Source organism: Kryptolebias marmoratus, linkage group LG20, assembly GCF_001649575.2.
Source record: "Kryptolebias marmoratus isolate JLee-2015 linkage group LG20, ASM164957v2, whole genome shotgun sequence".
Classification (NCBI taxonomy): Eukaryota; Metazoa; Chordata; class Actinopteri; order Cyprinodontiformes; family Rivulidae; genus Kryptolebias; species Kryptolebias marmoratus.
In genome coordinates, this window is record NC_051449.1 from 9,796,140 (window position 1) to 9,868,228 (window position 72,089).

A 72,089-nucleotide genomic window follows, 5' to 3' on the forward strand; every position below is an offset into this window, starting at 1 on the left:
GCTTTGTCCACATTAAATGCCTTCTGTGAAGGTCCACTCACTGAAAATAATCTACCTATTGTTTAAGTTGTTAGATATGCATTTATGTAGTGAGAGTTTACCTTGGTGATGAATGTTTAGTTGATTGTTGAAACACTGAGTGCTTGTAGAAGTTGTCCTCACTGAATGATAAAAAAAAATTCAGCATGTATTTGTGAAGTGTGTATGAACCCAATAAACTGAAACTGTCTTAAAGAGTTTGTTTGCTTTTACTCATTTTCTATATATATATATATTTTTTTTTTTCACAAAAATGTATACTATATTATGGGCAATATATAAAAATACATTTTGATTTAATATGTGTTGTGAATATGGCACATTTTCTCATGTTATTTTTCCAAATTAGCCAAGTTTTGTTCACTTAATGATAATAATGAAAAAATAAAATCAGATGAAAGTGCACTCAAAATAAAAAAAAGAGATACAGTGAAGTGTTTATATCGAAATGTTATAAATTTTGGTGTCAGTTTGTATTCCTGATATTTAATCTTTAAAAAACTCAACACACAGTAATGCAGTAGTTCTCAAACTGTTCCTAAACTGTTGCAGGTGGAACGGATGTTTAGAGATTTTTGTAACTCAGTTTTTTTTCTTTTGTTACACAAACAAAAAAACCACTCCTAGCTGATCAAATGGCACATGACCCAAATAGAAGTGATGATGAGTGGAAAGAGAAGAGTTTTATCTGTTTTTCATGAAGAAATGTCACCGAACAACATGGTAAAGTGATAATAATCGATGTGGGGAAAATTCTATCTATCTATCTATCTATCTATCTATCTATCTATCTATCTATCTATCTATCTATCTATCTATCTATCTATCTATCTATCTATCTATCTATCNCAGAACTCCATCAGGACCACTTTTCTGTCAGCTGCGCTGGAAACTGAGACATAAGCTCCGCCCCTCTCCCTCCCCCCGCACCTATCTATCTATCTATCTATCTATCTATCTATCTATCTATCTATCTATCTATCTATCTATCTATCTATCTATCTATCTATCTATCTATCATATAAATTCACATTTTTTAATGATCACAATAAACTACAAAGGCAAAATAGTAATAAAAAATTAAAACATTCAGTTTTATATTCAGTTATTATTATTATTTTTAAATTAACGATTAACAATTAAATGTTGGTTGCTAAAGAGGAGCCTGGAAAATGTTCTCCCTCCAAAGAGGGTACGGCATGAAAAGTTTGAGAACCATTGCTCTAATACAAGATTAAAGCAGAGTTGATTCCAGGAGCCTAATAAAAAGCATCTGTGAGCAATACCGCCACCTGAAAAAATAAACCAAGTGCATGGGATACTGATGGTGTAGGGGAAATGGGGTCAGAATACATGAGAAAAAAAACAATATCGCTTTTTATTTTTTGTTTCATTTTACAGAAGATAAACGAAACCTTTTAGGTGGTGAGGATGTGTGCAATCGAAGCCATCTTCTCAGAAATCCTAACTTTCAGCCTGCTTTATTCTTTAAAATGTCTTTAAAGTCTTATTTTGCAGAAGCCACAGGGTTAGTCGAGGATAAGTGCAGACTACACGGGGTAGTACCAGGAGAAACATGTATTTAATCTCACAGAAATACCAGAAAAGCAAAGTGTCCCACCAAAATGCATAGTCGACCACTTTTATATCCACATACTTTGAGATGGTTTTGGCTGTAAGATAGTAAGGGCTATAAAAATAGTATGTAGTTTTGACTTACTGTACATGGCAGTTAGGATTCACAATGAGCTGGAGGAGAGAAACAACCTGTCCTCCACTCTTTTCTCAAAGAAGGAGATACAGATAAAAATATAAACTCTATTGCAGGTCTAGTTCCAAGGAAATTCAGAGGTAAAACCAAATGAAACAAAATATATTGTAACTGTTGAGTATTATAAGAGGAATATGTTCAACAAATAAACATTTTTATTGTAAAAGTGGCATGACACTTCTTTTAAGCTTCTGATCTATTGCTGGAAAGTTCAAATAATTCAGCTTCAATTCAATTAAGTCAGTGGTTTCCAAACTTTTTACTTCTGTTCCCAAAAATAACAACGGCAAAGACTTGTAATTCCAAATATGCTTGGTTGAATTACACAATCATTGCTGGAAAAGTATATTAAGGCATAATGACAACACAAATACCTTACAGCTCATATTATATTACTTTTTATTTAGAACTATTCCTTTAATATTTTGTAATAGTTATAGTAAAAATATGCTTGTATAATTTTTTAAAAATATTTGATTTCTGGAGATCATCTCAAAAACACCAACATGGTCTTTTAAACACTTCTTAAAATGGTCTAGTACAGATTTTGTGGTACAAAACCAACAAATCCATCAGTTTCAATAGTTCTCCAATAGTATATAGAGCCCCCTTCATAAATGAGTGTTGGAATGGTCTTTTCTTGCCCTTCTGAAACCAGACATATGGATTATTCCCAGGTCCAAACATGTCCAGTTTACTTTCATCGCATCATTAAGTTAGACTCCCAGAACTCTACAGGTTTTTGCAAATTTATTGCATATTTAGTTTGGCTTTAATGTTCAGTCTGGTTAAAAAAAAAAAAGTCACTGCACCAAGGTTTTTTAGTTTTCAGCCATGAAGTACTTTTCTTTGTTTGTATTTTTCTTTAGCCAACACAGATACCTTTACCTTCACTGGATAGTCCTGGAGGTCTCTGGCAGCTATTGCTTTTAAACTTACAATATTCTTCTTGCAGACACTGTTCCCTTCATGAAAGGTTAAAAAGACATCAAACTAGAAGTGGCCAACTTTGTGTCTTGGAAATGTTTACCTTGGCAAAATCACAGTCTTTTCGTTGAACTGAAATGATCTCCTTTTTAGGGTTTTTGAACTTCTGGAACACCTGCTTCTTGCCTATCATTTTGTGCTGTAGACAAAAGAAATTCAGTGTTGTCAAAGAGTTAAAAAAAAAAAGTTTTGCGATTGCATAGTAGACTGAAGTACAAGTCAGTGAGTAAAAACAGCTAAAGTTCATGTAAAAATACACAAAAAAGTCAAAGTGCTCTTGTCCTACTGAGATGTAAAACTTGAAAGTTTTTACAATCCAGATTCAAATTACTGAATCTGGTTATGTTAATTATTTCCACAATCAGTTCCTGCTGTCAGATTAGTCTACTGTTTGTATGTTTTTTGCCTATCTGTTCATTCTTCAGACTCAACACTCTTTCATGTTAGAAATGGTTCAGAAGGAGTTCATACATTCCTGTCCAACAAATAATGACGAAGAATTTGAGTAAGATAATAGGTGTTACTCTCTGAACATGCAAAACAGCCGATATACATTTTTTCCAAGGATTTTTTTCCAACTCTTTCTTTCTTTTTCGTGAGCCCGAGGGTTTAAAGCCAAACCCGAGCTATTGCTCTATCCCTGCTTTAAGGCCCAAGTCGAAATGGTGAGAAATTCAATTTAAGGAATGAAAAAAAAAAAAAAGAGACTCAGAGAGCTGCCCCTCCACCACTCTGCCTCACCCTTAAGTCTCCTCCGTCCACATCTCCGGGGGCGATCTCAAGGAGCCAAATCAAAACCAGATGGACTTATTGGACCTAAAGATAACAAATAGTGCCTGAGTTCCTGTCAGTTAGAGACCACCGGAGCAAAGAACCTCAGAGTGAACAAAAAGCTTGATGACATGTCTAAACCTCTGTCATACTATACGAAATATAATTAATATTGACAAGTAATAAACTAGAGTATATGGGAACAAAAGACAAAGAGAGTGAAAGTGTTGAAATGTTTTTTATTGCCTCTTGTGCAGTAGGTTACTTTTTCGTTTTTCTTTCCTTTTTATGTCGTTGGTGTCCGTAATAGAGGGGCTTACATTCAGAGACCTGATGCCTTACTGGGTTTGGAAAAATAGACTGTCAGAATTCACTCGGCTCTAGCATGCCTGCAATTTTTTTAGTTGATACACTTACCACCCACACACACTCAGTGAGAAAAAAAAAAAAAAGATGGAGAAAGAAGAAAAAGGAGAGAGTGACCCCAGAACTCCTCATAGCCTCCCTCCTGACCGACTAAGAAAGTGTCCTTTGTAACAGGAGTTTCCTGGATGTAATTAAAAAATATTAGGCCCAGCTCAAAAGGGGAGAGATGAGGCTCCAGGTTGAAGGAGGCTCTGTGAAGGGTAAGATTCTCCTCTCCGTTCTTCGTTTCATGTAGGAGCCCCTGGAGCTGGGTCCTGACGTTTGTCCAAACAAGTGGTGCTCTCTCTCTCTCATACAAGCTCCAGAGAGAGGACCAGGCAGTTCTCAGGACCTTGGGCAGGTGGTTCTGATTTGTGCAGGGAGGGGAACAGACCACGTTTATGTTCAGTTAATAGCAGTACACGTGTCGTCACGTCCAGCGGTGGAAACACGCTGGGTGAGTGATCTGTTTTTCACACCGCTGAGGTCTGCTGCCAATAAGACTGTCCAATTATCCTTTCACAGGTTTCCCGAAAACAGACACACCTGGCAGTCGTTCATATCAGTATCAATAATCATAGAACAAGTTGTGTTGCTGCAGCTTGGTTTGCGTGATCATTGGTTACAAAAGGCAGGTAGCTCTGAAAAATGCAGAGAACTATGTGCAAATAAACACAACTTACTGCTGGCTTGAGACACAGAGTTTGCATTAGTTTAAAAACAAAAACTGAGCGCACAGAGATGGAATTCAGATCAAGTTCACATCTATGTACATTTTTATTTTTATTCATTTTAAAACCTCTTCTTTTCTGTGTAACAGATTTTGTAACATTATCTAAACAGACTGAAGCCAACACACGCTGGAAAATAACAGAAAAATGAAGGTTTCATGTCTAAACAGGTTATGCATCTACATAATTGTTCTATGTGTTGTTGCTTTACATATACCAAATAGTCCATCTAGTCTATAGTTGATAAAAACACAGTGTAACTCCAAAAATCAACAACATGTTCAGCGCAAATCCACATTTTTGATGTTGGATTCCAGATGTCTATGAACTGCAGTGACCCATTTGATTTATTTTTGTTTACTTTTTATAAGTTTGGGAAAGCATGGCCCAGAATTTTTGCTGTATCTGATTCTATGGTACAATAATGACTACTCATATAATTGTTGCAGAGCCTTGTTTAATTTTAATATGACAAAACATCTCTAAAAACTAAAGGTGACTATAATAAAAACTTGATTTGGACTTTTTAACCTGTAGGCAAAAAGAAAGGTAAATATCTTGATAAATAAAGTATGAGTTGAACTACTGTTTAGTGGTTAACACATTTTAACTCTACCTGCTCAGATTTTCTCAGAGTATGTATGTTTGGGTAACTATAATAATTTTAACTTAGCCACAAATTTGACTGTGTTTTTTTAAGTAAATACATTTTAGCACCAGGAAATCAAAATTGCATTTTTGTGACTGGGAACGACATTAAAGGGGCAAAGTTTATACTTTATGAGGGTACATCTGAAGGAACACATGATTTTATAGTCTCATTCCTCACATTTCTATTGTATGCCTGTCAAAACGTAATCAAACATCTGAATCTTGTCTGCACAGTTACACATAAGCATGTGTTTTACATGTGTTAGTGTAAATTACTGTTTATGAAATAGTGCCAGAATGTTTATTTGAGTGGCCAAAGTAGCAATGTCAATGTGCCTCATATTTAACATCACCATGTAATTGTTTTTATATTTGATTATGCAATGGTGTTTTTTTTTTGTCTAAATGAGCATCATTAATAATATTTTACAAATTCATCACATGCATTAAATCAATGTGTGCTCTTTAAGCCCAGACACAGTTTGAGTTCTGCAATGAAAAGCACTTCCACCCACATACAGACTGATTCTCAGATGAGGGGGAAACACAGCAGCCTGCTTTGTCCGGTGTTTTCATTTAGTGGTTTCCACTCTGATCAAATGGCCACGCTGAAGCCTTTTAATGATCTCAGAGGTTCCCTACTGTTGGGTCATCTGCTCGGCTCCATATCACCTCCAGGTTGGGTCTTACTACTGGTCAGGCGGTCTCACAATGAGGCCCATTCCATCAGATTTGCATTTATCCATCCCTCTGGCTCATCCCTCGGCCTGCATGGGGTCTCTGTTCATTCGGCCAGCCCTGCTGAGAGGCCTCTGTTGTCCAAAGAGCCATAATGCATCAGGCCTCTGCTTCACTCTTTCATGCTCTAACTCATACTGAGGGGTTTTCGCCGAAGGCACTAAATGGAGCCAAGTGCCTTGTTCAAACAGATTGTAAGAGTGTTCTCTGAGTATGAGATTAGTGTGTTAACACAAGCTCATGTGCAGGATGAGCATGCTGCTTGTATGCACGTTTTATCTCTTTAAACCTTTCTAACCAGACAAATGAACTCCATCTTGACCCTTTGGCCACGCAAACATCTACATACTGCTCCTGTCATGTTTTGTTGGATCCCTTTTGCCTAATCTCACACACTTGGTGTAAGATTATGGACACACATAAACACACAATATGCTTCCATTTATTACAGGATACAGCATACTAGTCATTCCTCTTACTCATCCATATTATGCATGTCTCGGTTCTGTTCTCCCATCCCACCCACAGAGTTTGTCCTTCCTCCCACAGCACAGTGATCGATGGGTTTAGCTGTGGTTCTTGGTGTAGCAGAGACTGTACTGAGGGGAAAAGACCCTTAGTCTGTTCTCTGCCTGACTCTCAAAAACAGCTCCAGTGGCCAACAAAAACACAGCACAAGGCACCAAAATGGCAACCCGCATGGCTGCTGCTATTGTAGTGTGAAATGTTTCCCACGATGGAGTTTGAGTCAGGAGGAGGATTAAATAGATGACACAACCCTGAAATTAAGAGACGAGGGTTAGACTGAGGCGAGGTGAAAGATGTAAATATTTAATGAGCTTATCTTGTTGAAACATAAAGAATAGGATGATTTAAATGAGCACTTATGGGACTTCATGTAAAATCACAAAGGCCAGATACTCACATTAACATTTCAACGTTGTTTAAAGAAAAACTTCAATTTGTCAGTCACGACAGGGAGCACAGTGATACCTGAACTAAGCTAAAAATTCCCCACTGGTTTCTTCTTTGGTTTGGCTTTTTTTTTTTTTTAGGTCTGCCTTCATTTAAAGTTGCTCTGCTTTTAGACGGGGGAAACAGGAAAAGAGTCACAGCGCTGCGGTTCATTCTTCAGGCCATATTCACTTGACCACACAAAGAGCCCATTTTTGAGGGGGAAATTTTATGTGTTGTGTGGCAGGCAGCGCAAGCAGAAAAAGATTTACTATGTCTGTGTCTATTCAGGGGTGTTTGGATGGTCATACACTTATGGTAGATTTGAGGCATTTATTTCAGAGGCAAAAAATAGAACAGAAACTGTCAAATTATTAAACAATTGCTATAAAAAACTGATGTATTTTGAAATAACTAAGTATTTCATGTTGTTCGAACACAGACTTTACACATCTACATGCAGTTTCTGTGTTGATGTGACATACTGGACCATTATATATTTATACACTTTGAATATACAGGCACTTGGATATAATTTAATATAAAAATGAAAGACATTTCAGTTTTTTTAATGCACAATATGTTGGAGATTTGTGCCGCAAAGCATTTAATTATATACATTAGGATAATGATTTAATAATATTTGATATAAGCCAATAATATATTATTCTGTGGCTTTTGGTATGAAGCAATCAATTTAAAACATGGTTATTCAAACATGTGCCTTTTGAATATTATGCTATTATCAAAGTTTCCATTGAGTTCTAACAAAAACAATTAATAGAATCTTAACTTTTTTAGAAATAAATTGTTAGAAGTAACAATGATATGAAAGTTTAACTCTATTTTTAAAACAATGACTTCCAGCAGCCTGATGGTCCAATACATGGTATGTAAATGTGTGTGTGTGCTGTGTGTGAGGTAGTTTTAAGACTAAGGTGGCGCTCGGCGGGCCTAACAATGACCAGCTCGTATCCTGTGCCTGTCAAAATCTTGAAGACTTCACAAAAACACTTTGGAGTCAGGAGCCTCAGTTCCACCCTTTTAACCTCGATGTTCCCGGTTTTGTTTCAGTTTGAGTAAGCTTTTGTTGAGACTTGAAAAGCAATACGCTTCCATCTTTCAACTCAAAAGTGCTTTTTTAGAACCTTGTTTTTTGTTTTGCGTTTCCTTTTGTTGGTGGAGACACTGAATCTCAACTAAAACAAATGTTGACGCCATTGCTCAGAGAAAACTGTGGAGAATTTTTAAAGATGTTAATCAAAGAAACGTTTCCATGGAAAGAAATACAAGTTCTGAGTTTTTCGCTATTATACAGAAGCAAGACTTTTAACTGTTTTGTTTATGTTCATGAATTTGCCCGATTGTTTATTTTTTTAGGCCTCAAACTTCACCTTTACGTGCTGTCTCTGCAACTCCCCCTTCCTGCAGTCAGAAAAAGAGAGGCCATCAAAAACTGCAGGCCACATCAGCGCACATCAGCATGGGGAAAATCTGCAGATTGCCTCAGAGAGGGGACCAACTTTCCAGAAAGTCAGCAGAAAATTACTAAAGTAGTTTTATTTTGAGGCTGATACATACACACCTGTATTCCTCAATTTGTGCCCCTCCAGTTTATTTTCCTTCCGCAGTCTTGCTTTGTCCTAAACTATGTCTGCTTCCTCAAATTAGGCCTTTAAAACACTGTACACAACAAGACCACTACTTCTCTCTCATTCCTCCACAATAGCAGTCTTTTGGAGGGAAAACAATGTCCTGCCAGTGAGCATTTAAAGAAAACCCTCAATAATGTAGCTGCATGTGCTGCTCAGTTTGTGTTGTTTGCTTTATTGGGTCACTGACAAACTGACCCAAGCAGATTTTTTTTTTTATTGCCCAAATTTGGACCAGCGCTTTCTTTGTGCATTTGCAAAAGCTGAGTTCAACAATGTAAAGGGGACCACCCATGCAAGACTGAATGTTATGCTGGAGCCTACTTTTGTGGTGGTTCTTGTGCAAACAGACCACGTTATTGCTTACTACGAAAAGAGAACAGTGGTGTTGAACCAGTAGAGGGCGACCAAAGCTCTGGAAAGACTCCCAGGACATTTCTGGGCCAACATGAACTCCCTCCCATTTTCTCAGAGTGTCAAAAATAACATCTCCCATTACTTTCATGGCTATAAGGGAAATTTAAGAAGGATGGTATGAAAACCTCCTGCCAACCTGAGCTAAGACTAAACGTAACCGTAGAATCTGCTGGAAGATTTTGTTCTTGCTCAAAGCCTGAGTGACTGATAGTTGTAATATCTTCTGAAGATATCTCCAATGAGACTGTAAAATCCCATTTAGTTTTAATAATGATTTTATGGTTCTGAGTTTCTCAGCCACTGCAAAGCTCAAAACTCCAGTGCAGTACTCCTAGTAGGAGGTCACTCTGACAAACGAACTTTGAATGTCAAGAATTGGACATTTTTAATCAAATCTTAAAAAAAAATGAACACACTGACTGCAACCATTTTGCCAGTGACTCTTGCCTCACTTCTTGTTGGTCCTATCGTAAGGACAGTCACCGACCAGTCCAAGGCAGCCGTCAGGACCTTGGTGGTCTGGAGAGTCTCTGAGGTGGCACAGCCGCAGGCCTGCGGAGAGTAAACAGGACACTGGGGGATGGAGGGATGGAGGAAAAAGGGATCGAGGGATGAGAATGTGGAGTCAGCAGCGTCTCCGCCCCGGCTGGGGAAGAGGAAAGTCGGTAAAGCCTCCAGATTCAAAGCTCACACAAACAATGGGCAGCCCAGAGACGAAGCTTAGAGGATAACGCTTTGGCCAGACAGAAGGGTTTCTCAAATATCTTCTGAATTAATATTTCTGAAACCACAAACTTGAGATTTTCCAATAAATTGCATCAATATGATCTGATATTCAAAAATAGAAAGCTTTTTTTCCTCCTCAATTTGTGATGAACAGAGTTATTTTACTTAGTACTAAACCTTGTCTTTGGAAACAATTAATTAAAAGTAAATTTACTTAAGCAAATATTATTGTTTATCAAAATATAATTAGGAATTCCAAAAACTTTGCTCTAGGTCTTTTCTTATCATTTCATTTCAAGGCAGGCAACTGTGAATATTGTATATCTTCTAATGTCAAAATTAGGATTTATGCACAAAGACATCTGAGGAGGTCACGAAGAGGATTTTATATTAAAAGTTAAATATGAAACCCATCAAACAGTTCAAATAGCTGATTAAAAAACTTGACAGCTATTTTAACAAATGTGTGGAGCATTGTCACCACATGTCAACACCTAATAAGTTATGGTAGAAAATAATAATATTTGTGATTTAAAAAAAATCTCCTGGATATAAAATAAATTACAGCAAGCTGCACTTAAACAACACCAATAAAGTTCTGATTTTACACTCACACACACACCCATATAACTATATAAACTTAAAAAAACAAGACTTATTTAAGTAGCATTTCTAGTACATGACTGTACTTTTATGGAGAAGATGATTCTACTTTTACCTAAAATCTAAAAGCATCCTTGATGATGGACAATTTCCAGTTTATGTGCAGTAAATCGCCATTTTAGTTCAAAATGAAAAGCTGAGCTTTGAAATAAATGAGAGTGGAAAAAGATGTCAAAGTGTCTGCTGAAGAAGGTTTAAATATAACTCACAAAGAAGTGTTGAATTCATCAGTGCCCAAATCTTAAGGGACTTTGAAACAAGTAGCCAATAGCCACATGTTATACACACCACCTGTTTCTAATAGTATTACCACTGTGGGTGATGACAGGTTGAAAAGTGATTTACCTGAGGAGGCTTTTATTACAGATCTTTCTTGCACCATTCTCCTTGCTACTTAAGGAATCAGATTAGTCTTACTGTGGAACTGAAAGCCTTTGCTAAAGAGCTTGTGGCTTCCAACCAACTCTCATGATAAAGACAGATGAGGTGAAGTGGTACAGAGGACTTTTAACTGGCTTTGTCGCTGAAAGAAAGGTTTAATTTGTTTTATAAAAAAAAATCCAAAAGGTTTTAAAAACACTAATTTCAACATTTGATTTGTCTTAACTTTAAAATTACACATTGTAACAAATAAAATCTGCAGGAAAAAAAAAATGAAAACACAAAGTGCTGCTATAACTAACTGAGACAGGAAACTGTGTCTTCTCAATTGAATTGTCCTTTGAGAAGCAATTTTTTTTCCCACCAGTGGCTTTTTCATTATTTTCCCCCAGAATCCACATCCAAAGTGGTGTACTTAGCCCATGTTTTTATAGATTCAGAATCAGTCATCTGGGTTTTGCCTCTGTTTAGTGTGCCAAAAAGGAAAAGCAGAGATGGAGTCTTTTCCTCCAGGAAATATAGGTATCTAATAGATCTACTCCCCTCTCACATTTTGACAGCAACGGCAGGTCTGGTGAACTAATGGCATATTTCTCCTTCTGCCAGGGGGGAGAAATTCACAGCCACATGGGAAGCCACAATCCTAATAGGCAGCTGGAAAAAGAAAGGCAGAAAAATCTTCGGCACTGCCTGCTCCAGGAAGAAGACGCTTGATGTAACAAATAACTTTTGCTGAATTGGGACAGACTTTTATATGATTCATTTTATGCTGCAGGTTAAAATGGAGCATAGTATCCACAGCTAATCTAAATTTGATCATATTTCACAAAGACATTTCCTTTCCCCTTTTTTTTCCTGGATTGCTGAGAAATGTAATAAAATCCACACTGTTTGACTTGTTTCCTAAAACCCCAGAGCTTGTAAAAAAGATGTTTAAGGTGAATGTTTATGAGTTTCATATTGAGTAAAGGAGGGAAAAACCAAATCATACATGCTAAAAACAAACATTAAAACTCAACGACTGCGAAACTCTTCTTACTCCATCTGCCACAATGATGAAAAAAAAAGGCTAAGTGACTGCTTCAGCATTTTCTTGGGTAAATACAGCTATGGTTTAAGTAATAAGGGGTGAGTTTAGTCATATCTAAACAAGATTCTGGAAAAAAATGAATAAATTGGGGTATTTCCAGTTATTTTAGGCAGGAAACCACTTTGCAATGCAAGACCTTATATGTAAGTTATAAAATACATATCTTTATATGAAATACATTAAAGAAAAAAAACACTAAAAAATTTGGATAATTAATTTGATGAAACATATTTTAAATAATTTTAGGTGTCAAATAAGAATTAAAGTACAATGCTAATAAAACCACAGCAAACAATCCATAACAAAACAAAATTATAATGAGTTAGCACAGAATTATAGTGCAATATATTGAATTTGGGTGTCTTATATGAGAAGTTATTATTTGGTAAATAACATTATAATACAGCACTTTTGGGAGGCAAGAAAAAGTTGAAGAAAAACAGCTGTGTTTCATAAAAAAACAGACCAGAATTTAAGGCATGCTTGATTTGAGGACCCATGAATTACTTTTTTTTCTGTTGTTTGTGTGTGTGTGGAAAGGGTTTGTGGGGGGCCTTCATGCTGGCCTTTCGTGTGCTTGAGTGCAGAGCATGAAATGGCTCTAGATTGGCCGTGTTTGCCCTCAGAGGAGCCCTCCTTTGAGATCATATCCTAATCCCTCAGAGAGGCCGTCCACAGGGTCGCTGCTTATTCAATTAGTGTGAAGCCGAAGCTTTAAACATGGTAGGGCGAGAAAGAGTGTGAGAAAGTGTACAGAGGCAGGATGGTGGTCCACATGTCTGTGTTCGTTGGAGGTGATGTTGTGTGGGGCAGTTGTGAAAGCTTCATCTTAAATCTTTTCTGATCTAGCTCTGATTGTTTCTTTTATCATGCTGCAGAGAAGAAGCAGAAACCAGAAGACAAGGGTTTGAAACTAGGCTGAAAACATATATTTATTATGGGCTTTTTTTGTCTTTTTTCCTTTTTCTTTTTTGAACTAAATGCAGATTAGGTATTTTGCCAGATGGTGGCGCCTATATTACATCGCATAAGAAGGTGTTAACCATCAAAGCATGAAAAAAGAGGAGCAAGAGCCAGCTTTAAGCAGCTTACACTGTTTTAAACTGCTGTTTATGTTGTATTTCGCAACGTACCTCAGTTGTTCACTTGTATATACTTAGTACTAGTTGTACTTTTATTGTTATAAATATATTTGTTGAATGTTTTACTGCCTTTTTGACCAGGTCTCCATGAAAAAAATATTTTTATTCTCAATAAGGCCTTTACCTGCATAAATAAGAATTTGCCTGCAGCTTATATGGGTTCCACCTTCTCAACACATTATTTACGTATATAACACAAGATAAATTACAGCAATCAGGAAGAGTTAATGTCTCAAGAAAAAGTGATATTGATATTTTCTGTACTATCTGTCTAACATTAAACAATATAACATTAAACAATATAATAATACTTTAAAGTAAAACAAGTCAAAATATGTTTTCAGATACAACTGAATTGAATTCAAAATCAACATTATAGATTTGCTTGTTTGCTTCTGTTATAATAAAAAAAGTACCGAAATGTTTGTCGAATTACTTAAAATTCATAGTTTAAAGTTTTTTGAAATGTTCACTTGACAAAGACTAAAACAAAATGATTGCATCTGATTATCCAGAAAAGGTTTTAGAAAAATTGTTTAAAGAAGGTTTTAGGATTTTTTACATGAAAAGCTCTGTAAACTGGCAAAGATTTTTCCAACACTGTTTTCTCCACAGCCTGTGGGTGAAAAAATAGCACAAGATTTCAACGTTACAGTGAGCTGATAGACAGTGACATGTAGACTAAACAAGGTGGAGATGATGACAAGCGCTTTGGAATCCAAGTATGAAAAACCAACAATGCTTGTCACTTTGGACGTTTAGTGGCTGTGACATTTGTTGCTGTGTGTACCTTAAAATCCATCTTGTGGCCTTTCCTGACCATCGTTTTGCATGTAACTGAACACTACGGATCAAGTTTCATCTTATACAAATTTCATGTTGGGGCAGCACAATTTTAACAGTTGAAGATGGAAAAAAATGTATTCCCATTTTCTTTCAAGTCTGTGCTTCATGCCACTTGATTTTATAATTTTTAGACCATGGGCATGGGCTGTGAAATAAAACTGTCTCATATGAATAGGTAATTCAGATTATGGCGTACAGTATTTTAAAATTTGGTAAGCGTTACCAAATCTCTAAATTTTCAAATAACAACCATTTTTTAGTAGAACTATTGTTGGAAAAAAGAAAAACTTATTGTATCTGATATTCTTGGTCTGAATTTGTTATCACTGAGAGAGTTTAAGCATGGCCTGTGTTACCAAGAATAACAAACTTTTATTTATTTATTTATTTTTTTGCATTGTTTCCTCTTTAGACATGTCAGATCTGTCTGGTCAGTCTAACCAAATAAAAAAAGTCAATAAACACATCACATAAGAATGAAATGTGTCACTCTTAGTTAAAAGCCCAGATGAACTGAAAGCGCCCTAAAAGTAAATTAGAAATTATGTTTGTTTGATGAAACAAAGCTAGCTATTTGAGAAAAGCTTTAAAACATTAGGTCTTGTGAGTCACAGGGACTTATTATAGCATTTGAAGATTGGTGGCAGGTGTGTCAAAGTGATAAAACTGATAAAGTTGCTTGTTTGTACCTATATTTTTTCTACTCCAGAAATGTGATTTCATTATTCTCATCATGATTCTGTTGCAATCACAAGCAAAGTCAAATCTTTAGGTTGCTTTAGCCTGACCTGAGGCTTGGCCTCTGTACAAATCATTGCAGTAGGCACATTTTTATTCCAGCTGAATATAACACAGAAACCACAGTCAGATGAGGTACAAATGAGTGTGGCACAACTGAGCCAATTCAAAGCACTTCATGCTGTGTGTGGAGGTGGGGGCAACCTGTTGCCAACAGTATTTCAGCACACCAGCGTTTGTCAGACCAGGCAGACCAGGGCACAGAGCTTACCGGAAACCAGGGCAGTTTGATTGAGTTCCTGTTATTGACTGCTTTTTTGTTTTTAAAGTGCAGGTTTTTGCTAGGCTATTTTTCCCCTGTATTCCAACTGTCAGATGATAAGCTATACAAAACCACACACTCAAACACTCAAGACCTTGAAAGAGGTCAGCTTTAGCAATTAATCATCCTTTTGCAAGCATACAATATCTGATAAGTAACTGTCAAAGTGTTTGAATTCTTTGGTAGTGTGCACCATTGTACATATAAACTGTGTCTCAGTGTACTTTGGCATACCCTGGAAACTAAGCACATCCCATCCGTCTATCCATCCATTTTCTTTACCCAGCTTTCTTTTCGGTGTCATGGGGGCACTGGTACCTATCTCCAGTAGTCACTGTGTGACAGGCTGGGTACACCGTGGACAGGACACAAGTCCATCACAGGGCCACATAGAGGCAAACAAGACAAACAATAATTCATACTCACTTTGTTTTGGTCAGTGGGAGGAAACTGGAGTACCCGGAGAAAACCCATGCATGCACAGGAAAAACATGCTAACTCCACACAGAAAGGCAAGGAGGTGAACCTGCAACCTTCTTGCTGTGAGGTGGCAACTCTTAACACTGCTCCGCCATGCCACCTCAGACACTAAATCAGCTCAGGCTTTAGGATGCTCCTATTGAAAAGAGGTCTAACTATGTAAGATGGAAACAGTGGAAGTTATGTGGTGAGAGGTAATTCATTGTTTGGCTCAAATCCCAGGCCAAAGTGGGGCCAGTGCTGGCTAGAGAGCCTAAAAGATGTTTGTTGTACAATAAGTTGTAGCGCAATTGCCATCTGGGTAAAGACCTTCAGTCAGTGCTGCACATAAGTGCGTGTGCTTCCTGTGCCAGAAATAATACTAATAAAACAAAGAGGCCCATTCATTTTTTCCCTCCCCAAAGATGTATTTACTGCTGTAATGATATTAGAGATTCACTGAGGATTAGCAAAGTAGCATTTTCTTTTAATGTCACTGTAAAGGACAGCCAACATCTTTTTTATCCACTCAGAATGCCACCCAGTAGAAATTAAACCTCCACCATATCTTCAGCAGCCACTTAATGAGAATTTAGTGTAAAGACAAATAATTTTCTTGTTGTGTCACAAATGAAAGTAGAGTACTTTACAACTCTATTACCCTTATATATTTAATGACAGCAAATATGTAAAAGAAGTTGAAATATATTGGATCAAGTGGAGTGGCAGACATGTAAAAGTTGTAGATATCTTAGCTTTATTACATATCTGTGTTGTGACCATGTCTCCTTTCTGGTCAAAATACCACAGAGATAAAATGCCATGGAAATTTATCTCTGTGGTATTTTGACCAAAGTGGAGAGACATTTTTTTAGACCATTAAAAAAATTGTTTCAGCACATGAAAAAGGTCAGAATATGTTGTCTTTAAAACAGTGGTCATATTTTTTTATAGATTTCATAGTTTTGCATCTTGCCAATGTTAATGGGGATACTGACTTAAAATTTTTTTTTTTTATCTGGCTCCTCAGCTTGACGCTTGTGAAAGGTGCAATAAAGAGTTAGTTTTGATTATTAGAAGACTATTTTAAAAAGTTACACTTTGTGAAAAACATTTTGTTGTTGCTCACAACAGTTTAAAACATTGTTTAGCTTCTGCACTGTGCTGCTGCTTAGTTCATATAGATGAACATTTTTCGAAGTATTTCATATTGAATAGAAGAACTAAACTTTTACATTGTGAAGATCAAAAAGATCATAAAAGTGGACTTTTACTGATTCAATATCGATTTTGTGGCACCGCTAAACCACCTGTCAACAAACACAGCAATCCATTAGGAGCTACCCAGTGATGCTGATTGCTTTGCCCCTGACCCCGGCTGTTTGTTTACTCAGGGCAAGGTTGCCAGTGGGGTGTGAGAGGGTGGAGAGGAATCAGCTGAATTCTGCGGAGTGGACTTGTGGTGAAGGGTGCAGCCACCCTCTAGCCCCTCCACCTAAACTCACACAAACACCCAGTCAGTCTCAGTGTGATGGGCTGAAGCCAGGCTCCTGACACACTGCCGGCCCACTGCCTGCCGGCCCACTGTGTGGCTTTGGGGTGGGGGTGTGGTGTGGTGGGGTGGGTGTTGATACAGCTGGGGGAGACAGAGGTGCCGAGAAGTCAAGTGACTTGACCAAGGTCAAAGCACCTCTCTGAAACACACATACACACATACACACGTACGCACACACACACACATACACACACACACATATGTGCACAGTCCCATAATTCAGTTGCTCAGATACACACAATATCTATCACTTTTCTTCGCAGGAACTGCCTTGAATGTCTCCACAGAAAAACTTATTATCTGCACTACTTTGGCTTTGCTCAGGAATGTGTTTATGAAACACCCAGAGATTGCACGTTCCTCCTTCCTCTTGTGGATCATACCAGCCTGTCAACATGGGCACCCTATTAAATCTAACTCAGGTCTCACCTTTTTTGTTTCTGTAGCTGACTTAATCTTTGTGAGAGCCAAGAACAGCTAAGGAAGGCAGACCGAAAAGCAGGCCAATATCCTTCTTGCTGCTGAGACTTCCTAATGTTTTTCTTCAATACTCAAACTCCAGTAGGAGGTGAATTGGTGGAGGAGGTGGAGGAGTAGTGAGTCATGGACTCAGCATCAGCACAGCTTTTAACTGCATCCAGTCTCTAATGATTTTCCGTAAATGATAGTACAGGTTTGCATGAGATTGTCTTGTTGTTTCAGGGGTGGTCTGGAGAAAGGGATAATACTGGTAGTAGCCTATTTCAAGTATTTCTGGCAGATATTTAGACTACTACAGTACTGACTTGACTGTATCCTGCGTAATTTTCATCATCTGTCTGTATGAGGTTGTGTTAGACTAACTACTCCTAACTTTTCTGACAGTGCAGGAGCCTTTTTCCACCTCATGAGTCAGCCTGGCAAAGACAAGGTGTTTTTAATCCAAACTCTGAGCAGTCCCTGAAGAAGATTGATGAGCCTTGTTATATTTGTCCGGACAAATGTTAACAGGGACTACTCTGAGCTGTGCCAGAAAAGCACACACGCTGTCTTGACAGGCAAGCTTGTGAATTAATTATTGAGCAGATGAGCGAGAGAATACAAGAGGGGTTGTATGCAAACATGAATCTGATGATGCTAATCATAAATGGGCCAATAAGTTTGCCTCAGCTTCACTAACAACTACTTCTTTTGTTGAAAGAATAAACAAACAACAACAACAAAAAAACAAACATGAAAAAACCATTAAGGATATTTCCACACATGCACTTCAGTCATGACATTACCAGGAAGAGTTACAGCATACGTTAGAATAAACATGTCTAAATCAGTGCTCTGTCTAACCTGCCAGTGTCCTGTGATGTCATGAATTGAGGTAATGCATGATTAGGCCCATATGTGAAAAAAGGTGGTGATTGTCAGGAGATTTTAGATATTGATATTGTGTGTATGTGTAGATTTTGACAAGCAAATGTGCTAGGCTTGTCACACCATTGTAGTGGGAGTTCTTTTTGCTCTTTATTGAGAGAACATGACAGTTTTACAACCTTGGCTTTGATTCTAATAAACCCTGCAATGTCCGGAAAGAAAATATTAGCTTTTTGAAAGTAATATCGTTTTTCTGTGTGAATGTGAATCTGTTGATTCTTTGTGAGCGAATCTATGTAGTTTCGCCTTTAAATTTGCTTCTCTTGCTCTCCTTTCTTTTGTCAGACTACAAAGAGCACAAAGAACAAATCTGCCCTCCCCAACAATATATAAAGCAGCCCTTACAGTACCTGATATGACCAGGCATGTTTAGGTCAGTCACCGCTTTATTCTCCCAAACAGCAGCACAGATTTTTCACATTTGCATCTTTTTATTTGTCAAATGTGTTTTTGAATACAAGATTTGAAAAGAATAAAAATTAAATAAAAAAAAAAAGTGGAACATCTCTCATTGAAAGTGTTCATTCACCTGCTTAAGTTTCAAGGAAAACAATCACTGATATGACACAAAACTACTTTAACATGTCTCTAAAAAATTTTTTATGTTCAAATTGAGGAAAAGGGAACCTCAAACTGCTTAATCATGAAAAAAAAAAAAAAATTCTGGCACTACTAAAATCTCCAATTAGCTGTCCTAAATGTGTTTTTTTTTTAGACTGGGAGAAAATGGAGTAGAATATAAACATAGAAAACTCATGCGTGCATAGAGAGAACATGCAAACTCCACACTGAAATGACCGGATGAGGTGAGATTTGGGCAAAATAATGTTTCGACAGAGCAAATTTACATAAATTGAGCCACACTGTAAAGAATGCTCAAGAAGGCTGCAGAGAGTCAAACTAGCATGTCAGCAAACCCCACTGCCAATTTCCCCCCCCTCTTCTTTGTTTCTCTTTTGGATAGCTGCTGTTTTTGATCACCTATTCCATCTGTGACACACATTCTAACAGACTTTGTATGACAAGGAAGTGCTGGCACCAGGCACTGGGCACTGCTGGGGCCTCTGGTCTTATCAGCAACCAGGTCATATGGCAGACTGACAGGGCACACAGGGAGGGACGCACTGGGACAGGAGGAGGTAAACAGAGTGGGGCAGAGAGAAGGGAAAAGGTGGGGGTGGGTGGGTGTGGGTAGTGAATGTGGGACTGCTCTATACCCTTTGGTGAGAGTTTATTCTCCCCTAGGACCCCTGCTGTGCTTAACAGGCATGCACAGGGCAGATAACTATAATCAAGGATGCATAGCCGTGAGAACAAAAAAGCCAGTGTAACAATTCCCTGTAGTTATACCTTCATAACATAGTACAAAATACAGCTTTCTCATTGTTGTTGAGGGTTAATGTTTGTACACAACACAAAATCTAGTGTTTCTGAGTCTAAACCATGTTTTAAAAAGATTTATGACAAACTATTTATAAACATTTGTATTTTACAGCTAAAATGCACTGAATTTGACTCTTGGTTGTTTGCAGTGTGCATATTTAACTGGCACAGCCTGGCTCTCTTCTAGTCTCACTTGTCATTTTCCAGTGTTTTCCTCGAGTGCCTGCAAATCCTCAGGTTGCTGCTACAGTGGAAGAAAGGTCCACAGGGAGCCACTGCTGTGTTGCTAAACTGAGCCGTTTACCACTGCGTGTCTGGCAGCAACGTGCACACACACAGACACGCACACTCTGCCCAAGATATCCTTTCCAGAGTTCGACTCACTGTGCTGCTTAAATGCACCAGCCACCTTATTCAATTAGAACTTCGTTAGGATCTATTTGAGCAGCAATTTGCTTGATTGTCTGAATTGTGATTTATGGATCTAAGAGGGAGATTTTCCCTTCTACTCACTCTCCTGCATGTCTGCTGGGAATCTGCAAGTATTTGTTAGACGATTTTTATTCAGAACTATGACAGCCAGGTGTGGAAAAAAATCATGGGGTCGGTGAAAAACAAGGCAATGAGTAGAAGTTAAGTTATAGTGGGGAGGCTAAAGTTAAGAGATAGCAAGGTATTTAGTCAAATAGTTCTCTAAGGTAGAGCTGAACAGTAAAATAAAAGGACAGCTATTTAAATTGGAAAAAAAGAAGCAAAAGTGTTAATAAGTGCTGATCCTGGCTCATTTTTACAAACTGTTGGAGGAGCTCGTGTCTGCAGGTTTGTGACAGAGGGGCCAGAACTGCACAGCTTCCTTCGCAGGATGTCAGTACGGAAGGACCACACCATGTTTGTCTGGGCTGCTGCCTACATCTTATTACAATTGCTTTTTTTTTTCCTTTTTTACTTTCAATAGCTATATAATTTATCAGTGTTTTTTAAATATCCTTAAACATTTTTAAATTTCTGAAAAGCCCTCATGTTTTTTTCAATGTAAAACTATATATTAAAGATGTTTGCTTTTTTCCTAGAAACAAGTTTTCTTAAAAAAGGAGATAGGTTCAGCACCATCTATATTATATTAATATTTTAATGTCTCTGTGAAGTTGTGCATAAAAAGAACAAACAAACAAAAGAAGCAAGTAAACACTCTGCAATTAAAACAATTAAAAAGTTCTTGGAAATGGAACAAATTTGATACTAACTACTGTTTTGTATTAAACAGTACAAAGACAACAAATATAAGTGTCTTGGGTATAACTAAGCAAGTAATTATTTAATAAATAAATTGATGTATATACCTGTCCAAGGATGTAACCTGCCTCTCGCCCATTGACTGCTAGTATATTCACTAGTTTCCTTTGACCATAAACAGAATAAAGGAGGTTATAAATAAATGGGTTGACAAAACAGTGATTTTATTTTTACTTAAAGATTAATTATAAATAAGGTGTTTATTATCTACACAAACTACCACAGATCAAAAGGAATTACCAGCTTTAACCATGGCTATAATTAGTGCCTCATAAGAATTGGTGGGAAGTTTTGGGAGGTTGGTGCCCAACCTAGCAGTCAGTGGGTGAAAAGTAGAGTACACCCTAAATATGTCACCAGTGCAAACCTATGACTGTACAATGAGAACATACAAACTTCATTCAAAAATATTTTAGCTAGGATTTGAACTGGCAACCTTCTCAGTGTAAGTGAAGAGTGCTAACCACCACCACTCCGTTGTACTGCCCCAATTGTGTGTCTGACTGTAATTATTTTTCCAATTTGTTGGGAACATACTGCCAGTATATTGTGTCTTCACTTTTACATAAAGCCATGCACCACTGTGGAGGTCTACGACTGGGAAACAATCTAGTCAAGTACAGTCAAGTGGTGTCCCTTGTAATGAATCACCCCTATGGACCCGAGCAGGCACCAGGATATTGACTCTACACTGTTTCTCCAGGGCAGAAGGTCAGGAGATAACAGCAGATATAACACCCTTTTATCATTTGCAAAATAGATAAACTAAACTTAAGATAATTTAATATAAATTTGCTTAAACATAATGCATCATATTGTTTGTAATAATCAACAGTCACTGTCACAGTGGTCACTTTTCATGCATTTTCATGCCTTTTCATAGGTATCAAACTGCAAACAAGTGAAAACGGGAGTCTGACTGCCATTCTACGAAATTCCAGCCATTCCAGTTGAGTCCCATTTTCCTGACTGCAAATGTAATCGGAGGGAAACAGAGTCAGCTTCCCAACGCCACAACCTCCAGATAAGACCCATTTATCACATGTCAATCCTCTGTGGCTCACTTTGCTCTGTTCTGACCAGATTGAGTGCCAGACCCTGTCAAATCACTGAACCAGTCTCCTGAGGAATAAGGTGCACTGGTGTCTGGCTGAGATCAGGTTTTGACTAATATGTAATCGAAGGAATGATAACAGGACACATCTTAAACGTGAGCTGAGCTGCTACTCAGCTGGGGTTTCACTTTACTGTTAGGGTTAACTTACTTCCTATAACACTAGTTGTAAATACACCGAGAAGTATAAAAGTTGAATGAACATGTTTACTTTCACTGAAGGACTCAGCATCTTATATCTAATCTTCAAAGAAATGCACTTTGATCACAAATGTGGCAAATATTTGTCACAAATTTGTTCTATTGTCAAAATAAAATGAGATTAAATTTGCTTGTATATGTCATCTCAGAAAATTCCAGAGGTCTCACACTGCAGAAACATGCTTGCAGGAATGTACCTACATGAATCCATAGATGTTCATACACATAAACACAAGCACGCATGCTGTGGCAGGGTCAAAAACAAGAGATTTAAGTCTGAGTTGTCTGTGTCTGCTTTTTACCACGCTTAATTGAATTAAACAAAGGTCAGTGTCCCTAAAAGTTGTGGCAAGCCTAATCCTCTCACTCCTTTGGTTTCAAGACAGTAAAGCTTTAGTCTTGTCTCTGTAAATCCAGACTACATTAGCATTGGTCCTGGCTGAACAGACTGCTTGTATTTCATGAGTCAGACCTGGGTCTTTTTTACATCAATGCATGGAAATTCTTAAAATCCTGGCATAACTTCAGGAAAACATTACCTGTGGCAGTGTTTGTGGTGAAGAAGGCACTGATTGCCAGCCTTCAGTGGTCAGTGGTTCTGCAGGGAGGCCTGACAGGGTTACCTGCTTGAGCATTCCACGTTCACCCACACCAGGCATGTTTCTTGGGCAGCAGGAGATCCCAATTGCCTGTGACAGTTCTGTTGCAAATAGATTGTACAGTCCTGCAGTGTACTAAAATACCTGTCATGTCTACAAAAAACAGAATACAACCCCTGGATAAAATAATAACCACCCTTTTGCCACTAAACATGTCAATCTTAAGGGTGAGTTAAACAAAGGTTTGGCAACTTAGTCTGGTTTGAAACCTAGCTGCATGGATTGAAGAAAATTTGTACAAAAACAAGTTTGGATGCAGTTTAAAAATTCTACTAAATTAAAAATTGTTTGGAATATCTGTAAGTAGAACCACAAGAAGATCAACAATGCTGTTTGTCTGTCTATCTTTTTTTTCTGCTGTAACCTAACTTTCTTTTGAAACTTGGGTAAATAATGACAATCATACTAGAGTAGAGAGAGAGAGAGAGAGAGAGAGAGAGAGAGAGAGAGAGAGAGAGAGAGAGAGAGAGAGAGAGAAAAGTAGTGTCAATGTGACATGCTACAGTAGCTTGATGAGACATGGCCTGTGGAATCCGGATGAATGTGGTGGCAAGTTGTGTACAAAGAGGTCTGCTTTTCATCTGTTAGACAGAACGAATAAGAGCAAAAGAAAGACAAAGGCAGATAGGCAGTGGTGAAGAGGGAGAGGCTGGAGTTAGACCAAGAGAGACCAGAGAGGTGAGGCAGTGCAGCTGACAGGAGCTTCCTCTGGGTCCGGTTGCCTGTTTTCCAAAGGAAGTGCAGGAGGCCTAATCTGTGGCCCCTAGAGGAGGGGGGACGTAGTGGCCCTAGCTTATTGTCCACTTTATCATCTTTTGCTTTAAATGTGCTTTTTTGAATTAAGACAGAGACTTATCATGAAATTGACTCACAGGAAACAAAAAGGTCTGCTAGGAAAGAAATACGCGCAAATTTGCACGTATCATCAAAAAGGATATTTGATAAAAAAAAGCTGCACATTTATACATCTGTACATTGTTTGATGTTAATAAATAACACAAATAGGTGTTCATGTTTTTCCATCTTGCATGGCATCAAGGTAAATCAGGCAAACCATTGAGGCTTGTGAGGTCAGGAAGTCAGTGCTACCATGAGAGCCACGGTTTGTCAGGCTGTCACTTCATAATAAACAGCTGAGGAAGTATGCACACAAACAAACTTTTTCCATCCCTTCCGAGAACATCACACTGACTTACAGTCACTACATTCACTCTTTTCAAAGTTTTAGCACATCCACTTCTTGCTGATCCTAACACTATCATTAAACCAAATCTTTGACACACCATGGTCTTGCTTTTAAAGAGAACCCAAGTCCCTATAGCATGACTGTGTAACAAGATCTACATAATCTAATAATCTCAAACAGACAAAAACAGGTATTCTTTTTTCTTTCTTTTCAACTGTCCTGTTCTTATTGTATATATATTTGGCTTCCTTCAAAATACATATTTTCAAAACCAACATCACTAAATAACCATATTCCTGAGTCAACTTTGATTGTAATTGAAACATGTACCAAGAAGCTCTTCATCAGAATCCGTAAACCCTTCCACTCCTCCTACTTCTCATGCTATTTTGGAGCTGTAACACACCCTCACTCCTTTGTTTCCACTGATTAGCTGGTGTGCTGCTGGGAGGCGGCCCTCCATCAGGGATGTCCGATGACCGGGACCCTTCCTCCAAGAGCTGCCAAGACATCCAGGTGTTTACATGGACACACACACACACACACACCCACACACAGACACAGATACATTTCCTCTACTTTATACCCCCACCTGCAAGTGCAGACGTCGTCTGCTGTTGGAGCTGTCATTGCTATCATAACAATTACAACTAATATTAACCTAAATACCATATGGTGGATTTTGTCAACACTGTTATAATGACCTGGGATATCTGCTTTATTTATTTTTTAATAATGTCTACAGTGAGAAGACAAATATTCCTGCTGTCAGTCAAATATGGTTTAAACTTTGGAAGCACAACCTACTTAACCTAATGTTAAGTAGTGTGCTATTTATTTTCTTTCACTGACTTAAAAACAGTCATTTATCTCAGGTGCAATTGTTTCTATGTTGTTACTATTTTTGTAGTTACAGTATCATCAGATTTATCTGTAGACTTAATCATGGCTTCAAAGACTGAACAGTAACATTTATACCCCCCTGATATGCTGACTTCTTTGTACCTCACATGATGAGGTAAATTGTTCTTCAAAGTTAATTTTGCTGTCACTACTCGCAGTAGAGTAATCAGTGGCTTTGTTGTTTTCTATTTTAAGAGTGTACCACAGGCCAGTGCGGTTTTGTCATGCTTATAGTTTAGTACCATGTAAAACCATTTGAAAACATAAAATAAACATATGACAAATGTATCAAACATAGTTATGGATTGTCACTTTAACTTTCTTTTTAATAGAACAGATACTATTTTCTTTTTAATTTAAATTGTTCCAAATAAATGATCAGTATTACTTGCTACATTACCGACTTTTTACTTACAGATACAGTAAACTGATTTTGATGTTAAATAAATGCGTTGCAAAATGATATGCTACTTGGTAAGAAGGTACAGCAGAGCATCAGTTAAATTTCCTCTCCTTCAAATTCAAAAAAAATGTCCAGGCAGCAACAGTATAAATGTGTTTGCTAAAGCTAAAGTTGGTAACAATGTTAGTAATAAAAAAGAAATTCCCTTTGCAATACAAAACACCCTAGGAATCTCTGAAGAAAGGTTTCATTTGCTTTGGATCAAAAGAAATCTCTGATCACAGGAAGGATTTTAAGTTTTAAACCCAAAGCAATCACCACCAAAGAAAAACACTGTATGCACGCAGGAACAGCCTTTGTGTAGCCCCTCTCACTACCAGAAGGAGGAGACAAAAGTTCTGCACTACAGGTTCAAGCATTTATAATAGTATATGTTTATACTTATTAAGACTTAGGGTTCAACATGAGCACACTACATTTATGAAAATCTGAAGGATTAAGCATTTTTATCTTAGTATTTATTTACATTAGTTACATCAGATACAAACTGCACCAGTGACAAATATAGTCTCGGCTGAAAAAATAACTTTTTTGTTCACCAAAGTGGAATTTCAGACCCGTTCTTCAAAAACTGGATGAATTTCTGTGGTAAATCTTCTCTTCTTATTTCTTCAAACTGCTCATTTACTGTGGTGAGAAAAGATTCTGATAGGAAGAGCAGCAGCAATGAAAGTGATGAGACTCAGCTTCAATCCCAATGGCAAACTGTCTCCTCTACATGAACTGTAACAGTGTGTGGTTTTCTCCCCTTCATTTCTCTGACTGTCACATACGCACATAAACACACATTTCTGAGATTAATGTCAGACCTTTTCTTTCTCTAAAGCTATGCATCAAGCAGAAGAGAAAGCTGACCTCAGCCCCTTTCAAAAGGAGCTTCTAATCCAGCATTCTTAACTCAATTACAAAGTGTCAAAGGGATCAGAAAGACTTTCTCACCTGTCATTTCTCACAACGACAGGACAACTCAGATCTCTGAACTCTTGCCAGACACAATGGGAACGCAGACAGGGGTAGACAAAAAGTGAGAGAGACCTTTAGGATAACCTGAAGTATGACTTCATAGTTTATAGATAGATAGATAGATAGATAGATAGATAGATAGATAGATAGATAGATAGATAGATAGATAGATAGATAGATAGATAGATAGATAGATAGATAGATAGATAGATAGATAGATAGATAGATAGATAGATAGATAGATAGATAGATAGATAGATAGATAGATAGAGACAGAATTTTATAATAATTTTATTGATCTTTGTGAGACTTCAAGTGATTGTAAAACAGGGACAGTCTTAAGAACTAGCAGTGTTTTTAGTCATATTGTGCTATATTTGCTATATTTTTTATTACAACTAATGGATGGTTGTGTTTTCAAATAAAACAAAGAAAGACAACAAGTGACCACCAATGGAGCCTGTCATGTGTTGATTTGTCAACTCTCCCCTTCTTCTTTTCACTTGCTGGCATGTTGTGCAAAGGCAGGAAGGAGTGGGATTCACCGGAGGCTCATTAAACACCATTAAGGAGCATTGCACAGACAGGATACTGGTAGTGAATAGAGGAAAGCAGGGCAGGGCTGAGGACACTGTTACTCTTTCTGTCCCTCTCAACCCACCCACCTCTAGTGCCTTTTCTCCTCTCCATCACAGTGTTATCTTCACCACACAGCACTTCCTATGGCCCCACACATATTCCAGTTGGACCCTGCTTTTAGCGCTGCCAACTCATGTCTCACAGCCTCTCTGACCTGAGTGTGTGATGAACAGGCCGAGCGATAACACACTTTTTACTCTCCAGCACTTGCTATCTCTTTGTCTGACACCTTATTTCTTGTTCACTCCCTTTGTTTTTACATGTCTTTGCCCTTTTCCACCTCAGACCTACTGTCTCTTGTAACAGTAGCCATCTTTTGGCAAAAAAATGTACAGGGATAGACCGGGAAAAAAAATCCTCTATAAAGACAGAGTGGACCAGCAGGCAAGCCGGCAAGCTGTCTGGGGCCTTTGGGTCACAGTTATAAAAAAAGGAGGTCTGCTGAGTTGGACTGTGGCCCTGTGGCGTCAAACAGAAGCTCCACCTGAATGTGACCTGAGGCCTGGGAAGGGGGAGACGGTTTTTATTTGTAGTACAGACTGGGAATAATTGATAAAACACAATTGTCCACTAGAGAATAAAATCATGAAACATGATTTTTTTTTTACTTTTGTACAGCTACAGTGCTTTCATTTTTTTATATAATATTTTGCTGATTAAAACATTAAAAATATTAAAACTGCAGAAAGTAACATCAAAACCTGAAATTTAAATACATAAAATAATCTATTAAAGGGCAACTGGAAACAAGACTATGTAACTGTATGTGTATATTGTGTGGTTTTCATTTCAGTAGTGACAATTTATCCCTTCAAATAAGGATACACTCCTTAATTTATGTACAAATCATTGTTTTGTTTTTGCTCTAAGGAAATCCAATATCATATCCTTCCTGCTTTTGTAAATCTCTTTTACTCCTCCTCTCTGCACTGGACCATCTCCACAACTAAAGATTTGACAGGAACACTCTGGCCCTCATCAAAACATCATATAAATTGATCAAAAGTGCAAATAAATGTTTCATGCAAATCTAAAATTAATGTAATTCAGCTTTGTCCCGCACACTTTATTATGTGAAACATAAACAGTGGACTCATTGGCAGAAAAATAGCATTCTGGAGTCAATTTGTTATAAATTATAACAAATGGACTAATCAGAGTGCGACTCACATAAGGAAATACTTTCTATTGTCTTCACTTTTAATGTGTTTTCTTTTTTTGGTCAACCGCATTATTGCCCTGGCTCACTGACATGCTGTAGCACTCAACCCCCCTCCTTCCAGTAATCATAAACTCTTGACACCATTGACCCTGTTAGTATTTCAAAGCTCTTCTGTTTCATTTCACTCTGACATCGAGTTAAGAGTCATACTAGCCCCGTTTAGACAAAAAGCTGGCTGAGGTGTCCCTCGGCAAAACAAATAAAAATAGAGCGATGTCATTATCTGCAGCAGTTAAACAGGATCTTTTTTTTTCCTCCTGCCTGCACGTGCTGCTTAGAGATGTACTCCTAACAACTAATCCTGTCTTCCCAATAGAGCCTTTCTTGTTCAGCTTTTGAGCTTGCGGTGTTTAAGAAAATGAAGAGTTATAAAGTGGCAATCTGAGTGATGTCAGTTAAGAGAATCAAGAGAAGTTCACAGGCAGAAAGTCAAGCTAAGAACCTAGTTCAAATTTAATATCTAAACAACATCAGGACAACTCAAACATCAAAATTTCATAGAAATTTAAGTGAATGCTTTACTGTAAACTTTTACAATGTTTCTCTTTAGAATCAGACAATTATTTATGTACATAAACATCTACGCTTATTTACACTGTTGGAACAAAATACTCTGTTATAAGATAAATCATGTTGTGTTAAGTTTGTGTAGCTATCTGATGCAAAAGTTAAATAAGGTGTAAAAATGTACAACTTACCAATTGGCAATAAATGAATAAATTTTAAACTGGTATTTGAGTCATTTATGATGTCAAAAAGACCCTGCTCCAATGAGCTTTTAGCTCGTTAGAGTTTCTCTCTGATTCTTCAAACTGAAAATGCTCTGTCTGCTGTTTACTGCTTGTGAGGTAGATACTGGTTAGTCTTTCAGTAACTACTCCATGAAAACCCACCTAAAAATCTGGACTGCTCCTTTAAGACACTGGCTGCCATGACTCACTTGGCTGACCTGCTGCAGCTAAAATAGAAAAGAGTGAAGAAAAGGGCTATGTTGAAATACATTAACATATAAGGGAGCTCACCAGAATCCTGCCTTTCAAACTTGCAGACAGCGACTGCTGCGGAGCCCAGGAGAAAGCTTGTGAATAAGATGACCACAGCAGTGGTTTAGCACAGAGAGCCATTAAAATTATCATCTACAAAACATTTGTCGATGTGGTTACTACAATCATCTTAATATGTGATAAGTTAGCCTCCTGTCATTGTCTCATTTCCTGTTACTAAATAAGAAACCATGTTTCCTTCTGCTCACTACTTATATGGCAACAACCTACAAATGACTGCATAAGGATACTCATTCCAAAGCTATTTGTCAAATGAGTAAATCAATGCAATATGCAGTATGACCTGGGAATTGTTGTCACATGCTCAGAAAATATTTTTGGCTACTACTGTGCCAGTTGTTGCTGCCATAAAGACTAAAAATTGTGCAAAGCACTGTTTTTTGACAGGGAGTGTGGTTGCACTTAAAATATTTTCCCTTCATCTTCTGCGTGGGTGACCTGATGGCACAAAATCCCCCTCAAGGGAAATACTGAAATCTGTTTGCAGTTTGCAGCTTGATGCAGGTGATGGAGCTCTGCTTGTAGCGTGGAAGACAGCTGTATGAGTGGGTAAGAAAGATATATGAAGCCAGCAGGCTGTCTTTGAAGGTCTTAAAAGAAAGCCTGTGGGGAAAGCGGACACTGTTTAACATCTAAACAACGTCAATGAACAAGAAATGATCAGCCATCGATTATAATCTGTTCTGTGTACAGTACAAGAAGATGTTGCCAAGGGAAATTAAAATGAGCTTAACTGTTGGTGACTGTGAACCCCCCTCCTATAAATTACTGTCTAAAATTTCTACTTAAACAAGATAGCAGTGTAATGAATCAAATGATTCACATCTCTGCAGTGTAAACACATTTAAAGTCAATAAAATTTTACAAGGCTGACCCTTCAAATTGCTATGAGCTGATTGTTTTCTGAGATGCTGTGGGTCTTGACATCTGAAAGGAAACCCTTTCACCTATAAATGGTTTTGTATTTTGAAACAAAAGTGCTGATTGGATTATACTGGATCTGATTGCTATTTATACCGGAGTTTGAATGGCTTTCTGTAAGGCTATCACATCGCGCGGGGCAGCGATTCACTTGTTTTTGTTTGCAGAGATATGATCAAGACAAAGACCGTTGTAATGCAGCCCTCCACATTTTATTATTATTATTTTTTCTATTGTAAGTCAGTCAACAGTTCACACTTGGGCTAATTTCCAAGAATATTTCCGCTATTCATAGAACTGATTCATGTCAGATTATTCAGGATAAAACATCCTGATATTTTGACATGTGAAAGCTTTTTATTATGTATGAATGTAAAACAAAAAGGAAGCCATTGAAATATTTCTCTCCTTGTTGTGAACTAGTCTAATATTAATGAACAACATGACAGATGAGAAAATCACTAACATTTGATCTCTTGTCATTAGTCAGCATATTCTCCCAGTCAGACCAAGTCTTCATGACGCTTTCGGACACATAGATAGGTGGCAGCAGAGAGCTACGAGGCTCCAGCAGCTCAAGCACCAGGGTCCACTGCAGCACAATTAAAATGTGTCTTTTATTCCATGCCAACGCTACCTTAGTGTCACTCCTCAGGACGTGCAGAAGGTAGAAAACTACCTGCACAAAGACAGAAGTGACTCATGAAGACAAAGAAATAAATTTAGGAAATGAGAAAGACATCCATTTGCTGCTGAAACATGTGAAATCTCTGGACAACAGCGTGAGTAATTTTGTTTTATATTGCTTGTCGAGTCTGCATAGAATACAAGTTAGCCAAATCATAATTGATATAGCATATAAAAAAGAAAACATGCAATATTTTTTTAATGGATACATGTTTCACATCATTATTCTTTTTCTCTGTTCTTTTGCTGGCAAATGTTTTCTCCGGAGTGTTTGCTGTGGTGTCAGCATTTAGACACAGGGGAGAGATTTAAGGAGGTATGGCGTGCTCATCGTGCCCCCCACGCCTGACTGTTCCTGTGAGCCCTCGGAGTGTATGCAAACAAATAAAACACCAGAGCCTTTTTAATTAGCTGCAGGGCAGAGACTGACAGATTGGAGTGTCAGTAAATAACCCAATAACTTGCTATTGCTCTAAATATTTGGCGCCTTGTTTGGTAGCATCACAGTTTTTATTTCTTTTAAACTACATTCAGCTGAAGACTTACTTAGTGGCACATTTACAGTAAGAACAGTTTGGCAAACACATCTGATGAGAAGGAACTGAGGTCATAACCTCAATTATTGCTGATTTAATGACAGACCCAGTGCTGCTGAATTCTTTACTGTCTCACTGCTGGCATTCTATCTGCCACCTAAAAACAATGTTGACGTTGACCTTAAGGTTGCAAAGTTCAGCCTAAATCACTGAGCTTCAACATGAATGAGACAAGCAATAGATCTATATTTAGCTTTGAAAAAAAAAAAAAATAGGCACAGTTTTTCTATTTAAAAAAATGCGGCTAAATAAAAGAAATATTAAAATTGTGGTTAATGGCTGCCAGAAATTTTTATAATTTAACCTAAAATGTTCTTGTACAGACAGAGAAAACACATTTTATTTGCCAAACAGTGCTTGTTTTTGAAGGCAGAATCACTCATGATGAATGTTTGTCGCTGAATCGGTGTAATTGCTCTGTGATCTATATTAGCACAGGCGCTTAGAAGTTTTTCATACTGTCAGTTTTGGCCGAGCATCAAAGGCAAGCTGGGGCAGATGAAGAATAGAAATTCCATGACATGTGTTAGATATCACATTTCACTCGGATGAAAATCCTTCAAATGTCTCTGTGAACAGCACATTACCCCTTCGAACAATTACTGACGTCGTTTTCCCTCAGAAACAATATTTTTATTCGAAAGATCACATAATGTAGTGTTTGTTGTATGAAAGATGTGGTAATTAGTCACATTCAGCTAATATCGTGTTGTGTTATGGTGCTTGACAAGAAGCAACATTCAGCTTCTTGAGACACTAATATATATTTTTTTATTAAATCACTGTATATTTTTATAAAAAGGCAATAATAAAATGTATTGAGATCATGCTGCATTTTTTAATTTCATAAATAACCCAAATTTATTAAATCAGCTTTCAAAAGCATTTACCTGATTATGGTCTAAGATTTCTGTACTTATGGCCATCAAAATCATTATCTTCTGTGTGATCTGTGGGGGCATTTCTGTCTCTGATGGGCTTTTTGTTGATTTAATTCTGACTAAATGACATGGTTCAGGCGTACAGCTTCCTCTGCTCTTAAAATGTAATTATGAATACTTCTGAAAAGACGTTATCTTGTTGAGAGAACCCAGAAGTCTGTATATCTAAGAAGCCTTATAATAATTTTAGCCTAAAAAGTTACAGGATGCATGTTTTTGGTCTCTAATGGGACAATATAGATACATTATGACCTCAAAATATTGCATGATTTTTATTTATTGTATAAGAACAATTAAAATGTCTTTATTCAATTTTAATTAAAAACAGATATATATATATATATATATATATAGACATCAAGAGCTCTCAGCTTTTTGAATACCTTAGGCTTTGAACATAGAAAATGTTTTAAGAATAGGTGCGATTTCCAATATAATAAAAAGTCAAACCTGAACGTTAGGAAACAAATATGACAATGATCCAGTGCAGTTACAGGATTTTACTCAAGGTTAAAAACATGTTTTTAATCTCTCGCTAGTGCTGTACTTTTGCACAAACCAGAACAAGGGGTGGAATTTGACGAGGCCTCAGGAAGCAGCGAGGATCGCCTTCAGTGTACAGCAGCCTGTACGTGAGGAATGCGCTGCACGGTGCGTAAAAACTGAACAAGGTGAGCCAATTATCAGGCAATGTAGATTATAAGATTTTAAAGGTTTCTTTAAAGTAAAAAAATGTATAAAGAAATGTTTTTTTTAGCTTATATGCATTTTCTTTTCTTTTTCATTCTAAAGAATTTCTTCTCACATTAACACACAAGCTGTTGTGAAAAGTTAACTTTTAAGCTTTAAATCTATTTATGATTCCAAATTAATGTGTATTTACAATTTACGTTGGTTAGCCTATATGTCTTTTTAGATGTCACCTAATTACTTTTTCTTAATTATTGAAAGATTATTTGAAATCATTTTATGCTTTAAAAAAACTAAACACATTTGTTTGGAATAGGTTTTTGATTAGAATGATATTTTAGTTAGACTGTCTGATGTATAAATAAATTTGTTTTTTTAGTTTTAGAAATGTTACCAGAAAAAAAAAAGTTCAAAATAAAACAAGAATTACTGCAGGAGCTTGCCACCAAATAAAACTTCAGAAAGAAATACATTCCTGGACCAGTTCAAGTGTGTGACACTGCTGCTTTCAGTGAGTTTATTTAGTCTGCTGTTCATCCTCTAAGTTTCCTTTCTTGTTCTGCTGTGCATGGCTGAGAAAGTTAAACACACCAGGGACACAGAAAAAAATGAAGGTGAACAATTTTTTGACTTTTTTGTTACTGTTGCTGTTGGCCGATTCATTAGATGTCTAGAATAAAGTAGCGACATTAAACATTTCACTCCACAAACAGGAACAAAAAATAAGGTAGGCTTGTGAGATAGTTTATAGGATCAAAAATATAAAATAAGGATAATTAAAATATCCAATGGGCACATGAAAGGAATTAAGAACTTGACTTAAAGTTTGAGTGCCATGTGGAATTATTACATGCTGACATTTGTAAAATAATTGCCAATTTATTCCCCTTACTAAGACCTAATACTACAGATTTTTCTGATACCATCATAAAATAATATTAAATTATTACATTTGTGCTGCATGCTTGTTTTAATTATTGACAAGCAGAACAAAACGAAAAAACTTTTATTGCAAATGTGACACAAAAGTGTTGACGTGGTCCTGTCATGTTCTTGTGTGGACATTATTTTGCATGTAGTGGGTGTTAGGATGTGTGCGTGTGTGTGTGTGTGTTGGTATGTCAGAGAGAATTAGAGAAATGAAGAGTGAGAGGCCAGACAGTTGGTGTCAGCATGGCTAGATTTACGAGCGTGTAGCAAATCATCTCTGACACAAACAGACTAAGCTGAGACGGTGTTGGCTTCACACACACTTTAACGCTCATGTCTCCTCTTCTCACCGTCTAACTTATCCGTTTTTTTTTTTTTTAGAAGACATTGTGTGTGAGTACATAAGTGAAACAAATCATTTAATTTTTAGGTTAAGAAAACGATACTGTCAGCAACAACAAAATGTCATTGTTGATGCTACATCAGTTTTATTTTGGATTTTTGAAAACAGATCATAAAATTGGCTCACATCTTAATTCCTAAAACTTCTGATTTGAATAAAAACCACCACCTCTGTTCTTACTTTTTTCTCTTCTTTTTGGCAAAGAGAGAAACTTTCCGCTGAATTTTTTTGAGCAACTTTCCGCTTTCTGCCCTTATGGACAAAAAGGCAGCCCTCTCTGTGAAACCAACCTGTCTGGAGTCAGGTGACTTTTCTGGGAACATGTATTGTACTTGGTGATATGGAAGACTAGACTTGGATGAGGTTCTTCACTCCCCCTCCTCTTCAGCTTTGTTTTGACTAGCGTGCCAACTCCCTGACACCCAAGGAGTGGATACTAAGCATACCAAGGAGGAGATGCCTTTGAAAGGACAGATGTTCCTGGATTTAACCTGCCTCCTACCCAAACCGCTACTCTTCTTTCTTTGTATTTTAGCTGTTGCTCTATAAATAACTGAATGCTGTAAATCACGCACAAAACTATAACCGGTGCTCCACTGACCTTCAAACCCCTCATCTTTGGGAGAAAAGCAGCTGAGGCTGAAGAGAAGCTGGCTGATACTTTCATGGTAAATGATTTGGACACAGTGAACACACCCAGTCTAGATGTCTGAACTGGTTCAGCTGTCTTATGTAACTTTAATATGTGGTCCTGGTACTGAAAGAAGTATGATGGGCTCAGGACAGTTAAGCCACATATTACAAAAAATATATAGGGCTTGATAAACTTGCACTGTAAAACTTAGCAGCACATCCTGATAAATAAATAAAGTTAACATAACTAAACTCTTCAAAAACTGGAGTAATAATTTCACGAACTGCTGTCACTCATTTAAACATTTTATATACTGCTTAACTGTTTGAATTAAACAACCTAAACATTTAAGGATGATCAGTTTCATCAAATGTTTTAGACTGAACTCAGCAGATTTTACAAGTATATTTGGTGTTCCTAAACTTTTTAAAAACATTTTAAGCACTTCCCGCCTCTAAAATGTGTCTTTTTAAATTGAGTAAAAATTCTGTGGCAAATAATAAAACCACTCAAACTTTAAGCATCAAATATGGTGCTCACGTTAGCTCACAATTATGTCTTTTTGCAAGATTTGTGAGACTGCAGCGCGCTGGCCCGCTTGCCGTGGCTGCAGGGATGAATGGGTGATTGTTCGTCGGCCCTTGTGACAGCTCTCCTGGGGCCCATCAATTCACCAAGGCTCCTGAAACATCAGGTCATGGCTAACCATGCTCTGAGGCTGCAGCTTGGCCTCACTGTGCTGATTTTGCCCCAGTTACAGTTTAGGACCTCCAGGGCGCACAGCTGGGTCTCTTAAAAAAACACCTAGCTGAATGGTTTTAGAAACACTCCAGCTCCTCTTACCCTGCGCTCAGTCTCCACTGAGAACGGTCCAGATATCAGATATGATGTTTTTTAACTTGTTCATGTTTGCTTGCCAAAGCCACTGGAAACCATATTAAAGTATGTTTTTCCATATTTTTAACCAACTGTTGAAGAATTTGTCCAAATTTTCCATCCCGCTTCTCTCTTCTCAGATTTTTCTTTTTTCTGACCGTCCTTTCCCAACGTGCTCACACACATCTTCATTTTCTCTCCTTTCCCTCCTGCAGCACTCCTATCGTGTTGTATCAATTACAGCTGACCGCCAGTCAGGTGGGTCTGCGGGACATTTTTGAACGCCGAGAGGCAGCCGGATCGCTGTGTGCCTCCACCCTGTTCCAGGACTCCTGCAACCCCGGGCCCCACTGAGGCCTTGTCCTGGGCAGTGCAGAGAGACACCTGGCCAAACCACAGAAACCCTTCCAGCTGCAGACTGCCTGATGCTCACCGCGGAGAGAATTCAGGCCAAAGGTGGAGGAATTCACCAAGAACTACTGCACTATCATTGACATTTCTCTGGGTTTTGGTCCATTTCATGTTTTATTTCAATTACAAAACCAAGAATCTGTCCCGAGGAGCAGAGGCTTCTTTTGCGTTCTACTTGTTACAATAAAACTCTCTGTTTTTAGAACAAAGCCGATGAGGAAAACTGTTTTTTAGGCTCTTAAAAGGTGAAAGTAAGAAAGCACAAAGCGGGTGGAATAGAAGCAGAGAGAACAACAGCTCCCTTTTCTTCCGTAGCAGTTGACATGAAAGACCACATTATGTCGGAGATTAGAGGCAATTACACTCGGAGTGCGCTTTAAGACCTTTGTTTGCCAACATGACAGGAGGGAACAGAGCTGTAATTTGATGAGGGGGTTGCGCGAGTGAGAAAATGTGCATGGCAGGCTCCCGGTGAATATAGGCAAAGCAAAGCCTTTGTTCGCACTCGGACATGACAGTTAGTGAAAATTGTGTATTGTTTAGTAGAGATTAATTAATTTTAGATTATATAACTGAGAGACATGTTTAAATCTATCATCAGATTTATTGTGCAGCTACTACTTCAAATTAAAAAGTGATTTTTTAGACTTCAGAGGAAACACTTTCATCTTTGGTTTTGTTCCAGACGACAGATCTAAAGCGGATCTCTATTGTTCCACCATTTATAATAATTCCGATGCCACAATTCAACAGGTTCATTCACATGTCACAAATACTGTAAACATATGATTCAGCTTGAACTCTCGGTCACACAAAAGCAACACACCAGATCTTCAAGACGTGACATCTCCTCCACTCAGGCCGGGAGCATTGTTTCGGCGAACTGAGGGTTTTCAGGACAGGAAACGAGCAGCTTGTTCCAGACCGAGAGGCAGAATGGAGCACGTCTTTATTTGAGGGAAGTCATTCCGTTAATATATAAAACACCAAAGCAAAGTTTCCTTCCCCCTCACTTTCCTGGTGCTGTCCGCTTCAAAAGGGCTCCGATCCTTTATACTGAGCTCACATACACACACGGGACCAGAAGAAAAACAAACAAGAGACCATTTAAATATCAACCAACCAGCCTTCTGTTTTGAATGGAGGCGCTACCGCTCAGCTTGGCCAGAACTCGTCCAGAGTGCAGATGCATGGCATTTGGAGACAGAAATATGAAGCAAAAAATAGAAAACAAAACATTGCAGTTTTTAATCCAACAATACTTGATTAAAAACTTTAAACACTTTTTTAAAGATTAACTTCATATACTATAATTTAAACACTTTTTTGAACTGAGCTGCTTAAAAGCAGCGCAACATTTAAGAGCAACACAGAAAGAAAGTTGAACATTTTTGTTATTGTTTTTAGGTTTTCTGTATCTTGTTTTAATTTTCCTTTTTCACTTCCCTTTGTTGTAAATTTCAGCAGGGCCACAGTTAACTAAATAAGATAATTAGTGCAAAGAAGTGACTGTGTAATGCAAAGAGTCAATAAAAACAATATCTCACTTTGGTTTGCTAAGAAATTATTCTCATAGTATTAAAATGAGCTCTAAAACCATCTGGAGAAATACAATAAGGCCATCTTCTTCAAAGGAAAGTCTGGTTTCATGTAAATAGTCTAAACTTTCTAATCAGCACCGAACCCTGCCTTTCACACTTTGCTGTCCTGTTCTCCTTTGGCCTAAATTTCTCATAAAGGGTGTGTGAGGAGGAAGAAGGCAGCCTATTAAAGTGAAATCTTAGGAGTGATGGATGTGAGCTTGTTGAGGGGGAGCAGAGTGGCCTGCTTACACCCCAGGGGAGGGGGATGATGAACAAGGTAGGGGCGGGTGACAGGAGAGGGGAAAGGACAGGGGCGGGTAGAGGCAAAGGAGAGTTCACAAAATCCAAACTCACACCTCTCACTATGGGTGGAGGAGATGGAGACCTCCCATGCTGTCTGGCCTTTAACAAATTACACTGGTTCATCCTCAGAAGTACTTTCAACTTTTGCCTGTTTTGGCTCAAACGGTTTATTTTCATCTCAAATGCAATGAGCCTCTCCACGATACAGTATGTAATGATGATTTGTCTCTCTTTGCTTCCAGGCTGTCCTGAAGCATAGAAATAACCTTTCCAGTTATGCTTTTTAGAAAAATAACACTGAGATAAAAAAAAGCAAGACTGAAAAACGTGCTGAAAAGATTACTCACCACATCGATTTGTAAGGTCTAGCAAACCTATATTTCCATTGTCTTATTTTTCACTGAATGCACCCTCGAAACAGCTCATTTTTCATCATGGATATGCAAAAATGTGCATATGGAATGCAGTGGCTGCAGTGCTGACTATATACTTGGATACATTTCTGTAATATTGCTTGTTTTGACCCACCACTGTGCAAAAAATCGGCCAAAAAATGGATGTTAATCTCAATGTTTAAATAAAGACTGTATAAATGAAACAAATTGTAAATTTGGATTTTGATTACACAGACATAAACAAGTATTACTGAAGCAGTCTAACAGTTTAAATGCTTGACAGGTCATCAGCGTATTTAGATAGTGAAAAATGAAAGTGGTCGCTCACAATAATGAAACAGTAAAGAAGCAAATGGAGAGGCTGCAGCCTTTGGGGTTTTAATGCCTGATGTGTGGAAGAATTACTGCTGCAGTAGGTTGCCTTTAACTGTCAGGAAATGACCCATAATCTGCAAGCATTTGACTGCTGCGGCATTCCTGTGAAATGACACAAGTTGAGGTAGATTAGGGGCTGGGTAATTAGCTCATTAGTCAACATAAACACATGGCAGGGTTCCCCCATTTCGACACACAAACTCTTTTTGCCCACAGCTGGTGGCAAAAGCAAGTTCGCACAAACACACACACGAACATACCTGCAGAAGTTCGCACAAACGCACACCCTGCACCTAGAATACTTCATCACCATTCCTGCTTCTTTCTTCTGAAGTTCTCTACGCTTTTTTTCTGGCCTCGCCACCTCCTCTGGTCTGTGTTGCTGCAGACAAGCCACTCTTTCATATTGTAGCCGTGGGGGCTGAGGGCCAGCCGCTTTTCACCAGCACCTCACAGCTTATCAGAGCACTTTATCAGCCTGAGGGAAAGACATGTGGGCTAAAGCTCTTCACTCTTCTGCTCTACACCTCAGAAGAGTGAAGAAACAGCAGGCTGTAAGCAAACAAATATTTGTAAGTCGAGGGCTTAGAAAGGCACCCCTCTTGTTGAACAAAAAAAAAGCTGGTTTTCTCATTTTGCACATAAAAAACACAGGAAATACAAGCATAGTCTACTCCTGCTTATTGTCTGGGGCACAAATCCTGAGCAAAGAGATCTAAACAGCTTTTTGCATCTTAATGTATCAGGAGACTTTCTGCACTCCCTTGGATATCAGATAAAGCTTCCTTCTTAACTGCATAAACAAATATCAAATATTGTATTTATTCTGCAAAAATCTTAAGAAAGAATGTCAGCTTACTGAAATCCATGCTTTAGCATCTCAACTTTTGGTCCCAAACAACATTTCATTGCAGAACAGGACTGGATGTGTTTGCCCTAATGGAAACACAAATTCCATTTGGTAGATTTTAGTGTTAAAATGTATGAATTAACATTTGTGTAACTTTTCACTAAGCAGGGCTTGTTGCAATGCAGGAATCAGTCTGATTTGGTCATGGGTGCTTGAGGGGTTAAAATGTTGGATTGAGTTAATAAAAAATGGAGAAAAAAGGGATAAATGAAGGGGAAAAGAAAAAAAAAAACAGTACAAAATCAATCAGCTGCTGAGTTAAATTAGCAAACAGGAGTTGAGAAACTTAATCACTCAATCAGGAGACATCATGAACAGATGGATCCATCCATCATCAGCTGGGTAGACAATTCTCGCAGGGATGCACATCATTTTCTGGCTTATTTAAGGAGAAAACACTGAGCCCTCTCCTCTAATCGTTTTAAATAAAGTGCTTCAAAGTTTCACTAATTTGTTTTCTTGTGGTTTTGGCTGAGTGAGTGTGAGTACTCTGGCGGTTTTTCACAAGTATTTTTATGCATTTGTACCTATATTTTTTTTAACTTCATTCATACTTCATGCTTGTTCTTCAGTTCCCAATCTGTGATGTTATTTTATTAAGTGAAGATTTGTGCATTTTGTTTAAATGTGCTTTTATTGTGTTTTTTATTGTCCAAATGGCATGTCAACTCAGATCACCATGATAAAAGTCAGCTGTTTGCTTATTTCTATTTCACTATTATTGGTATTAATAGTAAGAACAACAAACTTGCTGTGAGGGATGCTACCCATGACAAAGACTGGTGAAGGAAAACTGCCACACCTTGCTCTCTGGCAACAGGCCACAACCTTATCAGACTTGATAAATTACATTGACACCCAGCTATCTTAATGGGCCTGTCTATCTACACATCTCCCCTTTTCCTTCCTCTCCCTTTTCCCAGCCCTTGGCCTTGTACCTCCATCCTCCCACTGTTCTAATAATCAGAGCTGCTTTCTGCTAAATAAAGCACACATTTGTGTGTGTGTGTGTTAAACTAGGTGGGAAACAAAGCCAGTTTACAGCTTGCAGTCATCTGTGATTTAAAAACACAACCTTTTTGTTGCTGTTTTAGTTGTTTTTTGTAAATTGACAGTCACTATCAGACGTGACTGAATGACTGATAGCAGACAATAAAAAATTCAACTCTTGAAGCACACAGTGATGGAGAGAGAAACAATGCTATCTGTTGTAAGAATGTCACTTTCTGTTTATGAACACATGTGGTTTGCTACTGTATCTGACCTATCTTGAAATTAGGTGTGTTGTTGGGACAAAAGGTTAAATAGACCCTGGATAGTGACTACAGCCTGCTGGTGAGCAGCTGGCATCCTGGAGGCTCATTTCCTGGTTTTTAAAAGCCATCCTTCCTTTTCTGACTTCAGCTTCCTCTGCTCGAACACCCACTGTTGCTTCCCGGGCCCTCCTAAAGTATACTGCACGTGCTTCGTTTGGCCCTTACACTTTAATTTGATGACAAAAGGCAATTGAATTTGGTCATTTTGCCCACTTGTCCTGAGAGGAGACACTGCAAAGGTAAAAACACATAAGTGGAAGCTGTCAGTGACCATGGCTTTAAACACATAATCTAAATTCCAATCACGATATAGTGAAAACGACATGTCCTTGATCGAATGATTTAGGTTTATTCATCTTCTTCCTGAACCAAAATGGATGATGTGTTAGAAGAGCAAGGCTGTTGAATGTTGCTGTTTTAGTGCATGTAAATATTATTTCACTGATTCTAGCAAGGTTAAAAGTAGACTTCTGTGAGTGTGAGGTGGTGCTTTTAAATTGAGGATCCACAGATTTTGAGTTAAAAATGTCCAATAACATTGTTTTGCATAAATTATGATTAAAAAAGGTGACAAAATATGTGTCCCACAATATTTACAAAGCCATAGAAATCGTATTTGTATCATTTCTGAGTAAAACAACTTTTGAAAAAGTAAATTACCATTTTACTTTAAAGATTTTGGTAAAGTTCAGCTCCAGTGAAAATGGTAAATCTACACACAACGTAAATAATTCTACTTATAATTTTAATTAGGATTATTTAACTTAAAACACACTGGGAGAATGAAATCTCTGGAAATTTGTATTTCTTTTAGGTCTTTAGACACTAACCCAAATCTAAAATGCTCATATCTAAAATCAGAAAAAGATGAAGAAAAATAGTTAGATAATATCAAACTATTTTATTTTCTAATTGATCATGTACAAATGTACTCCAGCAAAAACTATAAGGAGTTTAAATAAAAAAAAGAAAAACAGCATGTATACTCAAGTTTTAATCACAAAAACAACATTTTTGCAAAGCAGTTATGTAAACAAACATTTTGTTTGTTTTAATATATGGCATTTAGCTAAAATAATGCAATGATTTAAGCTTAGAGTTTAATAGTTTTCTAATACCAGTACTATGTAGATTTTGTTTGAAGGGGGTAGCCTGGAAAGCCCTTTTGTTCAAATATTCCAAGTCACATCTGAACCTTATTTTACCATTGGCTGTCTTATATGAACACCAATTCGGTGTGATTTAGGACAGAAATAAAGGCAGATGCACTTTGCAGCAAATATATATATATATATATATATATATATATATATATATTTTTTTTTTTTTTTTTTCCAGCATCAGAGTGGGTAACCCGAGTGTGGTCCAAGAATTCTGGTTATAATAAGAGCTCAGTGTTTCGGGAACTCAAGGATGAAAAGTGAAAAAAACATGGCGGTGAGGTTTTCTGGATAATAACTCCATCTTTCGACATTGCAGTGCAGCATGGAGGAGGAGTGTTCTTTCTTTCCTTCTCTTTCTGTTTTTTTTTTTTTTTCCTCTGGCAGGTTTCACAGCCTGTCCGTGGAAAGCATACTCTGCACATTCTGCAGACAAGGGTCTTCTGGGAGGAAATAAGAGAGGAAATTGAGCAGAAAGTGTAAAAAAATCTGTCTTATTCTCCTGTTGTCTGCCTCTCTGTGGGTCACTTCATAGAAAGAAAAACACCTTGTTTTCATCAGATCACTTCTAATTAATTGTGTTTACCTATTTAATGAATGAGGTGAGCCAATAAGTCGTGGAAACTACAAAAAAACCCAACATATCAATTAATAAAAAAAACCAACGTATTTAACAAAAATATCAAAATGAAAGACAACATACTTACTTTTTTAAGCTTAAGTTAGAGTTGATGCCTCATCGGACTGTTGAAGATGTTGTACAGGTAGTGAGACTAGGGTCTAGGTTACACAATGCTGTATTTCAGTGAAACCAATTGTGTTGCGCTACTGCTGTTTTTTTTTTACACAACAAGAGTGATCAAATTAACACAGAAACTTTTTAAATTAAGATCTCAGAGTCAAACTTTTTTGGATAGTCCTGTTGCATTTCAAAGAAAATCACAACAAGTGAAATTTCACATGCACACCATGTAACCCAGTAACAATGGCTGATAGCAGAGGGTTGTTTGTGCTACACACCCTTTTCAATGTGTAGCAGCAACCAAGCTTTGCTGTAGGTCCAAACAAGCGTCCATGTTTTCACCATTCTGGATGTGGCTGCTTGCCTGTGGGAGAGACTCTTGCCAGCGCCAGCTAGTGGCCTGGCATGGAAGCTACAGCTGATTCAACAGGCTCAGGATTAATATGTAAACGTGTAACTTTTTTCCCAGTCAACATCGGAAAATCTCTATATTTTCCAGGAGAATGCCAGGAGATCTGGGCTTCATGTGTAAATGAAGCCCAGATCTCTGTTGACCTGCCAGTAGTAGAAAATTATGTTGACTTTAATTGTAATCCATGACTTTGCCAAAGGTTTTGTAGACAAATATGTTGAAGGGGATAAGGAACCTTTGACAGTTTTGCACACTACTGCCATATTTAATCCTGTACCTCACTAAGCAAAAATTGACTGAGCTCATCTTACACAGCACATTTGTCTGTTTTACTGTCACACATTTTGCATTACTCTATTCTTTTTTTCTGTATTTGTAAACGCTATCATAGGAGGGCGTAAGAGATAGGAGATGGAACAGGCCAAGACTGGGAGAGACTGAACTTGGTTTGGGAGGTGAGGCCTAAGATGTGTGCCCAGTAGCCTAATTGTTGGAACTGGTTTCCAGCTTGTAGTACTTGCTGTCACCTGTAAGTGAAACTGGTTTAATGCTGGAGCGCCACCAATGTCCAATGGGTGATTCTTTTTTGGGAAAATTATACAGTTAATATGATTCAGAACTAAATGACAAATGCTAGCAGCAGCTATAGCAGTAGCATTTCATGTACAGCAGGACCATCATCATATTTCTGCTAGGATAACCATGTAACATGATATAGACAGCTGTTTAAAGGTTTATAAAATAGCACGACTAGGAATATGATATAATTCAAAGGCTTTGGATGTTTCTGAGACAGCTACAAGGTTAAAGATGTCACCACCCCTGATCCAGGGTTAATAAAGCAAAGAAAGAAGGGGAAAAACTTCAAAGAAACTTCTGAGTAGATTTGGCAGTGGGGTGCCTTGCCACAAAAGACCATGTTTGGGAATGAATGAAAAGAGGCATGTCACCGGAGGGAAACGTGGTCAGGTATTTTCAATGTATCAAAAGAAAATAACTGATAAATAAAAGGAGGATGGAGAAGTTGTAAACTTCACAGCCTGAGTCGAAGAGGGAAGAGACCCCTGTGGTCTTTGATTATTTAAACACAAGTCCAGTTTCTGCAGGCTGCATCCGAACAACACAATAACAGAAACAGTGATTCATACAGAAACACAAGGTGATTGTTGTTCAATAAGTGAGTCACATTTGACTCAAACCATGTGAGGATTAAAAGCATTTGGTTATAATGAGAACTACCACATTACTGAATAATTTTCAGTTGAGCAACTATTATTACATCTATCAAATTCATGCAATACACCCTTAACAAAGAAATTATACTTTTGGATTATGCAGGTTTACTATACAATAAGAAAAAAAAACATTTAGCAAACAAATGATTATGAACTTACTTTTTCCAAAAAAAATTAAGATACAAAAGGACATGCTTTTTCATTTTGTTTTGGTTCTTTGTTTTGTTTTTGCTAGCCAATTTATGTAATAAAATAAAAAAAACAACAACATTTACAATGAAATTAGTACTGTGGCCAAGAGTTGCAAACACGGTGGTTAGGGACCATGAATAAATTTCAGAACCAATGACATTTGAAAAATAAAAAATAAATAACGTCCATGTCTTGAGACAAAAAAATTTATGGCAAATTGTTTCATTAGACTTGACTTATAAGACACTCGCCTAATAAAACACTTCAATCTCCGCTTCCACTTTTTAAATCTCTTTTAAAAGAATGGTAAAACATGATCCAACCTTGAAAGCCACTGAAGTCCATCAATTGAGTTCCTCATTTTGATCTTGCATGCCATGCTGGGTGACAATTACTTTCACACTAACCCTTTTAGTTTCAAAGCAAAAGAGTGGAAATTCTGGCTCTTTTACTTTCAGATCAGAGAAGAAAATCTGACTGTACAATGTTTCGTTCAAGGGACTATGGCTTCTTCAAATTTTTCTCATCAGACAAACATGTCCAGATCAAATGCCCTGTAACAAACAGGCACACAGGGATTATTCCATGTGTTTTGCTTTGACTTTGTTAGGCTTGACAGTTCTGGTAATGAAGCATATAAATGGTACAGATTCCATCACAGGTTAAGAACCTGAGGCCAGGAACCTTTTAGAAACTCAGCTGATTACAAAAAAAGAGAACACTTCCACTGCTGGCTTGGTAAAATAAACAAATATGGTTGGAAACCAATCAAAGGCAAAAAGGAGAGGTAAAGTCTATGGCTGGGTTGGAAAGATGGAGCTGTTCTCTATGTCAACAAATGGCTTATTCATCTCTCAGAAGGTGAGCAGATCTGTGGGCTCAAAAGGAGAACAAACTGAGGGCGGTGCCAGAATTTGAGAAGTGTTAATCAAGGAGAGGATGTGAGCCTTCTGGCCTGTACCCGATTACCACCAAATGAGCCAGCAAAGGCAGCAACAGCTGGGCCCTACAACAGAGTGGGGGAAGAAGGTGGAAGGTCATCATTCAAAGGCACCATGGGCAGGATTATAAGGGACAAAACGCATAATGCATATTTCCACAATATTTAAGCACTCAGGCAGAGCAGAGAATATGAGTTTGCCTCTTTGTTCTACATGACATATTATGTGTTGAAGACAAAAAAGTCAATTGCTAATTGAGCTGCTGGGAATTGCAGAGTAGTCAACCGCCTGTATTTCTCATGTACCATTATCAGTGGTTACTACTCAGGTGCCTCTAACAAGGTTTGCCAGTTCATTAATTCCAGATGCAGTAGAATGTAATTTTTTTCTCCTGCTGGATGATTGGTCCTGACAGTGGAAGCAAGCCAGTGACTGTTAACAGACAATCTCAGATATTTTTAAAATCCTATTCTAGTCTGTGCTCAGGACATCACTTATCTCATACTGCCAAGATTAAGTACATGACTCAACACTGTGACATTTGTAATAAAGTGTGTGCCTTTCTCTGTGTTTCACTCTTCTCTTTGTCTCTGTCTGTCTTGCACTTATTAGGTTTTTTCCCCTTCTGGATTTCAGCAATTTTTTTACATGGCCCTTCAACACAGTTTGTTTATAGTCAGTGTTTTTTTACAGTACAGTAAAAAGAAGACTACATGATCTATTTCGTTTTTATTTGAGTCTTCAGACACCCGACTGAAAGGAACAAGACTGCCCATAATCAGAAACAGGTGAAAACAGGGGAAATAAAGAAAATAGACTGACAAAGAACAAATCAATTCACACTTCAATGGTTTTTTTTGTGACAATTTAAGCAAAAACACAATCAGCTTGGCCTTCTAAAGAAAGACAGTGTGCCCAAAACATCTCATAGAAAACAAATCTTTACATGAGAGCTTTTATTTGTGTGTGTGGATCTATTTGTTCTTTTTTTCATGTTTGTTATTTTTTTGGTCCAGCACAGTGGACAGATATCAGAATAGGCTACCAAAGTGAGCTTATATATCTTCTACTGGTTGAGTTTGGCTGCTCATTTGGCATATGCACTGGTTGAAACACTATTATAGTATACAAGTTTCACTGTCTTGAAGCAGTATTAGCACATAACAGTTTGTAAATGGTGCAAGACCATTATGTGTGTGTATATTTTCTTTTTGGGCAACTATTGCTGTTGATAACTCAATGCACCTGTGGTGTATTACCAATATGTTGTGTGTCTACTTGGTCTTGACTCCATCCTGCTTTGAGGGTTTACCCCACGCTGTACAGGCAGGCTGAAGACAGTGCCAAGTGCTAAAATTAATCCAGGATCACAACTAGCCTTGTTTTTGTCAGAATCTCAGCAGTCACCTGCCTGCCCTCCTCTGCCTCCCAAGGACTCATCTGGAAAAGATTCATGCTCAGTATTCTTCTCAGCTCTTCATCAGAAAAGATTTTTATTCTAAGTGCTGTGCCTGTCATTTAAGTCAAGAAGCATTTTCTGTAAAAGACTATTTACTTAACTCATACTCCGTCCAGGTTCAGGGGTGGAATAAATTTGTTAAACTGTGTTCACGTCTCACTATTTCCATGTGAGGTTTAATTTCTCTGAAAATGGCATGAAAGGTTTACATTTTCTCCTGTTTATGTAGTAAAAACAGCTCCTATCTTCCTTTTGTCTGTTATTCTTTGTCGTTTTTATATATATGGCTTCAAACATGGCTAAATTATAAAAAGGTAAATGTACAAACTGTGCTTATTTATAAATATAGTGTTAACAAAACCTACAGGGAGCCTAAAAGACTGTCTGTGGCCTCATAAAGATCAATGTGAGGCTTTCACAGCCAGAAAAGGAAATGTAACAATGTAACAATATGATTGTTTTGCACTTCCTCTGACATGAAAGACACGCAGAAAGAGACAAGTCTATTCTGGGCCATAAAAGGCTCATTTTTGTTTTATTTTAAATCTGTTTATTTCTGAGCGGGATATTTGGAATATTTTTAGACTAAACGAAAAGTGTGGGCTTCAAAAGGAGACATTCACTTGAGTAGGTGCAGATGTTTTAGATCCGCACGCTCACGCAGCATCGTTCCTTGCACTTGCGCGTCATGTTGTGAAATTATACCACAACATCCGGCACTGCACTTGGCGACCATCAAAACACCTCCACCTGTGAAGTGATTGAACAGGTGATAATAGGAGTTTCATTCTGTGATGGCTGCCTGAGGCCAGGTGAATGTTTCCTTCTTTTGCACCTTCCTGTTCCTCTTAAAAGACTGCCAGGTGGGGCAGGCAAAGCCCACTTAAGATAAGTGGATTATGTAGTCTGTATCTTAAGGCTTGCAGTGACCATATAGGTCTGCAGCACAGACACACTAGGCATGTTTCTGTATACTTGACTGTATGAGTTTCATTTCAAAATAAATGAGTTGGGAGATTTGGAAAAGATTGTTTTGGAAAAGTTTAAATGACCTCTTTAAACTTTGTGTCCAGAATAATTTCTTTAAATGCCTTTAAACTTGCTATGTTCTTTTGTTTTTTCTAAATACTGTTGGATTTATCCTTTCAGTAAGCGGAGATGCTCTAATGACCGTATGTGAGTGGTAATGTAAAGAAACTCAGACCTGCGTTGAGTGAAGCATGGATACATGGTACAATAGGAATAAAGACAAACATTTACCTCCAAAACATAATTAAAAAGAACAAATTGAGTTAAGGTTGTACACAGATATTATTTTCTAATTGTTTTCGCATTTCAGCTTCTGATTTCAAATTTTCTTTGCTAAAAGACAAAACTATTTGAACTCAAAAACTAAACTGATTGTACTGGAAACCAAAACCTCCACTGTGTTTATAAAACAATGTAATACATCTGCTTTAAGAATTAGTAAGATTACTTTGTTTTTGCTGAGGATGTCAGTGAGTAATTATTAAAAAGTGTCTTTCATAAGTCAGAAATGGGAATGAACAAAGCAGGAGCAGTTGGACTGTCACATGAGTGAACATGCTTAATACAAATCAGAATAATAGTTTAGTTTTTTAGGAGATACAGATCAATATTTTTTACTTGCAATTTGTTTCACGTTTCCTGTAATCTCACATTCTCTATTTAGAAGTTGGACCATTAGTGGTTAGTCAGATGTTATGTTATTTACGTTATATTTTCTTTAAAAAGTGTTGTCAGTGTATGATAATTTATCATTAAAATTATATATATATATATATATATATATATATATATATATATATATATATATATTGCTTGAATTGTTTTAAAATTCACTCAGTTTTTAAAAAAATGTGCTCTCTATTTTCAAAATAATGAAGAAAGAGTGGATGTACACCTCATTGTTTGAGGTGTAAATCCACCTCAAACAATGCAGAAATAAACTTTTTTTGTTTTGATAATTGTAGAAAACTGATTCCAATGAAACAGTTTCAGTTGCAGATTAATCGTCTGAAGGTGTTATGCGCAAATCTTTAACAAAAAAAAACCAACTCTACTTTCCTGAACAAATGTGTCAGCAAGACATTGAAAAACATGTTCCAGACTTCCTTTTACGAACAGAGGAAATATGACAGGCATGCACGCTGCCTCCCACACTCTATTTGTTGTCCTTTATTCCCATGACGCACATAAAGAGGGCAAAAATTAACGTGATATATTTTTACATCTCAGTCCTTAATGCTCTCTGGTGGCCAAGGAACTCCCTTATATTCTTCTTCTGCCCCCAGAAAAAGTTTAAAGCTTTGCGCTCAGCTGGGTTCTCCCTTTGTAAAGGGAATGTTCAAAGTATTACACTGTCACTAATCATCCATGTTACAACATCTTGAGCAGCGAGGGCTCTCACTCTGACTCCACGAAACCATTATGGTGCCGTGGAGTTGAAGGAATGGTCCACTTTGATCTCCTCAGAGGAGAGCTATGGAGACATCTTTCAGCCTCTCTCTGCTCCTCTCCCTGCTCCCCTCCCCCTGGCTGCCTCTGGTGAGAGACTTTAAACAGTAGGCAGGAGGCTGTTATTTTGGGAGGACTGAGGGGACGAGGGGGCGAATGAAGAATAATATCTTGTTCTCCAGGGCCTGGACGGCTCCCCCAGCCCATCAAACGAGTAACAAATGGAGTTACAGACCCATAAAGAATAAAACGAGGGGGAGAGAAGAGGAACGAGGAGGCAACATTTTTCTGACACAGTTTTATAGCTCTGCTTATTACACAGAGCAGTTTAAGCTCTCCTCCTTGGAGTGCCCATCTCACCTCATCCTTTATCAGTCATATCTATGCATGTGTGCAAGGACAGAGAGGTGCAGGATGGACACATGAACTGCTGCAGGAATAACAGGAGATCAAGGTGCTAAATACAAAAGTGTCATATTTTGATATTTAATGAATCAACAAAAGTCTAAAACAAGAACTTTTTTTAAAATATCAGATTTACATAAACTTAGCATAAAGTTACCTTTTCAAAGTCATAGGTTTCTGTAAGATCTGTATTTTTGATAGGAATACACAATACAGCCCAGTTTGTATATACTAGAACATACAAGCTGTGTTATCTATTAATACCAAACAATTGTTATTGATTTTTTAATTTTTGTTTTAAGCAAAAGATGGATTTTTCAAGAAAAAATAAACAGAAAAGATGATTTCCCCATATAACTATGGGTATGCAAAATGTGGTAAACTGTTTACAAAACAGATAAACAAAACAATTTCATAATTTTTCCATCTTCTATCATTTAGAAATAAGGACTTGTTTGTGAAAATTTAGTTGGAATCCTTTGCATAAGTATCTTGAAATGATTTAATTAAATCATTTATTCTTTATGTAGCCTACTTATTTGTAGATATACTTCTTTCTGTATGTACAGTCGATGCTTCTTGTCTGTCACATTATAAATTATTTAACTTTTGATTCTGTGGACAGTTTACTTGCCTGGGGAATGAACAAGCTTATGATTCATGTTGGGCAATTTTTAAAGTGATTAATCATACAGACAGGTAAAAGTCTTATTTGTTTGAGTTTTTCTTAGGTATTTTAATGGCTGACAGTTCATTTTTAAAGGCTTCACCCTGTAATTGAGATTATATTTTTGCAGTAACAGCACAAATAATATTCCATTGTTTTCTTTAGGTTGCAGTATTTTAGCAATAGCACGTCCTTTGTAATTTGTTCTGTGATAAGAAACATAAATCTTACGCAAAGTCAATTTAATGTGTAATTTTATTGTAATGTTATACATTTATATATTAGGCATTATATTCATGCTTTTATTTTTTTGTATTACCCTGTGTGTACAATAAATAAAATTATCTGACAATAAACAACAAAAATATTACCCTTTAAAAGATTATTTAAAACGTTCAAGAATATGTTTATTAAGAACTCATTTCTACATGGTTGTTTAGAAGAGTCCCCCACATAAAATTATTATCAATAATAATAAACATTATGCAATCATAATGAATAAACTATGTTATCTGATCAATTCCCGGAGTTTAATTTTGTCCCTTACTCAGCATCTGCTTTCTCATTTTTCCTTTAGGCAATTTAAAAAGAATGAACCACAGTTCACTGGCCGGTGACATGACGCTGATGGATTGAGAGTTATTTTGACTGAGGACAGCAGGGAGGATGGATGCATGTCTTGCTCATTTAAACTGAATCTGTCCGCCCACATGTCACGACACCGACCATTTAATTATACTGCTCTATATAGGGAAGCACTAAATCACCAACCTAAAGCTGAAAAATGCAAATAACTAAACATGCTTTTGAGAAAAATCAAAAAGAAACTGTTGGTCTCTTATTGAATCTGAAAAACTATAGCCTGCAAGTACAATAAGTACATGGTTATCCATCAATCCATCAATCCATCCATTCATTTTCTTTTCTGTGCAGGGTCTCGGGGGAGCTGGGCAGGTTGCAACTTCATCACAGGGCGTACAAGGTTTTATAAATTGTAAAAATTGCTTTCTGGAACACAAAAAAATTGTTTTACATATTGGTTGTTGCATATCAACATCAAAATGTTCTTATGAAGCTGCTGCTGTTCCACTTAAGTATTTACACCTCTGTTAAGGCTCTGTTGAGATAGATAGATAGATAGATAGATAGATAGATAGATAGATAGATAGATAGATAGATAGATAGATAGATAGATAGATAGATAGATAGATAGATAGATAGATAGATAGATAGATAGATAGATAGATAGATAGATAGATAGATAGATAGATAGATAGATAGATAGATAATTTCTGACCCTATTGATGTTTTGAGGAGATTAACAAGAAGAGATAATTGCGATTGGTTTAACTTAATTTTTTATTTTTCATCAAAATGAGTTGCATAATTATTGATTAAGACCTGTTCGACAACAACATAAAGAGCCTGTTGGGAATGAAATTTCCATTTATCACACTGTCACTTTTTCACATCCAACCTCACTAAATAAATGTGTCTTGGGGTGGGATTAGTGGTGTCAGCTGAAGCATTTTAGGGAGTTGTTGGTCATGTGTTACACTGAACCAGAGTCAAGATTGAGGGATGATAAGAATCTGCTGATGAACCATAAGAATAACAGCCTCCCTGCTGTGGTATCTCTGAGCAGCTTGAGGTGGAAAGAGAAGATTGGGGACAGTTCATCAAGAGCCTGGTTCTTCTCACTCATCCTCTCATTTAGTAGGTACTATCATCATGTTTACACATCTTCTCACCTTTGAAATTTTACAGCTTGGCTTATTGTACAGAGAAGTTTATTTAAAATAGGCTTACAGCTATCTTATATAACTGGCTGGTTTGGTATTTATGTTTTATTTATTCATGCTTTTTCATGAAGCACTTACCTCCCCACCACATACTTACACCTTCTCCATCAGAAAGAGCTGAGCTTTACCATTCACTGGCAGCAGTCTGACACTGTTCTGTAATGAGGCTGAAAATATTGGGGCGATGAGGAAACCCTAAACCGTTTATAAGAACCACTTTGCACCCTTTAAGCAGAGTGGAGTCATTGTAAATAATGGCAATGACAGACCAGCTTGATAATGCAACTTCATACAGGTTGTGAAAAAAGTTAGGCCTGTACATATCTTCTTCTAATGCACTGTCTTTCAATAATTCCAGTTCAGCACAACTTTGGTCTCAACAATGGCCATCTTTATTTATGAAACTTCTATTATGAAATTTCTTTATGTATATGAGCATGTATGTTAAAAATATACAAATCTAAACTACATAGGAAGACCAAATTTACAAGTGTAAAATAAAATTACAAATGCAGGAATTATGTAAAAGTACAAATGCAACTGATACTACAGAAAAAAAGAGACATTTACATACATGTCAGTAAACTTACAAAAGCCTGTTTGTCTTTTTACATACCAAATTCAACACTACATAAGAATGCTCTATTTTATTCAATAGTCTGATTTATCTATTGTGGATGAGAAAGGATCCTTGGTTTAAGGAGATACTTGGAGAGAGGTTTAGAAGTTGTTCAGATTTGGTCAACTTAGGGTTTGAAAGAATGAGTGAAGTCTTGATGGTCTCTCAGAGTAATATGAGTCTAAACACTCCTGGATCACACCATAATGAGCTTTTATTTGTATTTTGTTTACTTTTGTTTTTAAGAATTACAGATTTCTGAAACACTGATTTGTTCAGAGCAAGATAATTACATTTTTTTACTCAACGTATTCATAGCAAGTGATGTTTGGTATTTTACTGTTGCCAACAGGGCATTTAGGAAATTTTCTGCAGACATAACATTAATATTTGCTGGTAAAAATTTCAGTTTGGACATCTAATTTCCACCCTAAACATTTGGTTAATTTTATTACACACTTCAGCTTCAGTTAAACAACAATAAATAGTGGCAAACTGAATGTGTGACAGCTTAATTAGACGTCTGAACACAGCACATCATTAATTTTAAATACATAATTCTCTGAATCTGAGTAATACAAGTCTTGAAGAAAAGTTTATATGAAACATGGTATTATTACAGCCCAGTTGGGGCCACTCATGATGCTAACAGTCACCTGCCTGTGGCCTCACTGGTACTTTACAACACTTAGCCTGCAGGGCTGAGGTAACAGCTATGACATCATTGTCTCCAGAAATGCTGTGGAGGTACAAGTGCCACACAGTTGTCAGACTTCATAGGCCACTTGAGTAGGAAATGACTTCATCTTCTTAGTTTTTGCACAGGGCTTGTTTACCAGCTTTACTCATGGGAGGTGGTCAGTCTGAGGCTGGCACATTCAGTCACAGCTCGAGATCTTTCACATGAAGGTATTTTCTGAGCTCTCCTCAATCTTTCCAATTGCATTTTTATTTTCCAATTAGATTTGATGCTGTTGAGGTGACAAAGTTTTAATAAAACATTGACTGCTCTGCACACTTTGTTTTATTTACTGTTGTCTTGTTTCATAAAGAAACCTATGTGACTTGCATTTCTTGCAATAATGTGTAACAAACCTCAGTATTTTCAGAAAAAAACAAACAAACAAACATAAAACATTTTTTCCTTTTTTCCTAATGCATTTTTAATTTTAACATTTCAACCTTGACTACCACATTTTCCTGTTTAAAAAAGGCATTCAAATTGTATTTTTTATCATAATAACTTAATATGAATTGTAACAATAGAAAAAATATAAAATAGAATTTACATGTAGTACCAATATGATTAATTCCTCAACTAACTATTAATTAAAATGCCTTGTAATGAAGTTATAAAGTCATAATCATCATTAGTTCAAGTAATAGTGTTAATATTAGTAGTCTAGAAATAGTCATTTAATTTATTTTCTCCCCTTTTTTTGATTGGGGTAATCCAGCAATTTTGCGGTTTTGGTTGTTTAAAAAAAGGTTAAAAGCTTAAAAATCTGGGTGGTCTGACAGACCTACAACAATTTAGCTTCTGATTTACAAACCACCCCACTGAATCCTCACAGAGCTTTGTGTTTAACTTTGTACATTTTATGTTGATAAACTTTAATTAAATTAGATTTCCTTTGGCCACAAACCCAAATTCTGATGCAAACTGTTAAACCTGACAAATATGTGTTGCATCTTTGGACGAAGATCATAAAGGTTAGAAAGTATGTTCACAATGAGACTTCTGGACTTTGTTTCACGAAATGCCCCAGGAATAAATGATGTGTGGCTGCAATGGCTTTTCAATCTCTTTGCCTGTGATTTCACTCCTACAGAAATATTTTTATTTTCATCTGTAGAAAAATATATTGTTTTGGTTCATTTATCCAAGAAAATAATCACAGCGCGTGAGATAAATCATTTGGAAGGATCTGAAGCTGTCTTAGACATCACAAGTTACGGATAAATAAAGTCTTACACTGAGCAGTTCATAAGCACACACTCAGTTACATCTTTGCACAAGTTCACACACACGCTGCACGCCAAATTTTAACCACCCAGTGGGAATGTGTTTTTCTAGATCATTTGAAGCTGAAATATTTGAGCTGCATGAGTCCTCTTATGAAGTCCTGCCAAGAGGGAGTTCAAGACTGCTGAGACCCTCAGACAGCAACCTCAAACTTCCCAGAATCAGCGAGGCCAAAAACACACACTTTTGTTCCATATTGTAACTTTGCACAGGAAACATAAAGTGATCAGGAAAAAAAGACTTGCATCACAGAATGTCAGGAGGTAGAAAATCAATTCACTTAGGATAATTCGATTTTTGATTTTATTTTATTTCATTTTTTTTAGAATTATAATATTTTAATCTTTTTTGTTTGTTCTGTCTGTTTTTCATTGAGTTGTTTTGCTTATTTTTTTACTCTACAAACAGCTATTCTAATTCTGATAATACTGTTACACTTAATCTGTGCTTGCAACTAACTAACTAACTAACTAACTAACTAACTAACTAACTAACCAAATAAATAAATACATAAATAAATACATAAATAAATGTAAAACTGTATGTTAGTGACATTTTTTACACTTACATCCCTAATATGAACCAAAATTTTAAGACTAGCAGTCATGCTGCAAAAGTCAAATATTGTAAAATATTAAAAGTTCTAATTTCTCAAAAAAAAAAATTCTTTTCAAGGAACACTTATAGATCCTGAGTGTAGACTCCAAGGGATGACAAGGAATATGACATAATTTAAGTTTCTTACCACAGTATTTAAAATTTCACAACTGCAACTACCACTGGATCAGTTCACTCTAAGATTATGATTAAACATGGCACACCACCACCTTAATTTTTGCTGTGACCAATGCTGCTGTTTTAAAAATTATACGGTAAAAAAATCAGCCCAAATTCTGTTAGCTGTAGCATCTCTGCCTCATAGGCTTTATGGTAAATAAACTGCCTTGTTTTTCTAGTAAAAAGTTGTGGTGTTCACTAGCATCTTCATCTGACCAAGCATCATTCCATTTCCATTTTTTTTTTAGTTTGTCTACATCAGTGAGTCCCAAACTTTTCAGATTTTGACCAACAAAATCACAGCATCAGAGACTCGAGACCCTGTGCTATATAAACACTGGTAATAAACCAAACAAGAAGGGTACAATGACGGCCCAGGCTGCCTAAACAACTATTCAAGTTTTTTTTTTTTTTACAATTTGCAAGTGCTGTTTTTAATATTTTAGACACAATTATGGCAAGAAATGATGAACAATCATCTTTAAATTTTATTTAGTTTCTGGAAATCATCATCTCTGGAAATAATTCACTTGCTGTTTCACGACCCACAGTAGGGTCTCGACCCCAACTTTGGGAACCACTGCTTAACATTAAGCCAGGTATATAAACAAACAGAACATACCAGAACTGTTTCCTAAAAAAAAAAAAAAAGTGCACATTTTGATTACTCAAAATACAGACATGTTATGGCCTTCTGTGGTTACAGTTCTGCACAATATTTGATATTTACAATCAATAAATGTAGAGTATGCTGCAGAGCCACATATATAAAAAAATGAAGCTTTGTTCAAAATGACGGCTTGGGAATTTCTGAACTGAGTTCCTCAGTAGTTCAGGGTATCATTTTTGCTGCCTGTTCCCTTCAGTGCAATTACAGTGCACAAAAAACTGAGTAACACTGGTATAACATCTCATTTTTCAGGGCTTGCTTAATGCTGAACAATAAATCTGTCTCTGCCATCAGTCCATTTAACCAGATAAGGAGTTATTTCAGGAGTCTTGAAAGTCTGATGTCAGAGCTACTAATGACTTTGCTAGCTTGCAGCGTTTTCACATACATATCACAGGAAATAAACTGTTAAATGAGCCTGTAGAGGACTAACATTTATAGCCTAATATAGACTGAAAATATAAAATCTTTCTTTGACAAATGTGACCTTCAACTCTTTTAATTTGCAAAACAACTCAATTTATATATCTTTAGAAATAGGAAAAATTATGTTTTTTCCCAGTGAAATGTATCCTTCCACATCTTTAAAGTTCATATGTTTTCTGCTACTCTGTGTAGGGTTCACATGGTATGTATGGTTTCATACGTGGGGCACCAGTTTAGGCTGTAAATACCTACGAATAGTATGTTTTGCACATATTTTTCATCTTGCATGCCTCAACAGTTTATTGCTTTTAGGTGAAAAGATTATTTAAAAGTTTAAACTTGAAATGTCAACTCTTTGTTAGTTTTTAAGGCCACTTTAAATCCATATAGGCACTCTTAGCAAAATACCTTTTTAACCCATTTACACTCTGGTCACGACAAGAGGAAAGCACACCAGCGAAAGACTGTGTGTGAAACCTGAGCTGTATTTAAGTTGTTGCCCAGTAAATTCTGGGCTGTAAAGCAAAAGCCTCCCATGTTGATGGGCAGTTAAACACGTGGGGTCTCAAATCTTTGCTGTCAACTGTCTTTAGTTCCAACCATGCACCTGGATTACATGATACTTTGATAAAATCTTAAAGACGTTGGTGAAGTTGTGGCTGGTTTTAGAATTTCTGCCACTGTTTCGAATAAAATTTCCCTTTTTTCAATTCTTTTTATTTTTTTTTTAGCAACAACAATACAATATCCTTTCATTTGAAAGCAGGCCATGGGAGATTTGTGCTGAAATAGACCATGGCATTGTTTTTTTCCAAGGAGGCCTCACTCTCTGAAAAGTGCTTTTCTCAGCACCGGCATGTCTCGCGGCACTTCCTGTCCCTTGGTTCTCCCAGTTGTTATTAGGCCCACCTAAGGGCCCTGGTTCACCGGTGGTCTCCCCTAATAATTGCCACTGATGGACAGGTCTCGCTGCTTGTGGCCTTGGACTTCACTCGGTTCTGAGCAAGTGGGCCAAATCCAGTTCACTGTAAATACACAAGAAAATGCTTAACTGCTGTAACACGAGCACAGAATGGAATAGATTGTAATGACTTAAAACACATCTAATTAAGAGAAAATATTGTCGGGCCAGTAGTTGCTTTGGGATACTGGGGTTGGTTTCCTTAACTGCGCTGTTGAGGGACGTCAGGGAAGAAGGGGTAACCTGATCTGCAGAGTTAATCTGGATAAGTAAAGACATGTTTACACCATAAATGAGGTCTGAATGTTCTCCAGTGCACTTTGTTGAATTGGAGTTTCAGTGGTATAATGAGGCATATGCTTTTTTTTTTTTTTTAAATGTGATTTACATGATTTCTCAAGCATGTAAAAATGAGCTAAACAGAAATATGATCTTAGAGAAACTGCAGGGAACAGATCATGTTTGTGTGTAGACTGTTACTTAACGAACACCAGATACTATGAGATGGCTGATGACTATAGTGCTGACTGACATAAATATGATGATAGTAGAAATGATAAATAGAATGATAATACAGGTAAAAAAGCTATTTTTTTGTTTTCATAGCATCATAATAACAATATAACCTGGGAAAGAAGATTATTTATTTGGATTTTATTTTAAATATGTTTATTTTGGGTAGTTTAGTTGAAAGCTACTTAATTAAACATCTTGAGAAAGTTGAGTCCATTGACTAGGGTCCTATTTGCTAAAACCAAACACAGTTATCAGATCCACAATGTAGATTTGAATAAGTCAACACTTTACTCAGACAAAATTTCTCTATTTTTTCTCCAACTTTTATTGCCTCCTTAATGCCTGAGAATATGAACTCAGCTAGTGCATTGAAGTACGTATTGAGTTCATATTGAGTTTATTAACTAAAGTTTGGAATTGGCACAGTTTGTGTGTTTGACTTCTTGCTTAAAATATGATTGAAGGCTAAGTCTTAAATGCAATAATAGATTAAGTTACTTCTTTAATTTTATTAGCGCAAACCAGTACTGGGTATTATTTAATCTGTTACTTTCACTTTGTGCTGTACAACATTGTATAGTTTGGTAAAAAATATAAAAAAATAGAGAACCACTTTCATTGTTCAAAAGAAGGATTTTCTGAAAAGTGCAAACAGTTGCACAATATTTGCACCAAAACAGCTGAATTACCACAGTGAAATTGGGGAAGCATTTTCAAAATGGTTACCAAAAACTGCCCCCAAGGCTTTCCTATGGTCTTATTTTCCTGCCAGCATTCATGGTGCTCCTGCTTTTAATGTAGCAAACCACTACAATCGAAACAAGAATATCTGACCAAAACGTCAACCCTAAAATAAAGAGAAAAATAAGTCTCCTATTTATAATAAAGCACATTCCTTGCAATATTAGTGATTATATGACTATGAAAAGAAATCCTGCTTAAAAATATGTTCCAAGGGGGTGACAGGGTGAATTCCCCATTCCCCATGGGTGCACTGAAAGTGGCTGCCTCTGGCCCTTATGAGGGGAAGGGAATAGGGAGGCAGATATGAGTCTGTAGTACACAGACGCCCCAGTCTCGACCTCACAAACAGCCTAGGCTCAATTCAGTCTTGGCAAGAGCTTAAACTGTGTTGCTCAGTTTCCCCTCCGGTGACTGAAGGGCTGGAGGGAAGATTCTGGACAACATGAACCCTGCTGGCAACAAGGCCAAAATTTATAATGCAGTAATTCAGGCTGTGGCCATTGGATTGTAACTTATTCTTTCACTTAGCTATGTCGTACTTAGATTGTTTTCCTGAAGGTTGTTTTCTTAACTAGTAATCCTCCTTGGGGTTTTCCCTGTTTTCCATAAATGGTTAGTTTATAATCCCAAGTCCCCCTATTGCAATCTCTTTTTAAGAGATTTTTTTAATGAAATGTATCACAGCAAAGTTTTATTTAATGGAGAAATGCTTGTATGTGTTGTATTTGAGGAAGCAACAAATGCCCTATAGTGCAGTTTAGCTCTGATTTGTGGAATACCTCCTGCTGCCTGTGGTATTAGTGAGGGTGGGTAGACTTGTAAAAAGAATACAAAGGTGTTGAGTATTAGTGAACATCTAACCCTTACAAAAACAAAAAAGAAAGAAACAATCAAAATCCACATATAAATCACACAGATCAATACTTGGGTGGATGGATTTACCAATTTTCTCTTATAAAATATTGTAAGATAATAACTTCCTCACTTGTTGACAGTGAAGTTCTCAGTAAGATGCATGGTGATACAGAAGCAGAGATTCATGAAAACAAATATGAAAACAGTCACAATTGGGTATTTTATCAATAATATACCCAATAGTTTTTTCAAACAAAAAACAAAACAAAACATTTTTAAAGCAATGCTGCAAATTTGTAGCCTCAAAATGTTTTTACATGTTCTTTTTGATGTGCAAGTATGCTTTGCAGGAAGTGAGCAAGAGGAGGAGGATGCTTCCCTAAGCTTTGCTGAGTTCAGAAAACGTTTTCGATTAAGTGAAATGAGCAGAGGTGGATTTGCGGTCGACCAATGTGAGTAGATGAAGTGAGAGGAGTCACTTTGACTGACAGGGAAATGAATCTAACCCACCTGGTGGAGAGAAGTTTTCAGCTTTTATAAACCCACCCTCAAGCTTCATTATATTCATCATCCCTCTTCCTTTCTCTCTTCCCCGAGGAGCTCAGTCACTTACCAACCATTAAAAAAAACCTGCCATCAGCAAAGTGTGCCTTAAAACTACCCTGTCTTTTGGACAGTTGGTGTCTTGCCCACCTTTCTCATCCACTCAAATTTAACATCTCTTGCCTCCAAGTGAAACCATGTCTTGTCAGTGTCCACTCCCACAGTCTTTTTAAACACACCCCCTCAACTCTCCCCTTTCCTCAGTCTGAAATAAATCAATGATGGTCGGAGCTCGGTTGTAATAAATCAGGTCCTGTCTTAGACTGGAGCCTGCCCAGTCAGCCTGTCACTGCCTGGCCTTCACTCAGGATTAATTAAAGGCCTGATATAAAGCCCAGATGTGCTGGAGCAAAGAAGCCCTGAACTCTTTTGAGCAGCTTTAGGCTTGTTCAGTGTAAACACTCATACACATAGATGAGAACAAGGGTCTCAGCAAATCTTGTAATTTTGATGCAGACATGTTGTGCTAAACATGCCTTCTGGCCCATTGATGTCCTCACTCTAAGGAAGTCTCAGTGTAGACACAAAGTTTGAGTGGGGACGCAATAATAGAAGACTAAATTTGTCAGCAGAATTATGTGTCTCAATGAATACATAAATCCCCTGGTGCCCAAGTTAGTGCAGTTATTAATAATAGACAATGACATGTCCAATATGTCCAGTCATTGGTGATATAATGTGAATTTATTATTTCCTTGATACAGATGGACAATTTCTTAAATTTTTATTATTGTAATTATTACTATTATTATTATTATTATTAGACACTATTTTTCAAATTGTTTATTACATTTTAAGGTATTCTTTGTTTTGTTTTCTAGACTTTTACAGATATATACATTTTCAATGAGCAAATTAAAGCAAATATTAAAGTTACCTATATAGATGTTGAAAACATTTAGAATTCTTTCTTTCTTCTTTTCAATACCAAATTGATATTTTCTTCTTATTAGTAATAAAAACGATGCTGTGCAACCCAAAAACATGCTAAGAAAAACTAAAATTGCAAAGTTGAAGAACTGCCACATTTAGCATATGTGTCTTTCTAAAAAACAACAACCCTTGAACATTAGAAATATAAATAATAACTGTGACCTTGAAAAAGGATTATGGAGAGAAACATCAAGTCACTCAAATAAAGAAACAAGTTAAAAAATAAATAAATAAAAATGTCCCGGGTGAATTTCAAACCACCATTTAACATACATTCTGCAATCATCCTAGAAAATGCTATTATTATTATTATTATAAGTAAAAGACGAAAAAGAAAAAGAAGAACTCATATCATTAAATGTAATTAGCCACTGTGATTAGAAAAGTTTATTACTGAGAGTGTACAACGTAAATTGTACGTTACAAAGCATACAAGTTTTTCCACCTTGGCAATGGCAGTGGCTCTGAATGTGGTAATTGTGGATTCTGTGATGCTTTCTCGTGTATAAATGTCCTTTGGTGGGGGCTGACAAATGGTACCGCTGGAGGGTGGGTTGTTCTGACTTGTGAGGTCAAGGGTTGCAAGGCATACCTTATTGCATGATGACTGAAAGGCGGATTAGATGAGTAAGATATCACTCTGTTTTCTGGTCATGGCTGAACAAGGTCAACTCACAGCGGCCCTGGAGCCTGAGCTGAGAGGAAAGTGGGAGGAAGGGGGGTGTTAGAGAGGGTAACATAAGGGCAGGGGTGGCTTGGGGGACTACATAGGGCTGATTCCTGATAGCCTCAGAGCGGTCTGGCCTTCCCGTTCTACAGCAAATTTCACTCAGGAAATTAGAGGTCTGGCCTTCCTTTTTTCACACGAGCTCTTCTTGCACACTGCCTCTGTACGTATTTTCTTTCTTTCCTTTTTTTGTGTTTTAAAAATTTCTTGACAAAGTACAAAAAATTATTTTGAAAATATTGGGACATGTTGTCTCGTGAGAAAAACAAAAGTCATTTAATGGGCTGAAATGTAATTTATGTTGATTTTTTTTCCAGCATAGCTTATATGAATGCTTGCAAAAGCTTCACCATGCTCAAAAAACAGCAGAGCCAATCTATTTGTCTCGGGTGTGGGATGTCTGCACCCATAACACATTTATAGTTTAAAGTTCAGGCCATATAAATGACTATCACCCCTCTTCATATCTCCTCTTGCAGAAGGCTGTCTGAGAATCTGGGGCCCATGCAGACAGAGATCATGGCTTAAACAGATTGAGGTCATTTTCTTGTGTCAGATATGATATAGTCGCTTGGTGCCTAATGGGCCTGGAAAAAGAGGTAAACATGTCCTCGATTCTGTGAATTCCATTACATAGAGAAGTTGATTTGCAAGTTTGGGTTTGCTAAAAGCAAAGCTGGAACATAACATCACAGGTAAGCACTGAAACCTAAAACACCAAGGCCGTAGAATTCACTGAAAAAACACTTTGCTGTGACAAATAAACAAGCAATGTGTCCTTCAAATGGTTGCTTTTCCATTAACATTTTTCAGAGTATTATCAGATAATCGACAAATGACTCAGTAAGTGTTCTCACTCAGGCCTTAAGATCCAATCAACACCTTGGATGAATGTAACTTGGTATCCAGGTGTTAAAGCAGGAAGAAAAATAAACCCAGAGAGGTAATTGCTGATATGTTCCTAATGTGCCCCCTCACCCTTACCTCCACTGCCCTGTCCCTCCTGCTGATAGGCCACCCCTGATGGCTGTCACACCTGGTGTTGAAGACGGTAGGGTATATTTTATCTGCTCAGGGCCCATTGGGGGGCTATTCGTCTTCCTCCAGTCTAGTGCTGGGAGGTCAGGGACAATCCCTCTGTTTATCCCGCTGTCCGTCAACACGGCACACATCCCTGGAGTTTCTTCTGCATCTCTCCTGTGAAAGAAAGTGAGGCACACTTGCACTGCTGGGACTGGAATACTCTTGCATGGCCATTAAAGAACTTCACACTGAATTTAATTCATTTCATAACATAAACATAATCTTTAGGAAAGCTTAAATACAAAACTAAATGTTTAAATAAAAGGCCAGTTTTACTTTTCTCTTGGTTCTTGAAACTGTTACACCTTTCATCCAAAAGACTTTTGGTCTAGCTGTCTTCTATTTAAACCAATAATCTAAAAAAAGGAAAATCTAATCCAGAGTCATGGTGAGTTTTCTCTCCAAATTGATTTCTTGATGCGAACATACCTACCTATATGTGTGTCTGTCTTTGAAAAATGCTTTAAAAAGTTATTAGCTTGGCATTGTTTAGATGTGAAGTGTGCCCAGTGGCCAACAAAGCACTGTTTATCTACTCTGCATTACACTACTGCTTCTGCCTGCACACGTGTGTCTGGGATTCTGGGATAGATCCCCTGGGCCAATGGACCACACATGTTGAGAATGTGAACTTAGTACTCAAACTAGTTCCCTGATGACAAAAAGGAAAAGAAAGAAATTGTAGTAAGCAGTATATATATCAAGACCTAAAAGCATTTACTTTTCACCCAAATGCTCAACAAATGTGGATAAAGTTTGGAAACACAACTTTCTTTTGGTTAATGGTGGCATACGTGCTTTTTTGCCTCTTGCAATTGTGTTACACACAGATGAGGTAACGTCTTGTTTTAGCAGTTTTCAGCTGCATATCGAGTTATCTCCAGCCACATATTTCTCTCTCAGTGAGCCATGTGCATTTACACGATATAAATCTATCAAGTACAGGCTTCAGTGGACATTAATTAAACAAGGTTTTATTTCTTTTGTTTTCAGGAAGAACAAGAATTGTTTTTTTGCATGCTCAAAGTGAGAGCGATAGAAAGTGAGCAGGAGGAAAAGAGAAAATGAGTGAAATGGTGAAGAGAGGAGTGAGTGTGAGAGTAGAACGTGAAATTTGACTCACAAGCTTGCACTCTTGCCTCTCTCTCTGGGACTCCTCTACTTGGCTTCGACTTAATTGCATCCCCGATATAAACAAGGGGGTTAGTGTGAGAGCAGACCAGCAGCTGAGGGGCTCAAGCAGAGGGCCAGACTGGGGATTGAGTTCAGAGGGGAAAGACTTAACGCAGAAACCGATATAAAATATGCAAGAGAGCGATGAGGAGAGAGACATGACCAGAGGATTAAAGATATAAGAAGAAATGATAGTTCCTTAATTCATCAGAGATACCAAAATTAGAAGTCATGACAAAAATCTCCTGGCTCTTTCATTTTGCATCTCCGCATATTTTGTGTCAAAGCCATCTTGACTTGGTGTATCAAGTGGTATGATATGGTAATGCCAGAACTAGGCCATCAGACAGTAGCCCTTCTGGCTCCAGCGCAGTGAGTGCTGTTCCTCTGAACATCTCTTTCACAGATACTCCCAACTGATCGATTAGTTCCAGTGTTCTCGAAGAGACAGCAGGGGATTGGATTCCATTATATAAGTGATCCCTGCTCAGAGTCTTAAGCCTACTGGTCATAGGCAGATTCAGATGAGGTGCACCTCTGGATTAAACTGCTAAACTAACACAATAACTGACTCTATGACCACATACAATGTGCTTTACAGAAGCTGATCCAGATGTTTGTGGTTCATTGGTTTGAGCACCAACACTGTTCTACTACTGAAAAATATATGTTTTACTACAAAAAATGCCTTAAAATCTTAAATATAATATGAATAATTTAACACTTTGGTAAGTATTCACTATTATACAAAAGTTGTGGATTTTAAAAACACAACCATGCGTCCATCAAATCAAAAGTTAAAAACTAATAAAAGCACAACCGTATATTAATTACTTTTTTATCGCAAGTTAAAAAGCATTTGTTCATTTTATAAAAGACCTTTCTAGTTTATCAGACTAAGTGGAATAAATTATATGCACTTTGTGATAGTACAATGGAGGGATGGGCTGAGTGTGTGTATGTGTGGGGTATAATCCAACATTGAGACACATCTAAATCATTAACAGAAGTATGTCAAACTGGTGTGTTTGTGTGAAGTGGAAGTTGTGTGCAGCTCTGTAACCATCAATGCTGACGTCACTCAAGCTGGTTCTTCTGCACACTGAGTATGAACACACACTGAGGTGGCACTGTGCCATCTCTGTTTAGTCTGTGTAAATTACCAATGGGGAACTGCAGCATCCTCACAAAATCACCTCCTTTCCACAGATATGGCACAGATGATGTATCTAAAGAGCTTCTAATTATCCTCCTGTATGTTACATCTCCTTGTGTGTAACTTCAACCCATCCAATATCAAAAGACACATTTTATGTGGGATTAATTTTGTGATAAAGTGAAGAAAAATGAACAAAAGTAAAATTGAAATTTTGCTCTAATATAAATTCCGTGCCATGAGAATGTCAGCCAGAGTAATTAATCATGACTGATTTGGTGTAATTTTCTGATGAACTTCGTATTTTCCTACCCATGGTTCTGTACTATGTGGGATATAAAATTTCCCAGGAAATTGGTATTTGACGTGGTATGCTTTTAGGCCATGTTGTCATCCAAACTGGGACAAATTGTGCCTTGGGCAGCTGCCAAAGTGCAAAATGCCCAATTTTTGCCATAGTTATTTAGACAGCAATCACCGACAAGGTCAGACAAGCCTCAGCACTTCATTTATCATCTATTTTGTTCCTTCCTCTGACAACTAAATTATGGCAAATGTTGTCTCCCATAATTTGTCTATTGAATAAAACGACATAGTAAGTGTGTGTCCCTTGTTTTAGTCATGTCCTAGAGGGATGGTGATTTTAAGGATTGTGTCAAACCCTTGTGATGTCATTCTGAAGTCATGGTTTATAACACTGATCAGGATATGATTAGTGTTTATGTGTGTGTGGGTGTGTGTGTGTGTGTGCGTGTTTGTGTAAAAGTTCCCTTTTCACCACACGGCCTCTGAATGTCAACCCTTCTCAAATTAGAATATCCTCTCCCCAGTTAGAATATTTACATGTGCCATAGTGTCTATTTACCAAAAAAAGGTGTATTAATAGGAAAAATCAGGCAGATTGTTTGCAAAATTGTGCAAACCTGCAGTACTAACTTTTAAAGAAGCTCCATCAAAATAATACAGTAAGTATTGTCAGTACAATGTTGATAGCTAATTATATATCAGCTGCATAAATAGTACTAAGCTGATCTAATGAACAAACAATCAAACAGAAAAAAAACAGAAATAATATTTCTTATACTTTGTAAAAAAATTATGTTTAAAAAGCCAAAAAATATCAGTATCTGGCAACATGCTCAACATTCCTTTTTATTAATCACGCAGCTTCATAAAACATCTACATGTGGTCATTTAAACCAGTTGTTTATTTTGCTTTGTTAATACACTGGCAATTCATAAATCCCTATCAGATTATAAACTTCTAGACAGCAATGGTTTACCCAGAATTTCTCTCAGGTATATTCAGTTGGACACAGAGCAAGCAGCTACTTACTGGTTATTATGTTCAGACAGTAGCATAAAATCATCTCATTAAAGGAAAGCCAAATATTGACAGAGGGTTTAAGCTTGCTGACTGGAAGTCAAAATTGAACACATGTTAGCTGCATTTGGGGTTTTGTATTTTCAAAGCACTTTTGAAACATTAAGCAAGTCTACAATTTTCCATTCAGACTGCAGTAAAAAGAATACTGTGTATTGTTTTAGATATCACAAATGTGGACCCGAATCTGAGGAATATTTTTCTTAAACTTTACACTTTCACTCATGTCATCAACGACCTTCTGTCACTTTATTTTCCTTCAATTCACCAGTCAGATTTTCAGTAAAATGCTTGTGTTTCAAATAAATTTCCTTGTGTCACTTTCTAGGTTCCCTATGCAGGAGTTCAAACCTGCCCACTATGACTCAGGAGCAAAGAAAAATCCAGCACCCTTGAAGCAGAGGAGACCTTCATCACATTGTGAAGGCTGAATGGTTGAACTTTGCCACTGCCTCGTTTGCAGAGCTGAATGATTTGTCAAAATTTATGTCTCATGGTAATAATTTACCCAGCCAAGTTGGCCAGTTAAAATGTTAAAAAACCATGGATCTCATTTGGGTTTTGTTAGTCACAACTCTCTTTTTGAAGGTGCAAGTGGGGAAAGGTTGCTTGACAACAGGAATGTTTTGACATTTTCAACCCTCACTAATAATATTACAATGAACTGGCAATGCAGAGCTGTCACAAAGACTGAATTAAACGTTTGAATCCATCTTTGTCATTGAAAAAATATATTAAATTCATCATATCCTGCATGTAGCAGGGAAACATTTTCAGAAAAAATAATTACCTTTGGAACATTTTGTTGCAATGATCGTGACCACCTAGTTTGTGTGTCAGTGAATTAAGCTTCTCTGGAAACTTGTGGGAAAAGTGAGCGCACTGTCCCATTAGAAGCCAAAAACTAGTGTTTGTTTTGACTTGGAGTTCTCCTTGCACTTGGATTGACCCAACACTAAACTGACTTAGCTCAGTAACAGAACATTGGCTCATAACTATGCGACTTTCGCTCATTTCCAATTTGTTTATCCCTTTATTTTAAGACTCTAAGGCCTGTCTCGAATTTTCATATTCTCCGTTTATTACTTTGGCTAAAGCACAGGCAGTATATCCGCACTCAAGTAGATTTCTATTGGTAAGTTAGAGAGAATTTTGTAATCAAATATGTATTTGAGTGCAATATTAGCCAACCACAGGCATCCAAATCCAAATGTGTAATCATTAAATGTGATGAACTGTTATAAACAGTAATGCAACAATGTATATAAATAATTTTTAGAAAGCTCATTTGCAATAAAACCCTTTAAAAGACAAATTGGCACAAAAACACAAACAAAAAAATTGCTTTTGAAAATTGTTTAAAGCAACTGCATGCAATTCAAAGAAACGCTTCACAATATTGTGAACGTTATTATGTAACTTTCAGCCACATGTATAGTGGAGTCTCCACTTCAAATTTGTTTGCCTGTGAATCCCATCTGGTCTCGGGTGTATACGCACCCTGCCGGGATAATCCACAGGCCTTCAGATTTTCCACCCACAACAAACCAGGAGCCAAGATTCTTCACCCTGAGTACCTCATGAGTGAGCCACTTTGTACTCCAGGACCAAAATAGCATACAGCTCTCAATTATGGGGGAAGGAGCAAACACAGGTGTGGAATCCCTACCTCAACCACCACCAGTGCCCCTGTCCCAGAATAAAGACCTTCTTGTCCCAAAGAGCCTGACTTAGGAAGGCCAGAGTCATGCCAGGCTTTGAACTGCAGAGACCACTCAGCCTGTTTGGTGGTGGAGGCAAAATGGACCTTTTAAAGGTGTGGAAATGAATCAGCCCACATCAATCATGCATTTCCACTTCTGAATTATTCAGCAGTAACTGTTGCCTGCTAACTCTTGAACCTCAGAGAGGGGTGCTGACAGTGTGCAAAACTGTGCCATTGTGTCTTTATCCATTATGTAAAAGTTGACGCAGGAAAATGACATAAACACTGAAGGTCTTGTAGTTTTAAAATCAAGACATCTCAGTGTTTAAGAAACACCAAGAACATTTGTGAAATTACCATTTAGGTAACACATTTTATAAAAGCAGACACATTAAAGCCAAAATCTCACACTCAGCAAAAACAAATCACATTCTCATTGTGTAATTCTACCTTGGCAATGGTTATAGTGAAAGACAGCATGTATGGAGGTGTTTGGAGGCAACAAAGAGCAGAACTTAGTGGTGTCTACCACAAACAATGAGTGCTCTGTTTAACTAGCTGTGATTCTGTGGATCAGGTGGCCCCATTTACTTTCAGGTTTCTGGCCTCTCTGCTGCGGCTCTCTTTTTCTCTTCTCTGCAGGATTTTTCATTGGCAAAGCAGGTCAGTCATGTAGAGTCTGACCAGGATTGCTCGCTGATAAACTGCTGAATAATTTGCTTGAACTGGAAAACATAAATGTTTGTATAGAACCACAAAGATTGAAGGAGAAAAATGTTCTGGCCACTAATTCATTTACATCTGGACATCTTATGTGACGGAAATAATTGGTGTCATAGAAATAGTCAAAGAAGGCAGCAGTGCTGGGTCCTTCAACTCTGATGCTGAAAAGTGACATGAAAGATAAGTCATCAGCTACCCTTGATAGAAGCTCGGAAAAAAGAAAAAAAGGTAATTGTTTCTTACTATGACTGTATTCAATGTCACCTAAGTTTTGTTTGCAAATGCAAAAAAATTACCTAATATTATAACTTATGGGGTTATCCTGCTTTAGAAGAAAAGAAAAACAACTATTCTTTAGCAAGATTCTGGATGCATAGGATAAAGCTAATTATTTAGTTAGTTTTTGATAAGTGAAAGACAAAACCTCTCACCAAAAACTGTTTTTACAGAAAAAAAAATAACAGAAGATTATGTATCTGAGACCCTGAGTGCAGTCTGTATTCAGGGAATCTGTGCAGTGGTGTGTGGCCCACACAGGAAATTAAGAAACCTCTGCAGCTTTAAGCATATTTGTGTCTGAATTAACTTGGAACACCGGATTTAAACAAAAGTGAAACAGGGTTCAGCATGCACTCCTTCCGGGCATGTGTGGTCAGTAGTAATTTTCAGGTAATTTTGGACCTTATCTTGGTTATAAGTTCATAAATAAATTATGCTTGTTGGTTTTTATTCAGTGTTAAGGAAGGATAAATTGAAATTTCAGTCCTATGCAAAGGAGAACAAATTAAAAAAAAAAAAAAAATACTATAAGCGCCTGTAATTTATGTGTGTGACAGACAGCTAACAACTAGGATCAAACATCTAAGCCCCCACCTTTTTCCCCCACATGTGAGAATAACCCTCTTAGGTTCACGAGGGTGTGTGGCCAATAAGAGACCCAAGAGAAACAAGACTTATTTACTTTAGGGACAAATACTAGAGACAGAATAATGATAAAAGGTTTTAAGCTAATCACTGAGTTCACAAGTCTTCTCACTGCTGTTCACAGCAGATACAGTGCGCAGCAGCCAGGGAGTGTCCATCTTCTGTGGGTATAAATTTACACAGATGGTTCTTGTATCGCTGGATTAGAGAACATATTTCCTCAATAAGTGAAAAAAACAAGAGCTTTACTGAATTTATTATGTCTTAATTGACGAGACCTACATCGATGTATATTTGTATGTGAACAAATCTTTTTTTTTTCTTATTTTGTTATTAACATCCTTTAACCATTGTTTTTTGTGCAGCTTACAAGGAGTCAAATATTTTGAAAGAAAATACCCCAGGTGGAAAATTCAGTCACAGTGTGATGTTTTTATAATAATCAAAGCAAGAACTCAGTTGTCTTCAAAGTGCTTGACAGAAACACAAGAAATGAAATAATAATACTACTACTGCTAATATTACTACTACTACTACTACTACTACTAATAATAATAATAATAAAAATAATCTATAATAATAATAATAATAATATTCTAGTATCGAATAGAAAAACTTTTGTTTCAGCGAAAATTGCAACACAATAAAATTGATAAAGTTAATATATGCCCTATATAAATTATTACATTGTCTTTGTTATTACATTAGTTATGAGTTTTCTGTTTTCTATTTTATTTAAAATTTATCTTCTACAGCAGGATTAAGTATCAACTGCTTTGTGTTTATATATATATATATATATATATATATATATATATATAATTTTTGGTAACTATTTTAGGCCTTTTAATATTACATATTTATTCTAATGTTCTAATCTCTTGCAACCTTCCCAAAAAATAATACCATAAAAGTATTAAACAGTTTTTTGCAGATGAGCTTGTTAGTAAACAGCAATAAACTGTGGCCTAATCAGCTAATTGTTCCCTTTGTTGGGATTTAAGTTTCTTGCAAAAATACACGAGGAACTGCACAAAACAGTTTGCTGTTAAAAAAAAAAAATCTGAAAGTTGGAATTTAAAACT

General features: G+C 37.1%; 1 protein-coding gene and 1 long non-coding RNA gene across 2 annotated transcripts in view; both read left to right on the top strand.

Moving 5' to 3' along the window:
- Positions 1-236, top strand: part of mylk4a (myosin light chain kinase family, member 4a) — a 10,797-nt gene extending 10,561 nt beyond the window's left edge. Inside the window, exon 14 of the mRNA XM_017422367.3 lies at positions 1-236. This exon is cut by the window's left edge and continues 1,062 nt beyond it. The gene's annotated coding sequence lies outside the window, so the exon portion shown is untranslated.
- Positions 237-31,090: 30,854 nt separating this feature from the next.
- Positions 31,091-39,087, top strand: LOC108239596. The gene is made up of 3 exons (XR_001808726.2): positions 31,091-31,238; positions 33,220-33,351; positions 36,429-39,087. It is a non-coding gene; the product is annotated as an uncharacterized LOC108239596 (long non-coding RNA).
- The last annotated feature ends 33,002 nt before the right edge of the window (positions 39,088-72,089 follow it).